Raw genomic sequence first — 72,089 nt, 5'->3', positions numbered from 1 at the left:
TGGGCGCGCCAGGAAGTGTGGGTTGTGCTCACCCAGGCCCACCTCCAGTGCCCATCTTCTGGTATATAAGTCATTTTGACCTAGAAAAAAAATAAGGAGAGGACTTTCAGGATGGAGTGCTGCGATCTCGAGGCTGAACTTGGGCAGGAGTACTTTTGCCCTCCGGCGGAGCGATTCCGCCAGGGGAACTTCCCTCCCGGAGGGGGAAATCATCGTCATCATCACCACAAACAACTCTCCCATCTTGGGGAGGGTAATCTCCATCAACATCTTCAACAACACCATCTCATCTCAAACCCTAGTTCATCTCTTGCGTTCAATCTTGTTATCGAAAATATAGATTAGTGCTTGTGGGTGACTAGTAGTGTTTATTACATCTTGTAGTTGATTACTATATGGTTTATTTGGTGGAACATTATATGTTCAGATCCAATATGCTATTTAATACCCCTCTGATCTTGAGCATGATTATCATTTGTGAGTAGTTACTTTGTTCTTGAGGTCACGGGAGAAATCATGTTGCAAGTAATCATGTGAATTTGATATGTGTTCGATATTTGGATAGTATGTATGTTGTGATTCCCTTAGTGGTGTCATGTGAACGTCGACTACATGACACTTCACCATATTTGGGCCTAAGGGAATGCATTGTGGAGTAGCAATTAGATGATGGGTTGCGAGAGTGACAGAATTTTAAACCCCAGTTTATGCGCTATTCCGCAAGGGACCGATCGGATCCAAAAGTTTAATGCTATGGTTAGAATTTATTCTTAATACTTTTCTTGTAGTTGCGGATGCTTGCGGTAGGGTTGATACGTCTCCAACATATCTACTTTTTCTCACGCTTTTCCTCTTGTTTTGGACTATAATTTGCATGATTTGAATGAAACTAACCCCGGGCTGACGCTGTTTTCAGCAGAACTACCATGGTGTTGTTTTTGTGCAGAAATAAATGGTCTCAGAATGGAACGAAACTTTTTGAGGATTTTTTATACCAATAATAAGAATTTCTGGAGCCAAGACCCACCAGAGAGGGCCCCCTGGGTGGGCACAACCCACCAGGGCACGCCCCCTCTCCTGGCGCGCACAGGAGGGTTGTACCCACCTAGTGGCCCCACTGATGACCTCCCTGATACTATAAAATCACATTATTCCAGAAAAATCAGGGAAAAAGAATTATCGTGATCCACGAGACGGAGCCACCGCCAAGCCCTGTTCTTCCTCGAGAGGGCAGATCTGGAGTCCGTTTGGGGCTCCGGAGACGGGGATCTTCGTCCTTCGTCATCACCAACCCTTCTCCATCGCCAATTCCATGATGCTCCCCACTAGGAGTTAGTAATTCCTTCATAGGCTCGCTGGTCCGTGAGGAGTTGGATGAGATTCATCATGTAATCGAGTTAGTTTTGTTAGGGCTTGATCCCTAGTATCCACTATGCTCTTAGATTGATGTTGCTATGACTTTGCCATGCTTAATGCTTGTCACTTTCGGCCCGGGTGCCATGAACTCAGATCTAAACCATTTATGTTATCATCATTATATCCATGTTTTAGATCCGATCTTGCAAGTTATAGTCACCTACTACGCGTTATGATCCGGCAACCCTGGAGTGACAACAACCGGGCCCACTCCCGGTGATGACCGTAGTTTGAGGAGTTCATGTATTCACTATGTGTTAATGCTTTGTTCCGGTTCTCTATTAAAAGGAGGCCTTAATATCCCTTAGTTTCCAATATGGACCCCGCTGCCATGGGAGGGTAGGACAACAGATGTCATGCAAGTTCTTTTAATAAAGCACGTATGACTATTTACGGAATACATGCCTACATTATATCGATGAACCGGAGCTAGTGCCGTATCGCCCTAGGTTATAACTGTCTCATGATGAATATCGTCTAACAAGTCACCAATCCAATGCCTATGAATTTATCGTTATTGATTTTGCTGCGTTACTACTGCTATCATCACTGTTAGACTTGCTACAAATTACTGCTATCACTGTTACTGTTACCATTGTTGATGTCACTACTATCAAAACTATCATATTACTGTGCTACTGATCATATTGTTGCAGATAATTAATCTCCAAGTGTGGTTGAATTGAGAACTCAGCTGCTAATACCTTCAAATATTCTTTGGCTCCCCTTGTGTCGAATCTATAAATTTGGGTTGAATACTCTACCCTCGAAAACTGTTGCAATCCCCTATACTTGTGGGTTATCAACACCTTTTTCTGGTGCCGTTGCGAGGGAGCATAGCTATATTTGTTGAGTCACTTGGGATTATTATCATATTATCACCATGAAGAATATGAAGAATCCAAATACTAAGATTTATGAAGGAATATGCCCTAGAGGAAATAACAAAGTTGTTATTTATATTTCCTTATATCATGATAAATTTTTATTATTCATGCTAGAATTGTATTAACCGCAAACTTAGTACATGTGTCAATACATAGACAAATAGAGTGCCACTAGTATGCATGTACTTGACTAGCTCGTTAATCAAAGATAGTTAAGTTTCCTAACCATAGACATGAGTTGTCATTTGATAAACGGGATCACATCATTAGAGAATGATGTGATTGACATGACCCATCTGTTAGCTTAGCACTATGATCGTTTAGTTTATTGCTATTGCTTTCTCCATAACTTATACATGTTCCTATGTCTATGAGATTATGCAACTCCCGAATACCGGAGGAACACTTAGTGTGCTATCAAACGTCACAACGTAACTGGGTGATTATAAAGATGCTCTACAGGTGTCTCCGATGGTCTTTCTTGAGTTGGCATAGATCGAGATTAGGATTTGTCACTCCGATTGTCGGAGAGGTATCTCTGGGCCCTCTCGGTAATGCACATCACTATAAGCCTTGCAAGCAATGTGACTAATGAGTTAGTTGTGAGATGTTTCATTATGGAATGAGTAAAGAGACTTGCCGGTAACGAGATTGAACTAGGTATGATGATACCGACGATCGAATCTCGGGCAAGTAACATACCGATGACAAAGGGAACAACGTATGTTGTTATGTGGTTTGACCGATAAAGATCTTTGTAGAATATGTAGGAACCAATATGACCATCCAGGTTCCGCTATTGGTTATTGACCGGAGATGAGTCTCAGTCATGTCTACATAGTTCGCGAACCCGTAGGGTCCGCACGCTTAATGTTCGATGACGATCGGTATTGTGAGTTTATGTGTTTTGATGAACCGAAGGTAGTTCGGAGTCCCGGATGTGATCACGGACATGACGAGGAGTCTCTAAATGGTCGAGACATGAAGATTGATATATTGGAAGGTTATGTTTGGACACCGGAATGGTTTCGGATGAGTTCGGGCATATACTGGAGTACCGATGGGGGGGGGGTTACCGGAACCCCCCAGGGCTTAATGGGCCTACATGGGCTTTAGTGGAAGAGAAGATGAAGTGGCCAAGAGGTGAGGCGCGCCCCCAAGCCCAATCCGAATTGGGAAGGGGGTCGCCCCCTGTCCTTCCTCCCCCTCTTCCCTTCCTTCCCCCTCCTAGTAGGACTAGGAAAGGGGGGGGGGACCTACTCCTAGTAGGAGTAGGATTCCCCCCTTGGGGCGCGCCATAGAGAGGCCGGTCGGCCCCCTCCTCCACCCCTTTATATACGGGGGAGGGGGCACCCCATAGACACACAAGTTGATCTTAGCCGTGTGTGGTGCCCCCCTCCACAGATTTCCACCTCGATCATATTGTCGTAGTGCTTAGGCGAAGCCTTGCGTTGGTAACTTCACCATCATCGCTAACACACCGTCGTGCCGACGAAACTCTCCCTCGGCCTCAGCTGGTTCTAGAGTTTGAGGGACGTCATCGAGCTGAATGTGTGCATATCGCGGAGGTGCCGTGCGTTCGATACTTGATCGGTTGGATCGCAAAGATGTTTGACTACATCAACCGCGTTACTTAACGCTTCCGCTTTCGGTCTACGAGGGTATGTGGACACACTCTCCCCTCTTGTTGCTATGCATCCCTAGATAGATATTGCGTGAGCGTAGGAATTTTTTGAAATACTGTGTTCCCCAATAGTGGCATCCGAGCCAGGTTTATGCGTAGATGTTATATGCACGAGTAGAACACAAAGGAGTTGTGGGTGTGGGTATATACATATTGCTTGACCTCACTAGTTATTTCTTGATTCGGCAGTATTGTTGGATGAAGCGGCCCGGGCCGACATTACATGACTGCGTTCATGATGCTGGTTCTACAGACGTGCTTTGCACACAGGTGGCTGACGGGTGTCAGTTTCTCCAACTTTAGTTGAATCAGATTCAATGAACAGGGTTCTTTCTGAAGATCAAAAAGTAATCACTATACCACGTTGTGGTTTATGATGCGTAGGTAAGAACGGTTCTTGCTAAGCCCGTAGCAGCCACATAAAACTTGCAACAACAAAATAGAGGACGTCTAACTTGTTTTTGCAGGGCATGTTGTGATGTGATATGGTCACGACGTGATGATATATAATTTGTTGTATGATATGATCATGTTTTGTAACAGTTATCAGCAACTGGCAGGAGCCATATGGTTGTCGCTTTATCTTATGAAATGCAATCGCCATGTAATTACTATACTTTATCACTAAGCGGTAGAGATAGTCGTAGAAGCAATAGTTGGCGAGACGACAATGATGCTTCGATGGAGATCAAGGTGTCAAGCCGGTGATGATGGTGATCATGACGGTGCTTTGGAGATGGAGATCAAAGGCACAAGATGACGATGGCCATATCATATCACTTATTTGATTGCATATGATGTTTATCCTTTATGTATCTTATTTTGCTTAGTACGATGGTAGCATTATAAGATGATCTCTCAGTAAATTTCAAGGTATAAGTGTTCTCCCTGAGTATGCACCGTTGCTACAGTTCGTCGTGCCGACACACCATGTGATGATCGGGTGTGATAAGCTCTACATTCACATACAATGGGTGCAAGCCAGTTTTGCACAAGCAGAATACTCGGGCTAAACTTGACGAGCCTAGCATATGCAGATATGGCCTCGGAACACTGAGACCGAAAGGTCGAGCGTGAATCATATAGTAGATATGATCAACATAGCAATGTTCACCATTGAAAACTACTCCATCTCATGTGATGATCAGACATGGTTTAGTTGATATGGATCACATGATCACTTAGATGATTAGAGGGATGTGTATCTAAGTGGGAGTTCTTAAGTAATATGATTAATTGAACTTTAATTTATCATGAAGTTAGTACCTGATAGTATTTTGCATGTCTATGTTGTTGTAGATAAATGGCCCATGCTGTTGTTCCGTTGAATTTTAATGTGTTCCTAGAGAAAGCTAAGTTGAAAGATGATGGTAGCAACTGCATGGACCAGGTCCGTAAATTGAGGATTATCCTGATTGCTGCACAGAAGAATTACGTCCTGGAAGCACCGCTAGGTGCCAAACTCGCTGCAGGAGCAACTCCAGATGTTATGAACACCTGGTAGAGCAAAGCTGATGACTACTCAATAGTTCAGTGTGCCATGCTTTATGGCTTAGAACCAGGACTTCAACAACGTTTTGAATGTCATGGAGCATATGAAATGTTCGAGGAGTTGAAGTTAATATTTCAAGCAAATGCCCGGGTTGAGAGATATGAAGTCTCCAATAAGTTCTACAGCTGCAAAATGGAGGAGAATAGTTCTGTCAGTGAGCACATACTCAGAATGTCTGGGTACCACAATCACTTGACTCAGCTGGGAGTTAATCTTCCAGTTGATAGTGTCATTGACAGATCTCTTCAATCACTGCCACCAAGCTACAAAAGCTTCATGATGAACTATAATATGCAAGGGATGGACAAGACAATTCCCGAGCTCTTCGCGATGATAAAGGCTGCGGAGGTAGAAACGAAGAAGGAGCATCAAGTGTTGATGGTCAACAAGACCACCAGTTTCAAGAAGAAGGGAAAAGGGAAGACGGGGAACTTCAAGAAGAACGGCAAGCAAGTTGCTGCTCAAGTGAAGAAGCCCAAGTCTGGACCTAAGCCTGAGACTGAGTGCTTCTACTACAAAGGGACTGGTCACTGGAAACGGAACTACCCCAAGTATTTGGCGGATAAGAAAGATGGCAAGGTGAACAAAGGTATATGTGATATACATGTTATTGATGTGTACCTTACTAAAGCTCGCAGTAGCACCTGAGTATTTGATACTGGTTTTGTTGCTAATATTTGCAACTCCAAACAGGGACTACGGATTAAGCGAAGATTGGCTAAGGATGAGGTGACGATGCGCGTGGGAAATGGTTCCAAAGTCGATGTGATCGCCGTCGGCACGCTACCTCTACATCTACCTTCGGGATTAGTTTTAGACCTAAATAATTGTTATTTGGTGCCAACGTTGATCATGAACATTATATCTCAATCTTGTTCGAGATGGTTATTCATTTAAATCAGAGAATAATGGTTGTTCTATTTATATGAGTAATATCTTTTATGGTCATGCGCCCCTGAAGAGTGGTCTATTTTTAATGAATCTCGATAGTAGTGATACACATATCGTAATGTTAAAGCCAAAAGATGCAAAGTTGATAATGATAGTGCAACTTATTTGTGGCACTGTAGTTTAGGTCATATTGGTGTCAAGCGCATGAAGAAGCTCCATTCTGATGGACTTTTGGAATCACTTGATTATGAATCACTTGGTACTTGCGAACCATGCCTCATCGGCAAGATGACTAAAACGCCGTTCTCGGGAACTATGGAGCGAGCAACAGATTTGTTGGAAATCATACATACTGATGTATGTGGACCGATGAATATTGAGGCTTGCGACGGGTATCGTTATTTTCTCACCTTCACAGATGATTTGAGCAGATATGGGTATATCTACTTGATGAAACATAAGTCTGAAACATTGAAAAGTTCAAAGAATTTCAGAGTGAAGTGGAAAATCATCGTAACAAGAAAATCAAGTTTCTACGATCTGATCGTGGAGGAGAATATTTGAGTTACGAGTTTGCTCTTTATTTGAAACGATGCAGAATAGTTTCACAACTCACGCCACCCAGAACACCACAGCGTAATAGTGTGTCCGAACGTCGTAATCGTACTTTACTAGATATGGTGCGATCTATGATGTCTATTACTGATTTACCTTTATCGTTTTGGGGTTATGCTTTAGAGACAACTGCATTCATGTTAAATAGGGCACCATCTAAATCCGTTGAGACGACACCTTATGAACTATGGTTTGGCAAGAAACCAAAGTTGTTGTTTCTTAAAGTTTGGGGCTGCGATGCTTATGTGAAAAAGCTTCAACCTGATAAGCTCGAACCCAAATCAGAGAAATGTGTCTTCATAGGATACCCAAAAAGACTGTTTGGTACACCTTCTATCACAGATCCGAAGGCAAGACATTTGTTGCTAAGAATGGATCCTTTCTAAAGAGGGAGTTTCTCTCAAAAGAAGTGAGTTGGAGGAAAGTGGAACTTGATGAGGTAACCGTACCTGCTCCTATTGGTGTCAAAACTGGCGGATCTCGGGTAGGGGGTCCCGAACTGTGCGTCTAAGGTGGATGGTAACAGGAGGCAGGGGACACGATGTTTACCCAGGTTCGGGCCCTCTTGATAGAGGTAAAACCCTACGTCCTGCTTGATTGTTCTTGATGATATGAGTATTACAAGAGTAGATCTACCACGAGATCAGAGAGGCTAAACCCTAGAAGCTAGCCTATGGTATGATTGTATGTTGTCCTACGGACTAAACCCTCCGGTTTATATAGACATCGGAGGGGGCTAGGGTTACACAAGGTCGATTACAAAGGAGGAGATATCCATATCCGTATTGCCTAGCTTGCCTTCCACGCCAAGTAGAGTCCCATCCGGACACGGGGCAAAGTCTTCAATCTTGTATTTTCATAGTCCAACAGTCCGGCTTTCCGGAGACCCCCTAATCCAGGACTCCCTCAGTAGCCCCTGAACCAGGCTTCAATGACGATGAGTCCAGCGCGCAGTGTTGTCTTCGGCATTGCAAGGCGGGTTCCTCCTCCGAATACACCATGGAAGAGTTTGAATACAAGGATAGCGTCGGACCCTGCATAATAAGTTCCACATGCCACCATAGGGAGAATAATATTTCCACAAATCTAATCTGCTGACGTGCTTTGGCCGCATGACATCACGCCACGGCCCAGTAATCATTAGAACCATTTTTATTTAACCAGCCTCGCACATAACGCGAGGCGGTTTCTTGACACGTCTTGTCAAAGCAGAGATCGTGTTCCCCTTATCACGGGATTCTCATCAATACAAACGTGGGTAACCCCCGTGCCTATTGGTATGACTCCTAGATCTTAGGTAAGTCTCGAACGACCACGAGGAGGACGCCCGATATTCATCCCCTTTTTAAAGGGACACAACCTTTTCTTTTTCCCTCATGTGCTCGATCGAATCCTTCCCCCGCCTCGTGTTCTAACACCCAAAGCTCCGGTCAGGTGCTTCGGACCTTCAATCATGTCCGGATCCAGCCTTCAAGGCTGGTGGGTGCCTTCCTCCGTCATGGAGGAGGACATCAAGAAGTTGAGGGAGGCCAGATATCTGACCGCCGAAATTTCTCATAGGCTGCCCGCCCGAGGGCAGGTCGTCCCTACTCCCGAATCCAACGAGAGCTTGTGTTCGTCTCCCACTTCCTCCGAGGACTAGGCCTCACTCTGGATCCCTTTGTTAGGGGTCTTATGTTCTATTACGGGCTGGATTTTCACGATCTGGCCCTGGATTCCCTTCTTCACATTTCGTCATTTATTGTCGTGTGTGAGGCCTTCCTCCGCATTACCCCTCACTTCGGCCTATGGCTCAAGACCTTCGATGCAAAGCCGAAGATGGTCGAGGCGCAGTATGCAGCGTGCGGAGGTGCTTTAATAAGCAAAATTGCTGACGCTCCATGGCCAAAGGGTTCCGTTCCAGAGGTGTCCGGATTGTGGCAACGGGAGTGGTTTTACCTCACAGCTCCCCGAAGTGCCAAATGGGTACCTGCCCCCACCTTTCGCTCGGGCCCCCACCACAACAGATGTCATGGATCAGCAGGGGGCTGAGCTGGGGTCTAGCCAAGGACGTGCCAATACTGCAGAGCCGTATCCGAGATCTCTTCGAGGGAGATTTTAGTCTGGTTATGGTAATGCAAGTTATGCTGGCTCGTCAAGCCCAGCCTTGCAAACGCCGGCCCCTCCATATGTGGGAATTCAACCCGGAAGGACCATGCACTATTCAGTATTTCCTCGGCATGACCCACGAAGAGATGTACAAATCGTTCTTCGGACCCCGAATAGAGTGTCCGGATACTACCGAGGACATGGGCCTGAGCTGCAACCACCCCGCTGCCCAAGTAAGTAATCCCCTGGCCGAACACACTGTCCTTTTGTTTATCATGACATCATTCTGATGAATCGCTCTTTGACCAGGAATGGATAGCAAAGGCGAAGATGATCCGGTGTTCGGCCCCCCTTCCTGAAGGCTTTGACAATTCGGTGCTGGAAAAGATGCTCGAGCCAGCACCTCGTCTAGTGCCCTCAAAGGAAGATGAAGGGGGGAATAAAGAGGGCGAAAGCGGGCCTCCATCGCTACCTATTCCAATAGAAGGAATGAGCACCTCTGCGAGGGAGGATAACCAAGGGGAAGAATCTGACATTCTCCCTCCCCGGGGAAGGAAGAGGACTACCTCTGAAGATCCAGAAACTAAGGTTTCCAAATGGTAGAAGAAATATCCGCCAGAGGGTCCTGCCTCGGAGGGTATTCTTGCTGCATAATATCCGCACGGGGATCAGCCCTCTACCGAGCTATAAGTAATCAAAAAGTACTTAATAGTGAAGATATCCTATCTTACTTCTGAAGACAATAATCGATGCTTATAAATTGTAGTTCGGATCGCAGCCCTTCTCGACAGAGTTCATCTTCGGGGGATCTTCTTCCGGAGATGATGGAGTGCGAAACGCCTCCCCCAGACTCCCCAACTCAAGAAGCAGGCGACCTTGAAGTGTCGTCGTGAAGGGTATCTCCGGATCCACTAGGGCTGGAGAATAACCCTTTGGCTACCCGGCATCCCCAGTATCCGGCTCCTGAGGGGAGCGACAGCAAGGGTCCGTACAGTGTGCGGTCAGACACGCTGAAGGATCTTCTGGGGCAAGCTGTCATCTCAGAAGCACATCGTACGCTAATGGGTACGGTGATTGAAAGGATTTCATCTGCTGAACGCGGTTTGCATGAAGCTTTTATGAGTCTGCTGAAAGGCTTCGAGGTACGTGAAACAATGTATGCCTTTAACAGTACCACATACGTTAGGTATGCCCATGCAGATAGTAGCCCCTGAGACTCTGGTTGTCATCGGGAACGGCGGCAAACAGAGGGTCATAGTCCCAGGTAATAACCATACCACCTTTATGTTCAGGTGGTTGAAGCTCCGGTGGCTAGCCGGACTGATGGGTTTGCCGAACTAAAGTGGCAGCTGGATGCGGCAGATGCCGACATCGTGCTTGTCAACAAGCGGCCTGACGAGGCACAGGGTGAGTGATTTTTCTGGTGGTCGTCACATAGTAAGAGCAGCATGATGCCAGTATCTTTAATATGTTGTGACTGCAGATGGAGCTGCCACCATGGAGACCCTTCGGGCGGAGCTTGCCCGAGCCAAGGAGCAAGCGAGGAGTAGCAATGCGGCCGCTTTAAAGGCGGTCGAAGAGTTAAGGGCCGAACAAGCCGTGCATTGCGAGAGCAATGAGAAAATAGCCAAGATGGTTGTAGAATTAAAAGATGCTGCTGACCATTACCGGTTTCTTGAAGAAGAAGACCGGGCAAAAGTGGCGGACCTGGAGAAGGCCCGGGTGGCTGCCAAGGAAGTCCGCTCCAAAATTAGAGCGACGTAGGAGGAGCTGAATCAAGCTACAGATATCGTGTCTGGGAAGCCTTCTTGTTGCAGACTAAGTTCGGAGATCCAAAGTATGATCCTCTGGATCGGCTATGGAGTTCTGCGGACGAGTACATGGATTTGGCTGCAAGTGCTGCTGATGCAGCCGAGTACTTCAAGGATCAGAAAGGTCCTGAAGTGGAGAAGCTGTTCTGGTCACAGTTTCACGCTCCAGTCCGTCTGCTGCTGCTGAATGAGCAATTGACTGGTTGGGACGAGCTCTTTAGGTTGTCCGGACTTGCCATGAGGTCCATTGTGGATCACCTCTGGCCAGGAGAGCCAAGGCCGAGTAGCTACTTTAGCTTAGTGCAACAATTCCTTGAAGCTGTGCCACGCATCGATGCTGTAAAGAGATCAGCGTGCATAGAAGGTGCACGGATGGCCCTAGCCCGTATCAAAACATACTGGGCGGAGATGGAGGCCACCACTGTTGTGGCACAAGGTTCAGCCATAGGCCGAGTGGCAGCCGAGCACTACTTTGAAGAAGTCCTTGAAGGCGCTCGCTCGATAGAGGCTCAGTGCTCGAAGAATATTATTTTCCAGTGACATGTAGTCCCATTGTACAAACAATGTTTTTTTTCTGAATTAATCAAGGCCGTATTTATACTTTTGCCCGAAAGTACTATGATGCCTCCTATGCGGCCGTTTATGTATATATGTATATAACCTGAAAGTTTGCAGTCGTCGGCTTCCGCCCCTGATACGTCTCCAACGTATCTATAATTTTTTATTGCTCCATGCTATATTATCTACTGTTTTGGACTATATTGGGCTTTATTTCCACTTTTATATTATTTTTGGGACTAACCTATTAACCGGAGGCCCAGCCCAGAATTGCTGTTTTTTTTGCCTATTTCAGTGTTTCGAAGAAACAAAATATCAAACGGAGTCCAAACGGAATGAAACCTTCAGGAATGTGATTTTCTCATCGAACGTGATCCAGGAGACTTGGACCCTACGCCAATGCATCAGAGAGGCGGTCACGAGGGTGGGGGGCGCGCCCCCCTGCCTCGTGAGCCCCTCGGTGCTCCACCGATGTACTCCTTCCTCCTATATATACCTACGTACCCCCAAACGATCAGAGAGGGAGCCAAAAACCTAATTCCACCGCCACAACTTTCTGTATCCACGAGATCCCATCTTGGGCCTGTTCCGGAGCTCTACCGGAGAGGGCCGTCATCACGGAGGGCTTCTACATCATCATAGCCCCTCCGATGAAGTGAGAGTAGTTTACCTCAGACCTTCGGGTCCATAGTTAGTAGCTAGATGGCTTCTTCTCTCTTTTTGGATCTCAATACAAAGTTCTCCCCCTCTTTTGTGGAGATCTATTCGATGTAATATTATTTTTGCGGTGTGTTTGTTGAGATCGATGAATTGTGGGTTTATGATCAAGTCTATCTATGAATAATATTTGAATATTCTCTGAATTCTTTTATGTATGATTGGTTATCTTTGCAAGTCTCTTTGAATTATCCGTTTGGTTTGGCCAACTATAATGGTAGTTCTTGCCATGGGAGAAGTGCTTAGCTTTGGGTTCGATCTTGCGGTGTCCTTTCCCAGTGACAGAAGGGGCAGCAAGGCACGTATTGCATCGTTGCCATCGAGGATAACAAGATGGGGTTTATTTCATATTGCATGAATTTATCTCTCTACATCATGTCATCTTGCTTAAGGTGTTACTCTGTTTTTAACTTAATACTCTAGATGCATGCTGGATAGTGGTCGATGAGTGGAGTAATAGTAGTAGATGCAGAATCGTTTCGGTCTACTTGTCACGGACGTGATGCCTATATACATGATCATGCCTAGATATTCTCATAACTATGCTCAATTCTGTCAATTGCTCAACAGTAATTTGTTCACCCACCGTAGAATACTTATGCTCTTGAGAGAAGTCACTAGTGAAACCTATGGCCCCCAGGTCTATTCTCATCATATCAATCTCCATCACTTTAATCTTGCTTTGCTTTTTACTTTGCCTGTACTTTTTACTCTGCATCTTTATACCAAAAATACCAAAAATATTATATCTATCAGATCTCACTCTCGTAAGTGACCGTGAAGGGATTGACAACCCCTAATTGCGTTGGTTGCAAGTAGCTATCGTTTTGTGCAGGTATGAGGGACTTGAGCATGGCCTCCTACTGGATTGATACCTTGGTTCTCAAAAACTGAGGGAAATACTTACGCTACTCTGCTACATCATCCCTTCCTCTTCGGGGAAATCCAACGCAAGCTCAAGAGGTAGCAGCCCCCACGCATATAATGCGGGGGTGGTCGCAAAAGTTGCATATCCACATTTGATCCAACGTCTTGGTCCGTTAAGGAGGTGATAGCGTAGCGAACGAGGCAATCGGACTATATTGCTTTAACACTTTCACTTAGCCATAGGAGTTTCACAGTGGGGCTACTATATAGCCCCTGTTACTACTGCGCTCGTCCAAATACGGTGCACGTACGTACATGACCGGGAAATGGCCCTTCGTTAATGAGGAGGAATCCCGAAGATTCCGATTAGTCATCGAGTGGTTGACCAGTCTCTTGCTATATCATGACAGTCAGTTTTCGGCTTTCTCTACTGAGGTGCTCATCCGGACGAACCAGGGCACAATCGCAGTAGTTCTCCCAGTGCTACCTTAGCCGATATGACGGAACATAAGGTACCAAAACGTGGGAGCCGGGCAAACCCAACACTTGACCAAAGACATGATTCGGAGCTGATGCATATAGGGCCAAACTCGCGACGCCGAACACTCCCTAAGGTGTTTGGTCTTTATAACATATACCGGGCTAAACAATGCCCTTTATAAGAAACCCCATGTGTCCAGGTACGTGCAAAATCCTGGCGTGGCCACATACCAATAACGTCGGCATCCTTCTCAGTTGTGTGGAGTATCCAGAGGATGTGAGCAACAAGAGACAGTAAAAAAGGTTTACGCAGGGCCTTAATCTAAAAAGAAACCTTTTGGCGGGTCCCTGCTGCATGTCTGCGCCTGTGTCTCTGTTGTGCCGTGTCCTGGACGGGTGTAGCACGATTGTAACCTGCAAAAAGGAAAGAACTTAGATGAAGGTTGCCGTGCCGGAAAGAAGAATGAGTTATCAGAATTCCAGAAAGGCCTAGTTGAGCCGGGCTGGCCCTGATTACACGCGGGAAGCCCCTGGTATTGCTTTATGAGGGTTTGAAAACCAATCTTATACATGTATGATGGAACGCCAAACTCGTCTAACCGTGTCCGTGGTCTTGGCGACCTGCTATTTTTCTGGTTGGTGAGGCCGTCTAGTGTGCGGCTGTTAGAGCCGCCGCGTACTCTTCCGTACATGAACAATGGTTGGTATTTCCGCTAACTGTAATGACGCCTCGTGGACCGGGCATCTTGAGCTTGAGAAAAGCATAATGCGGTATTGCGTTAAAACGAGCGAAAGCCGCCCTTCCGAGTAGTGCTTGAAAATCACTTCGGAATGGAGCGATGTGAAAAGTTAACGTTTCACTTCGGAAGTTATCGGGAGAACCGAATACCACCTCTAGTAGTAGAGAGCCCGTACAGTGGGCCTCTTGGCCTGGTATTACTCCCTTGAAGGTAGTATTACTGTGGCTTATTTGTGTCGGGTCTATCCCCATTTTGCGGACTGTGTCTTGATATATCAGATTGAGATCACTGCCGCCGTCCATGAGGACCCTTGTGAAATGGTACCCATTTATTATTGGGTCTAACACCAAGGCCGTCAGTCCTTCACGCCGGATATGTGTATCGTGATCCCTACGATCAAAAGTGATCGGGCAGGCCAACCAGGGGTTGGACCTAGGGGTGACGGGCTCAATGGCGCATGTGCATCGGAGTGCGTGATTGCTTCTCCTCCTTGTCACATTGATCACATTTACTGTTTTAACCTCCGGTGGGAATTTTTTCTGTCCTCCGGCACTTTGCTGGTGAGGTTCATCCTCGTCTTCGCTTGGTGTCTCCTCCCCTTTGTGTTCGGCATTTAGCTTACCGGCCTGCTTGAAGACCCAACATTCTCTGTGGGTATGATTTGCAGGTTTGTCTAGGGTGCCGTGAATCTGACAGAGTTTGTCAAGAATTTTGTTTAGGCCAGATCGTCCTTCTCTGCTGCCTTTGAAAGGCTTTTTCCACTGACCTGGTCGGGAGCCCCTGAATCCGGCATTTACCGCCGTATTATCTGGGCTACCTTCTTTATTTCGACGCTTGTTTTTGTTGCTTCGTGGCTTACCATTGCCATCCCTTACTTCGGATGTGCTTGGGTCGCTGGTGCTGCTACGGGCCAACCAGTTGTCCTCGCCCGCACAAAAGCGGGTCATGAGGCTTGTTAAAGCTGCCATTGTTCTCGGTTTTTCTTGACCGAGGTGTCTGGCGAGCCATTCGTCTCGGACGCTTTGTTTGAAAGCTGCTAAGGCTTCGGCGTCCGGACAGTCGACTATTTGGTTCTTCTTGGTGAGGAACCTGTTCCAAAGCTTTCGGGCGGACTCTCCGGATTGTTGGATTATGTGACTTAAATCGTCTACATCCGGAGGTCGGACATAAGTCCCTTGAAAATTGGCCCGGAAAGCGTCCTCGAGCTCCTCCCAACTTCCAATTGAGTTTTCGGGGAGGCTTTTCGGCCAGTTCCTAGCTGGCCCTTTAAGCTTGACGAGCCATATGGAGATCGTCTCCATGACCCTCCGTACTATGTTTGTTGTTTGCATCTTGATCGTTTTCTGCCACCGGGGTGGTGCAGTTGTCGTCTTTTCCGGAGTTGCGTGGACTGTTGTTATTACTGTTTTTGCTATGGCGGGACTTAAGGCGGCACCGCTGACGTCGGCGCTTGGGTTGCTTCTTGGAGGGGTCATCCTCCGCTTTCTCGTCACCATTGGCTTCGTTGGGGGTGTCCACCATGTCACGTCATGTGATGAAGTAGCGGTCCAGCGCCCTGTGGGTGGTGGTTCCGGTTCGTCTCGGGCTGCGTCGTCCATACTGTCGAAGTCCTCGGAGCGGAAGTCGAGCATGTCGGTTAAGTCGTCGACAGTGGCTACTAAGTGGGTGGTGGGTGGGCAGCGAATTTCTTCGTTGTCCGCATCCCATTCTAGTCGGACATAGTTTGGCCAAGGTTCTCCTGACAGGGAGAGAGACCTTAATGAATTTAGCACATTTCCAAAAGGTGAGTGCTGAAAGATATCCGCGGAGGTGAACTACATGATCGGCGCCCAGTCGGACTCGACGGGCGCGGATACGAGCGGCTCGGAGTCCGTGACCGAAGATGAATCCAGTGGTCCGCGGAGGTGAACTACATGATCGGCGCCCAGTCGGACTCGACGGGCGCGGATACGAGCGGCTCGGAGTCCGTGACCGAAGATGAATCCAGTGGTTCGGCAATATGGCTCTCGTAAGGGGTGAAGTCAGTATCCGGCTCTATCGCCACTGAGAGTGCGGCCTCCATGGCGGGGTCCATCCCTCCGCTCTTGGATGGCGCGACTTGCTCCGGATTGATGGACGGAGTAGCTGCGGATGCGATCTCCTGAATACTGTCCGACGACAGAGTTACGTCACGCTCGTCAAGACTGTACGGCGCGTCCAACATGGGCTCGAATCTGTCGAAGATCAAGTCTCTGCGGATGTCGGCCGTGTAGTTCAAGTTTCCAAATCTGACCTGGTGGCCAGGGGCGTAGCTCTCAATCTGCTCCAGATGGCCAAGCGAGTTGGCCCGCAGTGCAAAGCCGCCGAATATGAAGATCTGTCCGGGGAGGAAAGCCTCACCCTAGACCGCATCGCTAGCGATGATTGAAGGAGCCATCAAGCCTTATGGTGACGACACAGTGGAACTCTCAATGAAAGCACCAATGTCGGTGTCAAAACCGGCGGATCTCGGGTAGGGGGTCCTGAACTGTGCGTCTAAGGCGGATGGTAACAGGAGGCAGGGGACACGATGTTTTACCCAGGTTCAGGCCCTCTTGATAGAGGTAAAACCCTACGTCCTGCTTGATTGTTCTTGATGATATGAGTATTACAAGAGTAGATCTACCACGAGATAAGAGAGGCTAAACCCTAGAAGCTAGCCTATGGTATGATTGTATGTTGTCCTACAGACTAAAACCCTCCGGTTTATATAGACACCGGAGGGGGCTAGGGTTACACAAGGTCGGTTACAAAGGAGGAGATATCCATATCTGTATTGCCTAGCTTGCCTTCCACGCCAAGTAGAGTCCCATCCGGACACAGGACGAAGTCTTCAATCTTGTATCTTCATAGTCCAACAGTCCGGCCAAAGGATATAGTCCGGTTGTCCGGAGACCCCCTAATCCAGGACTCCCTCAGCTCCCTTATTGGAAAGTAGTCCATCACAAAAAATCGGTTCATGTGACACCTACACCAATTAGTGAGGAAGCCAATGATGATGATCATGAAACTTCAGATCAAGTTACTACCGAACCTCGTAGGTCATCCAGAGTAAGATGCGCACTAGAGTGGTACGGTAATCCTGTTCTGGAGGTCATGTTACTTGACCATGACGAACCTACGAACTATGAGGAAGCGATGATGAGCCCAGATTCCGCAAAATGGCTTGAGGCCATGAAATCTGAGATGGGATCCATGTATGAGAACAAAGTGTGGACTTTGGTTGACTTGCCCGATGATCGGCAAGCCATCGAGAATAAATGGATCTTCAAGAAGAAGACTGATGTTGGTGGTAACGTTACTGTCTACAAAGCTCAACTTGTTGCGAAAGGTTTTTGACAAGTTCAAGGAGTTGACTACGATGAGACCTTCTCACCCGTAGCAATGCTTAAGTCCGACTGAATCATGTTAGCAATTGCCGCATTTTATGATTATGAAATTTGGCAAATGGATGTGAAGACCGCATTCCTGAATGGATTTCTGGAAGAAGAGAAGTATATGATGCAACCTGAAGGTTTTATTGTTCCAAAGGGTGCTAACAAAGTGTGCAAGCTCCAGTGATCCATTTATGGACTGGTGCAAGCCTCTCGGAGTTGGAATAAACGTTTCGATAGTGTGATCAAAGCATATGGTTTTATACAGACTTTTGGAGAAGCCTGTATTTACAAGAAAGTTAGTGCGAGCTCTTTAGCTTTTCTAATATTATATGTGGATGACATATTGTTAATTGGAAATGATATAGAATTTCTGGATAGCATAAAAGGATACTTGAATAAGAGTTTTTCAATGAAAGACCTCGGTGAAGCTGCTTATATATTGGGCATCAAGATCTATAGAGATAGATCAGGACACTTAATTGGACTTTCACAAAGCACATACCTTGATAAAGTTTTGAAGAAGTTCAAAATGGATCAAGCTAAGAAAGGGCTCTTGCCTGTGTTACAAGGTGTGAAGTTGAGTAAGACTCAATGCCCGACCACTGTAGAAGATAGAGAGAAAATGAAAAATGTTCCCTATGCTTCAGCCATAGGCTCTATCATGTATGCAATGTTGTGTACCAGACCTGATGTGTGCCTTGCTATTAGTTTAGCAGGGAGGTACCAAAGTAATCCAAGAGTGGATCACTGGACAGCGGTCAAGAACATCATGAAATACCTAAAAAGTACTAAGGATATGTTTCTTGTTTATGGAGGTGACAAAGAGCTCGTCATAAATGGTTACATCGATGCAAGCTTTGACACTGATCTGGATGATTCTAAATCGCAAACCGAATACATGTTTATATTGAACGGTGGAGCTGTCAGTTGGAGCAGTTCTAAATAAAGCGTCGTGGCGGGATCTACGTGTGAAGCGGAGTACATAGCTGCTTCGTAAGCAGCAAATGAAGGAGTCTGGAAGAAGGAGTTCATATCCGATCTAGGTGTCATACCTAGTGCATTGGGTCCAATGAAAATCTTTTGTGACAATACTAGTGCAATAGCCTTGGCAAAGGAATCCAGATTTCACAACAAAACCAAACACATCAAGAGACGCTTCAATTCCATCCGCGATCAAGTCCAGGTGGGAGACATAGAGATTTGCAAGATACATACGGATCTGAATGTTGCATACCCGTTGACTAAGCCTCTCTCACGAGCAAAACATGATCAACACCAAGGCTACATGGGTGTTAGAATCATTACCGTGTAATCTAGATTATTAACTCTAGTGCAAGTGGGAGACTGAAGGAAATATGCCGTAGAGGCAACAGTAAACTTATTATTTATTTCCATATTTCATGATAAATGTTTATTATTCATGCTAGAATTGTATTAACCGAAACCATAATACATGTGTGAATACATAAACAAACAGAGTGTCACTAGTATGCCTCTACTTGACTAGCTCGTTAATCAAAGATGGTTATGTTTCCTAACCATAGACATGAGTTTTCATTTGATAAACAGGATCACATCATTAGGAGAATGATGTGATTGACTTGACCCATTCCGTTAGCTTAGCACTTGATCGTTTTAGTTTACTGCTATTGCTTTCTTCATGACTTATGCATGTTCCTATGACTATGAGATTATGCAACTCCCAATTACCGGAGGAACACTTTGTGTGCTACCAAACGTCACAATGTAACTGGATGATTATAAAGGTGCTCTACAGGTGTCTCCAATGGTACTTGTTGAGTTGGCATAGATCGAGATTAGGATTTGTCACTCCGATTGTCGAAGAGGTATCTCTGGGACCTCTCGGTAATGCACATCACTATAATTCTTGCAAGCAATGCAACTAATGAGCTAGTTGCGGGATGATGCATTACGGACACGAGTAAAGAGAAGAAAGGGAACTTCAAGAAGAACGGGAAACAAGTCGCTGCTCAAGAGAAGAAACCCAAGTGTGAATCTAAGCCTGAGACTGAGTGCTTCTACTGCAAAGGGAATGGTCACTGGAAGCGGAACTGCCCCAAGTATTTGGTGGATAAGAAGGATGGCAAAGTGAAATGTATATTTGATATACATTTTATTGATGTGTACCTTACTAATGCTCGCAGTAGCGCCTAGGTATTTGATATTGGTTCTGTTGCTAATATTTGCAACGCCAAACAGGGGCTACGGATTAAGCGAAGATTGGCTAAGGACGAGGTGACGATGCGTGTGGGAAATGGTTCCAAAGTCGATGTGATCGCCGTCGGCACAGTACCTCTACATCTACCTTCGGGATTAGTTTTAGACCTGAATAATTGTTATTTGGTGTCAGCGTTAAGCATGAACATTATATCTGGATCTTGTTTGATGTGAGATGGATATTCATTTAAATCAGAGAATAATGGTTGTTCTATTTATATGAGTAATGTCTTCTATGGTCATTCACCCTTGATGAGTGGTCTATTTTTACTAAATCTTGATAGTAGTGATACACATATTCATAGTATTGAAGCCAAAAGATATAAGTTTAATAATGATAGTGCAACTTATTTGTGGCACTGCCATTTAGGTCATATTGGTGTAAAGCGCATGAAGAAACTCCATGCTGATAGTCTTTTGGAATCACTTGATTATGAATCACTTGATGCCTGCGAACCATGCCTCATGGGCAAGATGACTAAAACTCCGTTCTCCGGAATGATGGAACGAGCAACAGATTTATTAGAAATAATACATACTGATGTATGCGGTCCGATGAGTGTTGATGCTCGTGGCAGGTATCATTATTTTCTGACCTACACAGATGATTTGAGCAGATGTGGGTATGTCTACTTAATGAAACATAAGTCTGAAACATATGAAAAGTTCAAAGAATTTCGGAGTGAAGTGGAAAATCATCGTAACAAGAAAATGAAGTTTCTACAATCTGATCGTGGAGGTGAATATTTGAGTTATGAGTTTGGTCATCATTTGAAACAATGCGGAATAGTTTTGCAACTCACGCCACCTGGAGCACCACGGCGTAATGGTGTGTCCGAACATCATAACCGCACTTTATTAGACATGGTGTGATCTGTGATGTCTCTTACTGATTTACCGCTATTGTTTTGGGGTTATGCTTTAGATACGACTGCATTCACATTAAATAGGGCACCATCAAAATCCATTGAGACGACACCTTATGAACTGTGGTTTGGCAAGAAACCCAAGTTGTCGTTTCTTAAAGTTTGGGGCTGCAATGCTTATGTGAAAAAGCTTCAACCTGATAAGCTCGAACCCAAATCAGAGAAATGTGTCTTCATAGGATACCCAAAGGAGACTGTTGGGTACACCTTCTATCACAGATCCGAAGGCAAGATATTCGTTGATAAGAATGGATCCTTTCTAGAGAAGGAGTTTCTCTTGAAAGAAGTGAGTGGGAGGAAAGTAGAACTTGATGAGGTAATTGTACCTGCTCACTTATTGGAAAGTAGTTCATCACAGAAATCAGTTCTAGTGATTCCTACACCAATTAGTGGGGAAGCTAATGATGATGATCATGAAACTTCTGATCAAGTTACTACCGACCTCGTAGGTCAACCAGAGTAAGATCCACACCAGAGTGGTACGGTACTCCTGTTCTGGAGGTCATGTTACTTGACCATGATGAACCTACGAACAATGAGGAAGCGATGATGAGCCCAGATTCCGCAAAATGGCTTGAGGCCATGAAATCTAAGATGGGATCCATGTATGAGAACAAAGTGTGGACTTTGGTTGACTTGCCCGATGATCGGCAAGCCATAGAGAATAAATGGATCTTCAAGAAGAAGACTGATGCTAACGGTAATGTTACTGTCTACAAAGCTCGACTTGTTGCGAAAGGTTTTCAACAAGTTCAAGGAGTTGACTACGATGAGACCTTCTCACCCGTAGCGATGCTTAAGTCCGTTCGAATCATGTTAGCAATTGCCGCATTTTATGATTATGAAATTTGGCAAATGGATGTCAAAACTACATTCCTTAATGGATATCTTAAAGAAGAGTTGTACATGATGCAACCAAAAGGTTTTGTCGATCCAAAAGGTGCTAACAAAGTGTGTAAGCTCCAGCGATCCATTTATGGACTGGTGCAAGCATCTCGGAGTTGGAATATACGCTTTGATAATGTGATCAAAGCATATGGTTTTATACAGACTTTTGGAGAAGCCTGTATTTACAAGAAAGTGAGTGGGAGCTCTGTAGCATTTCTGGTATTATATGTGGATGACATATTGTTGATCGGAAATGAAACTGAATTTCTGAATAGCATAAAAGTATACTTGAATAAGAATTTTTCAACGAAAGATCTCGGTGAAGCTTATATATTGGGCATCAAGATTTATAGAGATAGATCAAGACGCTTAATTGGACTTTCACAAAGCACATACATTGATAAAGTTTTGAAGAAGTTCAAAATGGATCAAGCAAAGAAAGGGTTCTTGCCTATGTTACAAGGTGTGAAGTTGAGTCAAACTCAATGCCCGACCACTGCAGAAGATTGAGAGAAAATAAAAATCATTCCCTATGCTTCGGCCATAGGTTCTATCATGTATGCAATGATGTGTACCAGACCTGATGTGTGCCTTGCTATAAGTTTAGATGGGAGGTACTAAAGTAATCCAGGAGTGGATCATTGGACAACAGTCAAGAACATCCTGAAATACCTGAAAAAGACTAAGGATATGTTTCTCGTTTATGGAGGTGACAAAGAGCTCGTCGTAAACGGTTACGTCGATGCAAGCTTTGACACTGATCCGGATGATTCTAAGTCACAAACCGGATATGTATTTTTATTGAATGGTGGAGCTGTCAGTTGGTGCAGTTCTAAACAAAGCGTCATCGTGGGATTTACGTGCGAAGCGGAATACATAGCTGCTTTGGAAGCAGCAAATGAAGGAGTTTGGGTGAAGGAGTTCATATCTGATCTAGGTGTCATACCTAGTGCATCAGGTCCAAAGAAAATCTTTTGTGACAATATTGGTGCAATTACCTTGGCAAAGGAATCCAAATTTCACAAGAGAACCAAGCACATCAAAAGATGCTTCAATTCCATCCATGCTCGAGTCAAGGAGGGAGACATAGAGATTTGCAAGATACATACGGATCTAAATGTTGCAGACCCATTGACTAAGCCTCTCTCACGAGCAAAACATGATCAGTACCAAGACTCCATGGGTGTTAGAATCATTACAATGTAATATAGATTATTGACTCTAGTGCAAGTGGGAGACTCAAGGAAATATGCCCTAGAGGCAATAATAAAGTTGTTATTTATATTTCCTTATATCATGATAAATATTTATTATTCATGCTAGAATTGTATTAACCGGAAACTTAGTACATGTGTGAATACATAGACAAATAGAGTGTCACTAGTATGCATCTACTTGACTAGCTCATTAATTAAAGATGGTTAAGTTTCCTAACCATAGACATGAGTTGTCATTTGATAAATGGGATCACATCATTAGAGAATGATGTGATTGACATGACCCATCCGTTAGTTTAGCACTATGATCATTTATTTTATTGCTATTGCTTTCTCCATGACTTATACATGTTCCTATGACTATGAGATTATGCAACTCCCGAATATCGGAGGAACACTTAGTGTGCTATCAAACGTCACAACGTAACTGGGTGATTATAAAGATGCTCTACAGGTGTCTCTGGTGGTGTTTGTTGAGTTGGCATAGATCGAGATTAGGATTTGTCACTCCGATTGTCGGAGAGGTATCTCTGGGCCCTCTCGGTGATGCACATCACCATAAGCCTTGCAAGCAATGTGACTAATGAGTTAGTTGCGTGATATTGCATTACAGAACGAGTAAAGAGACTTGCCGGTAACGAGATTGAACTAGGTATTATGATACGGACGATCAAATCTCGGGCAAGTAACATACCGATGACAAAGGGAACAACGTATGTTGTTATGCGGTTTGACCGATAAAGATCTTCGTAGAATATGTAGGAACCAATATGAGCATCCAGGTTCCTCTATTGTTTATTGACCGGAGATGAGTCTCGGTCATGTCTACATAGTTCTCGAACCCGTAGGGTCCGCACGCTTAATGTTCGATGACGATCGGTATTATGAGTTTATGTGTTTTGATGAACTGAAGGTAGTTCGGAGTCCCAGATATGATCACGTACATGACGAGGAGTCTCGAAATGGTCGAGACATGAAGATTCATATATTGGAAGGTTATTTATCGACACCAGAATGGTTTCGGATGAGTTTGGGCATATACCGGAGTACCGAGGGGTTACCGGAACCCCTCGGGGGCTTAATGGGCCTACATGGTCTTTTGTGGAATAGAGGAGGAAGTGGCCAAGAGGTGAGGCTCGCCCCCAAGCCCAATCCAAATTGGGAATGGGACCGGCCCGCCCTTTCCTTCCTCCCCCTCTTCCCTTCCTTCCCCTCCTAGTAGGACTAGGAAAGGGGGGGACCTACTCATAGTAGGAGTAGGATTCCCCCTTGGGCACGCCATAGAGAGGCCGGCCGGCCCCCTCCTCCACCCCTTTATATACGGGGGAGGGGGCACCCCATAGACACACAAATTGATCTTAGCCGTGTGCGGTGCCCCTCTCCACAGATTTCCACCTCGATCATATTATCGTAGTGCTTAGGCGAAGCCTTGCGTCGGTAACTTCATCATCACCGTCAACACACCGTCGAGCTGATGAAACTCTCCCTCGGCTCAGCTGGATCTAGAGTTCAAGGGACATCATCGAGCTGAACGTATGCAGATCGCGGAGGTGTCATGCGTTCGGTACTTGATCGGTCGGATCGCGAAGACGTTTAACTACATCAATCACGTTACTTAACGCTTTAGCTTTAGGTCTACGAGGGTACATGGACACACTCTCCCCTCGCATTGCTATGCATCCCTAGATAGATCTTGCGTGATCGTAGGATTTTTTTGAAATACTGCGTTCCCCAACAATTTATCCCTCTAAGACGAGGGGAGGTAAGGAACTGCCATCCAGTTGTGCTTTAGATTCACCTTCTGTTATGAGTAAACTTGCAACACCACCACATGCTATTAATCCTGATATGTCACAAGTTATTGATGATGCTACTTCTACTATGAATGATGCTTATGATGATGCTAGTACCTTGCTTGATAATGATGATGTGCCACTTGGTGACTTTCTTGATGAACAAATTGCTAGAGTAATACAACATGATGATATTGAATCTGATGATGAGCTTGAAACTGAAATTCCTGAAACACCTACTAGAACTAGCCTTGCTAGATATGAATTGGCTAAGGTACCGAAAGGTTATGTTATGAGTGAAGAAGCAACTAGAGATATTCTTGCTTGCAATGACAGAGATGATCAAGAGAAATTACTATGCAAGTATAAAGAAAAATCTTTGAATGCTAGAATGAAATTAGATCCTAAGTTTGCTACTTCACCTATCTGTTTTGCTGATAAGGATTATGAATTCTCTGTCGACCCATAGTTAATTAATTTGGTTGAATCTGATCCTTTCCATGGTTATGAAACTGAAACTGTTGTGGCATATCTTACTAAGTTGAATGACATAGCCACCCTCTTTACTCATGATGAGAAAACTCGTTATTACTTTATTCTCAAATTATTTCCTTTCTCATTAATGGGTGATGCTAAAGCTTGGTACAATACTCTTGCTCCTGGTTGTGTGCGTAGTCCCTAGGATATGGTTTATTACTTCTCTGAAAAATATTTTCCTACTCATAAGAAACAAGCTGCCTTACAGGAAATATTTAACTTTGTGCAAACCAAAGAAGAGAGTCTCCCACAATCTTGGGGAAGGCTTTGCCAGTTGCTTAATGCTTTGCCTGATCATCCTCTTAAGAAAAATGAAATACTTGATATCTTCTATAATGGACTAACTGATGCTTCTAGGGACTTCCTAGATAGTTGTGCTGGTTGTGTTTTCAGGGGATGAACTATTGCTCAAGATGAAGAACTATTGAATAACATATTGAAAATTTATGATGATTGTTATTCCTGAACTACCGCCTAAACCCACTCCGAAGAAGAGGGGTATATTATATCTCAGTCCTCAATATATGCAAGAGGCAAAGAAATCTATGAAGGAAAAAGGTATTAAAGCTAAGGATGTTAAAAATTTACCTCCTATTGAAGATATACATGGGCTTAATACACGACCAATGCCTAAGGTGGTAGAGGTAAATTCTCTTATGAAGTTTCATGAAAATGATAATCCTCACTGTCGGTGTCAAAACCGGTGGATCTCGGGTAGGGGGTCCCGAACTGTGCGTCTAAGGCGGATGGTAACAGGAGGCAGGGGACACGATGTTTACCCAGAGTCGGGCCCTCTTGATGGAGGTAATACCCTACATCCTGCTTGTTTGTTCTTGATGATATGAGTATTACAAGAGTTGATCTACCACGAGATCGTAGAGGCTAAACCCTAGAAGCTAGCCTATGGTATGATTGTCTGCTATCCTACGGACTAACCCTCCGGTTTATATAGACACCGGAGGGGGCTAGGGTTACACAGAGTCGGTTACAAGTGAGGAGATCTACATATACTTATTGCCTAGCTTGCCTTCCACGCTAAGGAGAGTCCTATCCGGACACGGGACGAAGTCTTCAATCTTGTATCTTCATAGTCCAACAGTCCGGCCAAAGGATATAGTCCGGCTGTCCGGAGACCCCCTAATCCAGGACTCCCTCAGTAGCCCCTGAACCAGGCTTCAATGACAATGAGTCCGGCGCGCAGTATTGTCTTCGGCATTGCAAGGCGGGTTCCTCCTCCGAATACTCCATGGAAGATTTTGAACACAAGGATAGTGTCCAGCTCTGCAAAACAATTTCCACATACCACCATAGAGAGAATAATATTTCCACAAATCTAATCTGCTGACGCGTTTTGACAGCACGACATCAAGTCATGGCCGGGTCATCATCCGAACCGTTTTTCCCCAACCAGCACTGCACATATTGTGAGGCGGTTTTCTTGACACGTCTTGTCGAAGCAGAGATCGTGTCCCCTTATTATGGGATTCTCATCAACACGGACGTGGGTAACCCACTCGTGCCCGTTGGTATGAGTCCCCGATTTTAGGTGAGTCCAAAACGGCCGCGAGGAGGACGCTTGACATTCACCCTCTTTATAAAGAGGCCAAGACCTGTCTTTTTTTCCTCTCACGCTCAATCGAATCCTTGCCCCGCCTCGAGTTCCAACACCCAAGGCTCAGGCCAGGCGCTTTGGACCTTCAACCATGTCCGGATCCAACCTCCAAGGTCGGTGGATGCCTTCCTCTGTCACAGAGGAGGACATCAAGAAGCTGAGAGAGGCCAGGTATCTGACCGCCGAAATCTCACACAGGCTGCCTGCCCGAGGGCAGGTCATCCCCACTCCTGAATCCAACGAGAGTGTCGTGTCCGTCTCTCACTTCCTCCGAGGGCTAGGCCCCGCTCTAGACCCCTTTGTTAGGGGGCTCATGTTCTATTATGGGCTGGACTTCCATGATCTGGCCCCGGATTCCCTCCTTCACATCTCGTCGTTCATCGTCGTATGCAAGGCCTTCCTCCGCATTACCCCTCACTTCGGCCTGTGGCTCAAGACCTTCAATGTGAAGCCGAAGATGATTGAGGGGCGACACGCAGAGTGCAGAGGTGCCATAATAAGCAGAAGCGCTGATGTTCCATGGCCAGAGGGTTCCTTCCCAGAGGTGTCCAGTCTATGGCAGCGGGAGTGGTTTTATATCACAACTCCCCGAAGGGCCAAGTGGGTAGCCACCCCTCCCTTTCGCTCGGCCCCCCCCACCACAACTGACATCATGGATCAGCAGGGGGCTGAGTTGGGGTCCAGCAAAGGATGTGCCGATATTGCAGAGCCGCATCTGAGATCTCTTTGAGAGAGATTTCAGCCTGGTTATGGTAATGCAAGTTATGCTAGTTCGTCGAGTCCAGCCTTGCAAACGTCGACCCCTCCGTATGTGGGAATTCAATCTGGAAGGACCGTGAACTATTCAGCACTTCCTCGGCATGACGCTTGAAGAGATGTATAAATTGTTCTTCGGACCCCAAATAGAGTGTCCGGACACCATCGAGGATACGGGTCTGAGCTGCAACCGCCCTGATAACCAAGTAAGTAATCCCATGGCCGAACACGCCGTCCTTTTATTTATCATGACATCATTCTGAAAAGTCGCTCTTTGACCAGGACTGGATAACAAAGGCAAAGATGATCAGGTGTTCGGCCCCCCTTCCCGAAGGCTTGGCCAATCCGGTACTGGACAGAATGCTCGAGCCGGCGCCTCATCAGGTGCCCTCAAAGGAAGATGAAGGGGGGAATAAAGAGGCCGAAAGCAGGCCTCACTCGCTACTCGTCCCAACCGGGGGAATGAGCGCCTCCGCGAGGGAGGATAACCAAGGAGAAGAATCTGACATTCCCTCTCCCCGAGGAAGGAAGAGGATCACCTCTGAGGATGCGGAAACCAAGGTTTCCAAACGGGAGAAGAAATTTTCACCAGAGGGTCTTGCCTCGGAGGGTATTCTTTCCACACAATGTCTGCACGGGGATCAGCCCTCTACCGTTCTGTAAGTAATCAAAAGGTATTTTAATAGTGGAAGTGTCCTACCTTACCTCTGGAGACAATAACCGAAGCTTATATCTTGTAGTTCGGATCGTAGACCTTCTCGACAGAGTTCGTCTTCGGGGGATCTTCTTCCGGAGATGATGGAGAGCGAAACGCCTCCCCCTGCTACCCCGCCTCATGATCTGGGCGACCTTGTAGTGTCGTCGCGAAGGGTCTTTCCTGATCCGCCAAGGCCAGAGGGTAATCCTTTGGCTACCCGGAGTCCTCAGTGTTCGGCTCCTAAAGAGAGCAACAGAAAGAGTCCGGAACCGTATAGTGTGCGGTCAGACACACTGAAGGATCTTCTGGAGCAAGCGGCCGTCTCAGAAGCGCGTCGTGCGCTAATGGGTACAATAATTGAAAGGATTTCATCTGCTGAAAGCGGATTGCATGAAGCTTTTATGAGTCTGCTGAAAGGCTTTGAGGTACGTGAAATAGTGTATGTTTTTGATAGTACCGCACACGTTAGGTGTGCCCTATGCAGATAGTAGCCCCTGAGACTCTAGTTGTCATCGAAAATGGCGGCAAACAGAGGATCATAGTCCCAGGTAATAACCAGTCCGCCTTTATGTGCAGGTGGCTGAAGCTCCGGTGACTAGCCAGACAGATGGGTTTGCCGAGCTAAAGCGGCAACTTGATGCGGAAGATGCCGACATCGTGCTTGTCAACAAGCGGCTTGACGAGGCACAGGGTAAGTGATTTTTCTGGCGATCAACACATAGTAGGAGGAGCATAATACCAGTATCTTTAATATGTCGTGACTGCAGATGGAGCTTTCACCATGGAGTCCCTTCGGGCGGAGCTTGCCCGAGCCATGGAACAAGCAAGGAATAGCGATGCTGCCTCCCTAAAGGCGGTCGAAGATCTGAGGGCTGAACAAGCCGCACATCGCCAGAGCAAGGAAAGAATAGCCAAGATGGCCGTTGAGTTGAAGGATGCCGCTGACCGTTGATACGTCTCCAACGTATCTATAATTTTTTATTGCTCCATGCTATTATCTACTGTTTTGGGAAATATTGGGCTTTATTTCCACTCTTATATTATTTTTGGGACTAACCTATTAACCGGAGGCCCGGCCCAGATTTGTTGTTTTATGCCTATTTCAGTGCTTTGAAGAAAAGGAATATCATACGGAGTCGAAACGGAACGAAATCAACTGGAGAAGTTATTTTTGGAAGGAAACACACCTGATGGACTTGGACCCCACGTCAGAAGATACGGGAGCTGCCCACGAGGGTGGGGGGCTCCCACCCTCCTAGGGCGCGCCCCCTGCCTCGTGGGGCCCCCGTGGCTCCCCTGATGTGCTTCTTCTGCCTATATAACTCCATATACCCTAAAACTTCCAGAACAGAACATATATCGGGAGTTCCGCCGCCAAAAGCGTCCGTAGCCACCGAAAACCAATCTAGACCTGTTCCGGCACTCTGCCGGAGGGGGAAATCCTTCTCCGGTGGCCATCTTCATCATCCCAGTACTCTCCATGACGAGGAGGGAGTAGTTCTCCCTCGGGGCTAAGGGTTTGTACCAGTAGCTATGTGTTTGATCTCTCTCTCTCGTGTTCTTGAGATGATACGATCTTGATGTATCACGAGCTTTGCTATTATATTTGGATCCTATGATGTTTCTTCCCCCCTCTTCTCTCTTGTAATGGATCGAGTTTCCTCTTTTGAAGTAATCTTATCGGATTGAGTCTTTAAAGACTTGAGAACACTTGATGTATGTCTTGCTGTGAATATCTGTGGTAACAATGGGATATCACGTGCCACTTGATGTATGTTTTGGTGACCAACTTGCGGGTTTCGTGACATTGGGAACCTATGCATAGGGGTTGGCACACGTTTTCGTTGTGATTCTCTGGTAGAACTTTGGGGCACTCTTTGAGGTCCTTTGTGTTGGTTGAATAGATGAATCTGAGATTGTGTGATGCATATCGTATAATCATACCCACGGATACTTGAGGTGACATTGGAGTATCTAGGTGACATTAGGGTTTTGGTTGATTTGTGTCTTAAGGTGTTATTCTAGTACGAACTCTAGGGCTGTTTGTGACACTTATAGGAATAGCCCACCGGATTGATTCGAAAGAATAACTTTGAGGTGGTTTCGTACCCTACCATAATCTCTTCATTCGTTCTCCGCTATTAGTGACTTTGGAGTGACTCTTTGTTGCATGTTGAGGGATAGTTTTATGATCCAATTATGTTAGTATTGTTGAGGGAACTTACACTAGCGAAAGTATGAACCCTAGGCCTTGTTTACTATCATTGCAATACCGTTTACGCTCACTTTTATCACTTTTTACCTTGCTGTTTTTATAATTTCAGATTACAAATACCTTTATCTACTATCCATATACCACTTGTTTCACCATCTCTTCGCCGAGCTAGTGCACCTATACAATTTACCATTGTATTGGGTGTGTTGGGGACACAAGAGACTCTTTGTTATTTGGTTGCAGGGTTGCTTGAGAGAGACCATCTTCATCCTACGCCTCCTACAGATTGATAAACCTTAGGTCATCCACTTGAGGGAAATTTGCTACTGTCCTACAAACCTCTGCACTTAGAGGCCCAACAACGTCTACAAGAAGAAGGTTGTGTAGTAGACATCAAGCTCTTTTTTGGCGCTGTTGCCGGGGAGGTGAGTGCTTGAAGGTATATCTTTAGATCTTGCAATCGAGTCTTTTAGTTTCTTATTTTATCACTAGTTTAGTTTATAAAAGAAAACTATAAATAAATGGAATTGAGTTTGTCTCATATGCTTCACCTTTTTAATATCTTTCGTAATTATGATGGAAAGGAAAATTGTGCTCAAGTGCTAGAAGAAGAAATCTATAAAATGTTTGGCACTAAATATTTGAATGATGGACATGATTGCAATGTTGTTAGTATGAATTCCTTCAATATCCATGATGCTAATGATATGCAAAGCCACAAGCTTGGGGAAGCTATGTTTGATGAAGATGATATTTTTTGTCCCCCAAGTTTTGATGAGCAAATTTATTATGATGAAAGCATGCCTACTATTTATGATGATTATATTGATGAAAGTGGATTTGGAGAGGTCATGACTTTAATTTGTGATGAATCCACTATTCCGGAAGAGGTTCCAATTGATTATGAGAACAAAGTTGCTATCTATGATGATTATTGTGATGACTTGTATGCTATAAATAATAATGATAACCATGAAAATTGTCATCATGATTTTAGTTTTCAATTGGATTATGCCTCACATGATAATTATTTTGTTGAGTTTGCTCCCACTATTATTCATGAAAAGAATTTTGCTTGTGTGGAGAGTAGTAAATTTTCTATACTTGTAGATCATGAAAAGAATGCTTTATGCGATAGTTATATTGTTGAATTCATTCATGATGCTACTTAAAATTATTATGAGGGAGGAATATATGCTTGTAGGAATTGCAATAATATCAAGTTTCCTCTCTATGTGCTTAAAGTTTTGAAGTTATGCTTGTTTTACCTTCCTATGCTAGTTGATCATTGTTCCCACAAGTTGTTTGTTCACAAAATCCCCATGCATAGGAAGTGGGTTAGACTTAAATGTGCTAGTCATATTCTTCATGATGCTCTCTTTATGTTACAATTCTTATCCTTCATGTGAGCATCATTGAAATCATCATGCCTAGCTAGGGGCATTAAACGATAGCGCTTGTCGGGAGGCAACCCAACTTTATTTTTGTTCCTTGCCTTTTGTTCCTGTTTAGTAATAAATAATTCATCCAGCCTCTGTTTATATGTGGTTTAATGCTTTTAATTAGTGTTTGTGCCAAGTAGAACCTTTGGGAAGACTTGGGGGAAGTCTTGTTGATCATGCTGTCGAAAACAGAAACTTTAGCGCTCACGAGAATTGTTGCCATTTTTTATTGGAGAGTGATATTTAGTTAATTCTTCTTGCAGATGATTAATAGATAAATTACTCAGGTCCAGAAATATATTTGAGAATTTTATGAGCTCCAGAAGTATACGTTTGATCCAGATTACTACAGACCGTTCTGTTTTTGATAGATTCTGTTTTTCATGTGTTGTTTACTTATTTTGATGAATCTATGCCTAGTAAAATAGTTTATAAACCATAGAGAAGTTGGAATACAGTAGGTTTAGCACCAATATAAATAAATAATGAGTTCATTACAGTACCTTGAAGTGGTGATTTATTTTCTTATACTAACGGAGCTTACGAGTTTTCTGTTAAGTTTTGTGTTGTGAAGTTTTCAAGTTTTGGGTAAAGATTCGATGGACTATGGAATAAGGAGTGGCATGAGCCAAAGCTTGGGGATGCCCAAGGCACCCCAAGGTAATATTCAAGGACAACCAAGAGCCTAAGCTTGGGGATGCCCCGGAAGGCATCCCCTCTTTCGTCTTCGTTCATCGGTAACTTTACTTGGAGCTATATTTTTATTTACCACATGATATGTGTTTTGCTTGGAGTGTCAATTTATTTTGTTAGTATTTTCTTGCTGTTATTTAGAACAATGTTTTGCATCTGTTATTCCAATAAAAGTGGCATTGATAGTCTTTACTATGCCTATGTTACAAGTATACATGTTGCTGTTTGAAAATAGAAAGTTTACCGCTGTTACAATAATTCCCTAGAAAAGTAAGAATGTGATAAAATGTTGAAACCTTTTGCATTTTAAGATCTGATAAATTTAATACAGTGGGAATTTTATTTCATAATTTTTGGAGCTAGGGGAGTATGGATGTTGCAGCATTCTTTACAGACTATCCTGTTTAGGCAGATTGCTGTTATGTTTGCATTGTTTGCATATGGTTGCTTCTTTAATGATTCTATTTGAGGATAGGACTATTAAATATGCAGAGGCATTTAGTATGAAATGTTGAATAATAATTTTAGTGTTTTGCTATAGTAGAGTACGATAAGGTTTTTTGCAATGGTTTATACTAACTTATCTCACGAGTCCTTGTTGAGTTTTGTGTGGATGAAGCTTTTGAGATTTAGGGAGACCGTGATATGAGAGGAATTAAGGAGACACAAAAGCTCAAGCTTGGGGATGCCCAAGGCACCCCAAGATAATATTTCAAGAACTCTCAAGCATCTAAGCTTGGGGATGCCCCGGTTGGCATCCCACCTTTCTTCTTCAACAATTATCGGTTAGTATCGGTTGATCCTAAGTTTTTGTTTCTTCACATGATGTTTGCTATTATTAGATGTCATTTTATTTTGCTTTCCTTGCTTTTTGAATAGAGTACCAAGATCTGAAATTATTAAATGTTTGAGAGTCTTCACATAGTTGCATAATTATTCGACTACTCATTGATCTTCACTTATATCTTTCGGAGTAGTTTGTCATTTGCTCTAGTGCTTCACTTATATTTTTTAGAGCATGGTGGTAGTTTTATTTTGAAGAAATAGATGAACACTCGTGCTTCACTCATATTATTTTGAGAGTCTTAAATGGCATGGTAATTTTCTTAAAATCCTAATATGCTAGGTATACAAGATTAATAATAAAATTCTCTTATGAGTGTGTTGAATACTATGAGAAGTTTGATACTTGATGATTGTTTTGAGACATGAGGATGGTAATATTAGAGTCATGCTAGTTGAGTAGTTGTGAATTTCAGAAATACTTGTGTTGAAGTTTGTGATTCCCGTAGCATGCACGTATGGTGAACCGTTATGTGGTGAAGTCGAAGCATGATTTATTTATTGACTGTCTTCCTTATGAGTGGCGGTCGGGGATGAGAAATGGTCTTTTCCTACCAATCTATCCCCCTAGGAGCATGCGCGTAGTACTTTGTTTCGATAACTAATAGATTTTTGCAATAAGTATGTGAGTTCTTTATGACTAATGATGAGTCCATGGATTATACACACTCTCACCCTTCCACCATTGCTAGCCTCTCTAGTACCGAGCAACTTTCGCCGGTACCATACACCCACCATATACCTTCCTCAAAACAGCCACCATACCTACCTATTATGGAATTTCCATGGTCATTCCGAGATATATTGCCATGCAACTTTCCACCATTCCGTTCATCATGACACATTCATCATTGTCATATTGCTTAGCATGATCATGTAGTTGACACAGTATTTGTGGCAAAGCCACTGTTCATGATTCTTTCATACTTGTCACTCTTGATTCATTGCATACCCCGGTACACTGCCGGAGGCATTCATATAGAGTCATACTTTTTTCTAGTATCGAGTTGTATCATTGAGTTGTAAAAAAATAGAAGTGTGATGATCATCATTCAATAGAGCATTGTCCCAAAAAAAAGTAGAAAGACCATAAAAAAAAGAAAGGCCAAAAAAATAAAAAATAAAGGCCAAAAAAAATAAAGGCCAAAAAAGGGGGACAATGCTACTATCCTTTTACCACACTTGTGCTTCAAAGTAGCACCATGATCTTCATGATAGAGAGTCTCCTATGTTGTCACTTTCATATACTAGTGGGAATCTTTCATTATAGAACTTGGCTTGTATATTCCAATGATGGGCTTCCTCAAAATGCCCTAGGTCTTTGTGAGCAAGCGAGTTGGATGCACACCCACTAGTTTCTTTTGTTGAGCTTTCATATACTTATAGCTCTAGTGCATCCGTTGCATGGCAATCCCTACTCACTCACATTGATATCTATTGATGGGCATCTCCATAGCCCGTTGATACGCCTAGTCGATGTGAGACTATCTTCTCCCTTTTTGTCCTCTCCACAACCACCATTCTATTCCACCTATAGTGCTATGTCCATGGCTCACGCTCATGTATTGCGTGAAGATTGAAAAAGTTTGAGAACATCAAAAGTATGAAACAATTGCTTGGCTTGTCATCGGGGTTGTGCATGATTTAAATATTTTGTGTGGTGAAGATAGAGCATAGCCAGACAATATGATTTTGTAGGGATAGCTTTCTTTGGCCATGTTATTTTGAGAAGACATGATTGCTTAGTTAGTATGCTTGAAGTATTATTATTCCTATGTCAATATGAACTTTTGTCTTGAATCTTATGGATCTGAATATTCATATCACAAGTAAGAAGAATTACATTGAAATTATGCCAACTAGCATTCCACATCAAAAATTATCTTTTTATCATTTACCTACTCGAGGACGAGCATGAATTAAGCTTGGGGATGCTTGATACGTCTCCAACGTATCTATAATTTTTGATTGCTCCATGCTATTATCTACTGTTTTGGGCAATATTGGGCTTTATTTCCACTCTTATATTATTTTTGGGACTAACCTATTAATCGGAGGCCCAGCCCAGATTTGTTGTTTTATGCCTATTTCAGTGTTTTGAAGAAAAGGAATATCAGACGGAGTCGAAACGGAACGAAATCAACTGGAGAAGTTATTTTTGGAAGGAAACACACCTGATGGACTTGGACCCCACGTCAGAAGATACGGGAGCTGCCCACGAGGGTGGGGGCGCGCCCCTGCCTCGTGGGGCCCCCGTGGCTCCCCTGATGTGCTTCTTCTCCCTATATAACTCCATATACCCTAAAACTTCCAGAACAGAACATAGATCGGGAGTTCCGCCACCAGAAGCCTCCGTAGCCACCGAAAACCAATCTAGACCCGTTCCGGCACCCTGCCGTAGGGGGCAATCCTTCTTTGGTGGCCATCTTCATCATCCCGGTACTCTCCATGATGAGGAGGGAGTAGTTCTCCCTCGGGGCTAAGGGTATGTACCAGTAGCTATGTGTTTGATCTCTCTCTCTCTCTCGTGTTCTTGAGATGATACGATCTTGATGTATCGCGAGCTTTGCTATTATATTTGGATCCTATGATGTTTCTTCCCCCCTCTTCTCTCTTGTAATGAATCGAGTTTCCCCTTTTGAAGTAATCTTATCGGATTGAGTCTTTAAAGACTTGAGAACACTTGATGTATGTCTTGCCATGAATATATGTGGTGACAATGGGATATCACGTGCCACTTGATGTATGTTTTGGTGACCAACTTGCGGGTTTCGTGACATTGGGAACCTATGCATAGGGGTTGGCACACGTTTTCATCGTGATTCTCTGGTAGAACTTTGGGGCACTCTTTGAGGTCCTTTGTGTTGGTTGAATAGATGAATCTGAGATTGTGTGATGCATATCGTATAATCATACCCATGGATACTTGAGGTGACATTGGAGTATCTAGGTGACATTAGGGTTTTGGTTGATTTGTGTCTTAAGGTGTTATTCTAGTACGAACTCTAGGGTTGTTTGTGACACTTATAGGAATAGCCCACCGGATTGATTCGAAAGAATAACTTTGAGGTGGTTTCGTACCCTACCATAATCTCTTCGTTCGTTCTCCGCTATTAGTGACTTTGGAGTGACTCTTTGTTGCATGTTGAGGGATAGTTTTATGATCCAATTATGTTAGTATTGTTGAGGGAACTTACACTAGCGAAAGTATGAACCCTAGGCCTTGTTTACTATCATTGCAATACCGTTTACGCCCACTTTTATCACTTGTTACCTTGCTGTTTTTATAATTTCAGATTACATATACCTTTATCTACTATCCATATACCACTTGTTTCACCATCTCTTCGCCGAACTCGTGGACCTATACAATTTACCATTGTATTGGATGTGTTGGGGACACAAGAGACTCTTTGTTATTTGGTTGCAAGGTTGCTTGAGAGAGACCATCTTCATCCTACGCCTCCTACGGATTGATAAACCTTAGGTCGTCCACTTGAGGGAAATTTTCTACTGTCCTACAAACCTCTGCACTTGGAGGCCCAACAACGTCTACAAGAAGAAGGTTGTGTAGTAGACATCAACCGTTACCAGCTTCTTGATAAAGAAAGCCGAGCGAAGGCGACGGACCTGGAGAAGGCCATGGTAGCAGCCAAGGAAGACCGATCCAAAATCAGAGCGACGAAGGAGGAGCTGCGTCAAGCTGCGGATATTGTGGCTGGGAAGCCCTTCTTGTTGCGGACTAAGTTTGGAGATCCGAAGTATGCTCCTCTTGATCAACTATGGAGTTCTGCGGATGCCTACGTGGATTTGGCAGCAAGTGCTGCCGATGCGGCCGAGTACTACAAGGATCAAAAAGATCGTGAAGTGGAAAAGTGTAACGACCATACCTCGAAGGATTTGAGTCTCTGTGCTTACCGTGCTAGTCCCTGGATCGAACTCGCTAGCACACACAGTATAGATGAATACCAGAATAGCAAGTGCATCATTTATTAAAACGTATGATCCAGAGTATATAAAATAAAACAATCTGCATAGCACTTGGCTAGCTTTATTCAATCAAACATCGGAAAGTAGCAGGGAATAACGATGAGTCCCATCATAGCCCACTGGCGATGCTGAGTGCAGACTCGCGACCCTAACGGTACCTTACTCTTCGTCAGAATATCCTGCAACATGAGACGTTGCAGCCATATAGGTCAATACTTGGAATGTATTGGCAAGTTACACAGGAGTAATAATAAAGCAGACCTACATGTATATGCATAGTACAACAAAGGAAGGCTTGGGGGTTTATTTTGCAGAAAGCTGATTTTATCCTAATAACTACCTAATAGTCAAATTTTTATTCAGTTCTTTTATTACTACAATTAAATGCACAAGGTTGAGTTGGCAAAATCAACTCCAACCTACCCTTTTATTAAGTTGCCCAACAAATTTATTAAGTGTCACATCTGTCAAGATCATCCAACAACTGTAATGGCATAGTGGCTCAAATTTACCCATAACTGGAGGCATGGCTAATCATGATTAGTTTTAATACTCTGCAGAGTTTAGTACGCTTTACCCACTGGACCCAATCCGAAGATTGAGATGAAGTCTTTCATAAGAGGTTCCCTTAACCACCTGACGGCCACATCCCACCTACATATGCTACATCTGTCGACACTGTCTGGGCCAGGGTTCCAACAACTGATCAACTAAGCCAGAGCCCATATAGCCAGTGGCCGCACATGGAAGCTACTAGTCACTAAGTCTGTCTGATCTTTTTGAACCTGGGCGGCATTCCACTTAGGGTGCACTCTCATGAGCGCATGGCCTTAGAAAAGGTGCAAGACCCCATGATGCCTTCCCTCAACACCAAGCAATACCACTTCCGCCCAGAGGTGAGTTAAATCCTAAGTTACTACTCAATTTGTTAAATATATATAATCCTCACATAAACTCAATGAATACACGAACCACCCCCGTCTACAAAGCATAGCAACCTACCACTACCATGATTTGCAAAGACGGGAAGATAGCTCATCAGCATAGCAAAAATAATAGGGTCGTTGGCTCCACCTCTTATCTCCTTCTACGACATGTTGTAGTCGTCGCCATATTCAATATGTCACTTAGTCATATCTGCCTCACAGCGGGTCAGCACCTCCAAAAGAAAGGGAGGGAGGACTTCATTCAGTGACTCCGCGATCGCCCTCTAAACGATCAAAATAAGGTAAAGCTTGAAGATAAGTTTTGTACTCGATTAATTTCTCAGTCCCTCTAGTCGGGTGGGCACCGGCCGGCCGGATCCCCCTGAAAACCATACGTGTGGGTCTCCCCGCATGCGGCTCACGCCATTTGAGGTGGCCTATTCCTATACATGCATATATTCATAGTGTGATATAACTACATGCATAGAAAACAATAGGTAAAGGATGATCAACATGTAACTTGCCTTGGTTCTTGTTCAGAAAGTCACACTCCTGACAATAGTTCGCGTCGCACTCCGGACAATCTACACGTTTCACACAATTCAACAAATCAATCATCGGAACACGAATAGAACCAAAACAAAACCAACAGCAACAAAACCATTTTTAAAAATCAACAATAGAAGCTTAACAGCACCTAAATTGCACTACGGTCACAACGCAAAAAGAATCACTCGATTCCGATAAACGGTTTGAAAGTTACGGCCTCCGGAAGATTTAATTTGAATTTGAACGAATTCAAATTTAAACAGTGCAAACATGAGAAATTTTGGTACTGTGATAAAGTGCTGGTTTTTGTGAGTGCACAGGAAAAGGAATTACCTAAATTGGATATCTAGAAAAGAAGTTATACCTAATTGACTTTGGATGAAAAACTGAAAGAAGGAAAAAACAAAAACAGCAGAAAATTCCTGGGCTGTAGCAACTCCTGTGCGGTACTATAGCGGAGCGCCACGTGTCAGCTGCCGATTGGCTGGGCGCATGTGGTGTGCGCGTGTGCTCACCAGAACAAGGGAAAACGGCGACGGTGGTCGGGTGTCGGCGGCGGCGGCTCTCCGGCGGGTTTCCGGCGAGGGTGACGAGGCGGGCGGATGCGGCTGGGAGTGGCGGAGGCAGTGGTGGTGCTCAAAGGCGGCGGGGAGTACTCTGCAGGCGACGGCGGCGACGGAAACGCGGCGTGCTCCGGCGAAGTCGGGCGGGGTCGTTCCTCTCGCTCCGCTGCGAGTTGGGCAAGGCCAAAGTGTCAAACGGGTGCGAGGAAGAGAGAGGGATCGAACGGAGTAGGCGGTGCGGCTCTGCTCGTTCTTACGGCGGTGCAATCTTCCGGCGAACGGCGGCGGATGGCGGAGCTCCGGGCGAGATTCGTTTTGCCCCAGCGGCTCGTGCGGATGAGGAAGGGTGGGGAAGAGTGCACGGTAGGGTTCCTCGAGTTGCTGTCCTCGCGTGCGGCGGCCTTGGAGGGCACGGGATCAACCAGTGCGCCAGATCGATCCGGGTTCGGCCTCGGCGTGCGTGCGTGCATATGGCGCGCGGTGTCCAGCTCGATGGAGGGGACGAACAGGGGCGTGGGACCCGCTATCAGCGGCTGGAGGCGAGGTGGATCGGGCGCGGGTCGGGTGCGAGCGACGCTGCGGCGTACCGCTTCGCGGGCGGTGGGGTTTGGTGGGTCGCAGCTGTCTGGGCCGCGCAGTGCGCTGCGCTGCGTTTTTTTCTTTTTTTTTAAACACAAACCCTAGCAGCAAAAATAAATAAAATAACATACACAACATAAAATCTAAATAAAAATACCCAGACACACAGTAAAATCTATACTGCTAATATAAACTACAGGAACACTAGTTCCTCACCTAATGCAATTTTAGAAATTCATTTTGATGCAAAAGGCCACACAAACAGTAAAATAACACATAAATAAAATATTGTGGAGAACAATAAAAATACCAGGACATATCAGATAGACTGGAAATAATATTCTGCACATTATGAACATTTTTAAAAATAGGGGAGAAGTCATGTTATCTCCACTCCAAATAAATTGCCTTTTGTTGCATAATGATTTGAATATTCTGAAAAAGCAAATAATGCAATAAAAATATGATATGCATATGAATGATCTATTAACATCCTAATTTAGGAAAATTGGGATGTTACAAAAAGCTGTTCTGGTCACAATTCCATGCTCCAGTGCGTCCGCTGCTGTTGAATGAGCGAATGGCCGAGTGGGCCAAGCTCCATAGGTTGTCCGGACTTACCATGAGGTCTATTGTGGATCATCTGTGACCGGGAGGGCCAAGGACGAATAGTTACTTTAGTTTAGTGCAACAATTCCTTGGTGCTGTGCCGCACATCGACGCTATGAAGAGGTCGGCGTGCATAGAGGGTGCACGGATGGCATTTGCCCGTGTCAAAACATACTGGGCAGAGATGGAGGCCACCACTATTGCAACACAGGGTTCGGCTGTGGGCCGAGTGGCTGTCGAGCACTACTTTGAAGAGGTCCTTGAGGGCGCTCGTTCGATAGAGGCTCAGTGCTCGAAAAATATTATGTTCGAGTGACATATAATCCCATTGTGAAAACAATGTTTTATTGAATTATAAAGGATGTGTTTATACTTTTGCCTGAAAATATTATAATGCCTCCTGTGCGGCCGTTTATGTATATATGTATATAACCTGAAAGTTAGCAGTCGTCGGCTTCCGCCACCATGCATATAATGCGGGGGTGTTCGCAAAAAAACCGCGTATTCACACTTGATCCAACGTCTTGGTCCATGAAGGAGGTGGTAGCGCAGCGAACGAGGCAATCGGACTATATTGCTTTAACACTTTCACTTAGCCATAGGAGTTTGACAGTGGGGCTACTATATAGCCCCTGGTACTTCTGCGCTCGTCTGAATACGGGGCGCGTACGTATATGACCGGGAAACGGCCCTTCGTTAGTGCAGAGGAATCCCTAAGATTCCGCTGAGTCATCGAGTGGTTGACCAGTCTCGCGCTACATCATGACAATCAGTTTTCGGCTTTCTCTACTGAGGTGCTATCCGGATGAACCAGGGCACAATCGCAGTAGTTCTCCCAGTGCTACCTTAGCCGATATAGCGGAACGTAAGGTACCAAAACATGGGAGCCGGGAAAATCCAACATTTGACTACCAAAGACATGATTCAGAGCTGATGCATATAAGGCCAAACTCGCGACGCCGAACACTCCCTAAGGTATTCGGTCTTTATAACATATACCAAGCTGAATAATGCCCCGTAATAATAAACCCCGAGTGTCCAGGTACGTGCAATGTCCTGACGTGGCCACATGCCAATAACGTCCATATCCTTCTCGGTTGTATTGAGTATCCGGAGGATGTGAACAACAAGAGACAGTAAAAAAAAGGTTTACGGGGGTCTTACTATGAAAAGAAACCTTTGAGCAGGTCCCTGCTGCACGTCTGCGCCTGTGTCTCTGTTGTGCCGTGTCCTGGACGGGTGTAGCACGATAGTCATCTATAAAATAGAGGAACTTAGGTGAAAGTTGTCGTGCCAAAAATTGGTTATTATCAATAAACTATTAAAATTCAAGATAAGTCAAGTTCAGCCGGACTAGCCCTGATTACACGCGGGAAGCCCCTGGTACTGTTTATGAGGGTTTGATTATCAAACCAATCTCATGTATATGTAATGGTGCACCGGACTCGTCTAACCGTGTCCGTGGTCTTGACGACCTGTCATTTTTCCTAGTTGGTGAGGCCGTTAGTACTCGGCTGTTAAAGCCGCTGCACACTCTTCCGCGCGTAGAAAATGCTCAGTATTTCCGCTAACTGTGATGGTGCCACGTGGACCAGGCATCTTAAGCTTGAGAGAAGCGTAATGCGGTATTGCATTAAAACGAGCAAAAGCCGCTCTTCCGAGTAGTGCCTGATAGCCACTTCGGAATGGAGCGATGTAGAAAGTTAACCTTTCACTTCGGAAGTTGTCGGGAGAGCCGAATACAACCTCTAGTAGTAGAGAGCCCGTACAGCGGGCCTCTAGGCCTGGTATTACTCCCTTGAAGGTAGTATTACTGTGGATTATTTTTGTCGGGTCTATCCCCATTTTGCGGACTGTGTCCTGATATATCAGATTTAGACCACTGTCGCCGTCCATGAGGACTCGTGTGAGATGGTACCCGTTTATTATTGGATCTAACACCAAGGCAGCCAATCCTTTGGACCGGATGCTTGTCGCGTGATCCCCGTGATCAAAGGTGATCGGGCAGGCCAACCAGGGGTTGAACCTAGGGGTGACGGGCTCCATGGCGCGTGTGTCTCGGGGTGCATGTTTGCTTCTCCTCTTCGTCACATGGATCATGTTTACTGTTTTAACCTCTGGTGGGAATTTTTTCTGTCCTCCAGTGCCTTGCTGGCGAGGCTCGTCCTCGTCTTCACTTGGTGTCTCCCTCCCCTTATGTTCCGCGTTTAGCTTACCGGCCTGCTTGAAGACCCAGCATTCTCTGTGGGTGTGATTTGCAGGTTTATCGGGGGTGCCATGAATCTGACATAGTTTGTCAAGAATCTTGTTTAGTCAAGATGGTCCATCTCTGCTGGCTTTGAAAGGCTTTTTCTGCTGCCTGGTCGAGAGCCCCTGAATCCGGCGTTTACCGCCGTATTATCTGGGCTATCTTCTTTATTTTGACGCTTGCTTTTATTGCGTCGTGGTTTTCCATTGCCATACCTGACTTCGGATGTGCTTAGGTCACTGGGGCTACTGCCGGCTAACCAGCTGTCTTCGCCCGCGCAAAAGTGGGTCATGAGGCTTGTTTCAGCTGCCATTGTTCTCGGTTTTTCTTGGTCGAGGTGTCTGGCGAGCCATCCGTCTCGGACGCTGTGTTTGAAAGCTGCTAACGCTTCGGCGTCCGGACAGTCGACGATTTGGTTCTTCTTGGTGAGAAACCTATTCCAAAGCTTTCGGGCAGACTCTCCAGACTGTTGAATTATATGACTTAAATCGTCTGCATCCGGAGGTCGGACGTAGGTCCCTTGAAAATTAGCCCGGAAAGCATCCTCAAGCTCCTCCCAACTTCCAATTGAGTTTTCAGGGAGGCTTTTTAGCCAGTGCCGAGCTGGTCCTTTAAGCTTGAGGGGCAAGTAATTAATGGCATGGAGATCCTCTCCGCGAGCCATATGGATAGGGAGGATAAAGTCCTCAATCCAGACCCCAGGGTCTGTGGTCCCGCTGTATGTCTCTATGTTCACTGGTTTGAATCCTTCTGGGAATTCGTGGTCCAGCACCTCATCAGTGAAACATAGGGGGTGTGCGGCACCCCTGTATTGGGATGTGCCATGGCGTTCAGACGGTTGTAGTATTCGGTTTTGATTTTGTGCCGGAGCGCGCTTCCTAGATCGATAGATGGATCTGGTCATACCGGATTTTTGGCGCAAGTACTCACGTAGATCGTGTGTTAACTTATGTGCGACTTTGTTAGCCGCTCTATCGCGGTCACAAGGTGGTGGATCCGGCCGGTTGGCCATTTCATTTTTTGGCTGTGTGGGCTCTAAGGCCTTGTAACGCCCCGAGACCGATGCTCGAGAAGACTTCCATATATTCCGGGTTTCGCCGTGTGTTTCATTTGTGCCTGCCCTTTTATTTTTGCATTGCATCATGTCATCATGCCATCATCTCATAAATCTTTTGCAACTCAACTAAATAAATGGCATGGATCTTTGATCCATTTAAACCGAGGAAATTCACATGGTGATTCTCTTTAAAACATATCCTCTCAATATTTAGAGAGCTATAGTAAATATTCCAATTGTTTGAATTTACCGCAAACACACTTGCAAAATATCCCAATGCCTTTGTTATCTTAATTCTTGGTATCCAACTTTGCCCATGTTTTCTTTCATCGCTTTCCCGATCTCCACAAAAATTCTGAACATTTTTGGACTCTCCAAAAAATGTTTTGTTAATTCAAACTTATTTGAATCACATTCAAATGTGTTTGAATGCAATCCTTCCAAGCGGCGCCAAATCCATTTTCTCGGAATGAACTCATTTTTGTGAGTCTGGGAAATTTAACCGCATGCCCAAATGTTTTCTCTAACCCCTCCTTTTCCATTTTTCTCCTCTCTTTGCTTTCTGTTAAAGGAAATTGAGAGAGGTTAAGAAAGCAGAGCCCAGCGGCCTGCTTCCCCGCAGTCCAGTTGGGCCTCAGCAGCCCATCCGCGTCTTCTAAGGCCAGCCCGCACGCCCTCGTAACCCTAGGCCTTGATCCCACATATCCCTCTCCCTCGATTCCTTCCCCTCGCGCCGCCAGAAACCCTTTGCCTCAATCCCATCTCGCTCCTCTGCCCGATCCCCTGGCATCTCCCTCGCCTCCCTCCAGCGCCGTCTCTCACGCACGCTCCGAGCCAGGCAGCGCACGCAGCTCGATCCCCATCCCTTCTCTCCCTCGATCTCCTTTCTTACCCATCCCTCTCGTCCCCATCTTCCTCTCTCCCCTCGTCCAGTTCTCGCTAGCGCCGCCCAGGCCTCGCCCGACCCCCTGTCGCGGCCTCTTCAGGCGACCATGGCGCCCCGTTGGCCGGCGAGCCGCCGCTGCTGCTGGCACCCGCTGACCTCCCGCTTGCCTTCCCCGACGCGCACCTCTGCTCCCTTCTCCTCGCTGTGGTTCCCCCGTGCGCCTCCCCTGCTCCATTTGGTGGACTGCGAGGCATACCTTCGCAGTGTGCCTCCTCCTAAAGTCCAGCCGCCTCCTGACTCATGCCGCTGCCTCGCCCGCTGGAGCGCCGTCCGGCCAGAGCTCCCCATCTCCCATCCATTCATGCCTGCAGCAGCATCCAGGAGCCCGAGCTCCATCTTCCATGCCGCGTCCCAGCGAGAGGGGCTCACTGTTCGAGCATGCACGAAGAACCATGGCGCCCTCCAGAGCACCTCCCGTGCATGCCTCCACTCATCCTTGTCGGCCATCCGCGAGAAGTTTTGGCATGGCCATGACCGAGAACCCCGAGCATTTTGTTGCCTCTGTGCACCTTCGTTCCTGGAGTTTTGGACCGTCAAGACTTGCTACCGAGACAGGAACCGTCACAAGACGTTTCAGAGATCGCCATCGTTGGCCCCGAACTCCTACGGACATGTACGACCACGCGGATTCGCCAAGTACCACGACATCCGCAGCCCCTTGGAAACGTCAAGTTCGACTACCATAGCACCGAAGACCTTGGATGCTTGAACGAGTACCGAACGAAACGCCGAGTACCACTATCGCCGAGTACGACTACTTCCACGAAGATACGGGAACAACTACCATCGACCCTCGAAGCCTCCATGGACGTCAAGTCCCTCGACGTGATCCCAAACATCTACGGAAAATTGTGCAACTAAGAACGTGAAGGACTACCGCCACCAACATCACGAGTACCTCTACCGTCGTCATGTACCCCTACTTCCACTTCGAACGTCCCGAGAACGTCTACTTCCTCTACTTTGCACCGAACGAGAACCGTCCCGATTGCACGCTTCGAAGGTATAACCCCGAGACGACCGCCCGTGAATGAATGCATGTTGTATGAGATGCACCCTTGTTTTGCCTCGAGTCTGAACTATCGGTGCACGTTACCCCTCTTTTGCCTGCCACCGACATGTGGGAACTCGGTATCCGAGATCGCCCCACCATTCTTGCATGACACGCTCTCGTCACTTTCTTTGCACTGATGTCTCAATCGAGTTTCCAGAAACAGAAAGTTGTCGCGGCATCATTTTTGAATTCGTTGCCGTGGCACCCCTTTCGTTTCCGCCATGATGACAAATGCTTCATAATATGCTCTTGTTAACATTTTCTTAAAATTGCATAAACTTGTTCATGTCATCCGCATCATGATAACAACAATTAAAATGTTTAAATTGTTGTTGCAATAAATTACTAAGGCATATGGGGATTTACCGGATTCGTTATTTGTTATATCCGGCCCCATTTAAATTGATTAGATAGTATAGTTTTGTTATGCTTTACCTCTTGCCATGTTAATCAACATTTAATATTGTTGGGTACCTAAACGAGAGAGAACTAAATAATTGATGTGGTGTTTCGTCAATATGCAACTCGTTGCATCTTGAGCTCCACTTAATTTGTAGGATGGCTTGTGCACTTTGCCATGCCATGCATATTTAAACCGGACATGCATCATACTTGTTGTGCGTCATGCCATGATTATGTGATGGTTGTTTACTATGTTGTTTGCTTCTTTCCGGGTTACTTCTCGTGTTAGCTTCGGTTTCGTTCCGGAGTTGTGAGGATCCGTTCGACTACGCCCGTTTGTCTCCTTCATGGACTCGTTCTTCTTCCTTGCGGGATCTCAGGCAAGATGACCATATCCTCGAAATCACTTCTATCTTTGCTTGCTAGTTACTCGCTGTCAGTGTCAAAACCGGCGGATCTCGGGTAGGGGGTCCCGAACTGTGCGTCTAGGCGGAAGGTAACAGGAGACAAGGGACACTATGTTTTTATCCAGGTTCGGGCCCTCTCGATGGAGGTAAAACCCTACTCCTACTTGATGAATATTGATGATATGGGTAGTACAAGAGTAGATCTACCACGAGATCAAGGAGGCTAAACCCTAGAAGCTAGCCTATGGTATGATTGTTGTTCTTCGTCCTACGGACTAAAACCCTCCGGTTTATATAGACACCGGAGAGGGTTAGGGTTACACAGAGTCGGTTACAATGGTAGGAGATCTACATATCTATATCGCCAAGCTTGCCTTCCACGCCAAGGAAAGTCCCTTCCGGACACGGGACGAAGTCTTCAATCTTGTATCTTCACAGTCCAGGAGTCCGGCCAAAGGTATAGTCCGGCTATCCGGACACCCCCTAATCCAGGACTCCCTTAGTAGGCCCTGAACTAGGCTTCAATGATGACGAGTCCGGCGCGCATATTGTCTTCGGCATTGCAAGGCGGGTTCCTCCTCCAAGTACTTCATAGAAGATTTTGAACACATGGATAGTGTCCGTCTCTGCAAAATAAGTTTCCACATATTGCCATAGAGAGAATAATATTTACACAAATCTAATCTGCTGACGTATTCCGTAGCATGACATCACACCACGGCCAAGTCTTTATTCGAATCGTTTTACTGTCCCACCTCAGCGCGTCTAGCGAGGCAGTTTCCTTGGCACGTCTTGTCAAAGCAGAGATCATGTCCCCTTATTCCGGGATTCGCATCAATACGGGCGTGGGTAACCCAACTGCGCCATCGATTACGGCGCTTGGGAGATAAGCGAGCTTTACCAGGCTGGTGGGGACGCATAGTCGCGTCCGCCCATATAAGGGGATAAGGATCCACCTTTTCATCCATGCCTTCTTCCTCCTTTGCCTATCCATTTCCGCGCACTCGAGCTCCAGCGCCCAAGTCCGCACACCCCACCTCAACCTTCTCCAGCCATGTCCGGAGCGGGAGGCAAGTGGATGGTCTCCTCCGTCACGGAGGGACACATCAAATAACTAAGAAAGGCCGGATACTTGTCTAACGACATTGCGCACCGGCTTCCCGAAGAGGGGCAGCTCATCCCCACCCCTAGGCCCCATGAGAGGGTGGTGTTCCTCCCCCATTTCCTTCGCGGACTGGGCTTCCCTCTCCACCCATTTGTCCGGGGGCTCATATTCTACTATGGCCTGGATTTCCACGATCTGGCCCCGAACTTTGTCCTCAACATCTCGGCGTTTATCGTCGTGTGCGAGGCTTTCTTCTGCATCCGCCCCCATTTCGGCCTATGGCCCAAGACTTTCAATGTCAAGTCGAAGGTGGTGCACGGCACCCAGGCAGAGTGCGGAGGCGCCATGGTGGGCAAGATGCCCAACGTCCTATGGCTCGAGGGCTCCTTCGTGGAGACCCTAAATGGGTGGCAATCGGGGTGTACATCACCGAGCCGCGCGACCCTGAATGGGTCGCAGCCCCCGAGTTCCGATCCGGACCCCCTACGCGGCTCACCTCCTGGAAAGAGACGGGCCTGTCGTGGGGTAAAAAAGGAGAGCTGACCAGACTCCAAACATGCGTCCAAACCCTGGTGGACAAGAAGCTCAAACTTGTCAACGTAGTCTAGGTTATGCTCATCTGCCGGATCCTCCCGTGTCAACAACGGGCTTTCAACCTGTGGGAGTTCGACCCGGTGCAGCACCGAACTCTGAGCAGGCTCTTCGACACGACGTACGAAGATGCCTGGAAGGTGCTTTTCAAGGGCGCCGAGGCCCCCACATCCGCTACCGAGGATTGCGGATTCAGCACGCAGCGTCACGCTAGTGCGGTAAGCTGTTTTTACCTTTTACAGGGTATTAGTTTTTCATAGTTGGAATCCATGCGGGATCTAAGCTCCCTTACCTTTGACAGGATTGGCAGGAGACGTCCGGACAGATCAACTGTCCGGCTCCTTTACCCGAAGGCCCAGCGGATGCCCGCTTGGCGAAGCTGCTGGTTCCGGCACCCTATGTGGTGCCGGAGAAGAAGGTCAAGAAGAAGGCCACGGGGACTCGAAAGAGTGCCTGGCGCCTGGAGGTCTCGGATTCATCATCCGACGACTCCAAGACGCACTCCTCCCGTGAAGACGACGAGGAGGAAGAAGAGACCTCTCCCCCTCCAGTGGGGGGAGGAAGAAAAGGAAGGCCGTCCCAACTGGGGAGGCCGAAGGGTCCAAGAAGGGGAAGACCCTTCCTCCGGACTACTCCACCAACGCCGACGACGGTGAAGACGAGTGTCCGCACAGGGCCAAGCCCCTGGCGAGATCGTAAGTATTCGGACACCAGAGCAATTCATAGTGTTCCTTTGTTGCACAGCTCCTCCTTACGCCGAATATGACTATGCAGTCCACCCAAGGGCGGGCTCGACGAGTCGACGAGCGGCTCCCTAGATTCGTCGGATGTGAATTCGCTTCCGACGGCTACCTCCCCCACCCTACGGACGACGCCGAGGTGGCGTCCCAACAGGTTCCAAGCCAGGAGGAGGTGGTCCTGGAGGCGCCGCTAGGCGACCTCCTGGACTCCAGGCGTAAAGGGGATAAAACCCCCAAGGGCTCCGAGTCCGGCCTTGAGCCGGACACCGTGCCGGAACCTTCAACGGTTCTGGACTCCGGTAGGCAGCCTCCTTCCAAGAGGAGCAAGCCTGCCGAGCCGGTGACCTCCGTCCAACTGGAGGCACCGGACAATTTGCTGGAGGTGCTTAACGGCGCCTCCATCGACGAGGAGCACCGCACTATTATGAGTGCGGTGATCCAGAAGGTTCAGTCCGCCAAGAGCGGACTGACTAAAGTCTGTGCCAGCCTTCTAACAGGCTTTGAGGTAAGTAAAGAATATGTAAAAATATTACCGCATAGACAGTAGCCCCTGATGCTCTGTTCGGCGTTCGGAAAGAAAAGCCAAATAGAGGATCTAATAACATTCGCAGGAGTCTAACATAATCAAGTCAATATGCGTATGCAGGCTTCGCTGCTGGCCTCCGTCGCACTGACTGCGGAGGTGGATACGCTGAAGCAAAACCTCGCGCGGTCCGAGAACAAGCTCGGCCATGCCAAGAGGCAACTCGAGGAGAAGGAAGGTAAGTAATACCTTGCGCAAGTATATAGATGTGGTTGCAAAAAATGACAGGATCAACGTGCTATTATAGGGGCCACGGCCGAAGTGGCAACCCTTAAGAAAGTGCTGTCCGAGGCCGAAAACAAAGCGGCCGCGGAGCGCACAGAGAGAGGGAAGCAGGAGGCGCAGGTGGAGGAGGTGAAGAAAGAGCTATAGGCTCTCGTGAAAAAAACACGAGAGTTTGGAGCTTGACTCAAAGACGCAAGCGTCCAAGCTTGCGGCAGCCCTCGAAAGCGCGAAGTCTGCCAAGGCCGAAGCCCAGAAAACCCTCCAAGAAATTGAAGCGATGAAGAAGATAGCGGCGGGTAAGGCATTCATTATGCAAAGCAAGCACATGAAAGTGAATTACTTGTTACTTACCCGAGTCCGAAGCTCTCCAGGAGCGTTCGCAGATTTGCCCCGCAGTGCGTCTGATGCCGCCGCCTATTACCGAGCCGAGGAGGGGAGCTCGACGGAGAAGGTGTTCTGGTCTAAGTATGCTGAGGCCGGACACCTGGTGCCTTTGAGCGACCAGCTGAAGCAAATGGTCGAGCTCCACAAGGTGGCCGAACATGCCATAAAGGGCCTCATAGTGCGGCTTTGGCCTGAAGAGGCTCTGCCCGGGAGCTACTTCAGGCTGGTGAGGCAGCTGGTGGATGCATGTCCACGGCTTGAAGTAATCAAGCGCTCCATCTACATCGAAGGTGCCCATAGGGCGCTTGCCCGTGCTAAAGTGCACTGGGGCAAGATGGATGCGGAGAAGCTGGTGAAGGACGGGCCGCCGCCGGGCAAGGAGCATCGCGTCCCGGAAGCGTATTATGAGGGCGTCCTGAAGGGTGCCCGCCTTATAGCGGATGAATGCTCCAAAGATGTAATTTTTGAGTAAACTCGCATTTGTGATCCTGTACGCTGAAAACTTGTTCATATGCGCTAAGCAACGCTTTTGAATTTAAAATATTACCTTCTGTGTGGCCGTTTATCAAATTTGAGAGATGGCGAGTCGTCGGCTTCTGCCCCCATGCCGCGAGTGCTGGGGTGTTCGGGATAAACATGAGCGCTCTTTTTCCCATTCTTGGGTCCTTCGAGGGAGGCGCTCAACACAACGAACAAGGTAATCGGACTATAATGCTTGAACACTCTCACTTAGCCATAGAATTCTATAATTTTAAATTTTGGTGAAGCCCCTAGTGTTCGGAAGACCGAGTTCGGGGCGCTATCCACGCATAGGCCGGACAAAGCCGACTCCTCGCTCTAAGCGGCATAAGTCTTTAGGAACTCGAAAACCTCTCGAACAGCGACCAGCTCTCGCCTCATCATGACGGTCAGTTTTAGCTTTCTCTACTAAGGTGCTTAGCCCAGCTCAACTGGGGCACAATAGCAGTAGTTCTCCTAGTGCTACCTTAGCCGATATAACGGAACGTAAGGTACCAAAACATAGGAGCCGGGAAAACCCAACTATTGACCCAAGACATGATTCGGAGCCGATGCATATAATGCTATAAGTTCGGGGTGCCACACTTGTGAAAGTGTTCGGACTTCTCACACCGTATTGTGGGGTACTGAAGCCCCTGGCGTATTGGTCATACCAAAGTGTACGGGTGCAACATGTCATTAATGAACACATATTCATAAAAAAGAGTAATGCAATAATAGACGGAAGCTATGCATTGTTTATTTAAAAAGGCTGCGATCAAAGCAGAACGATACAAATAGTGCAATAAGCAAAAGATGGGACTATTTAACATGTCCTTTCCAGGGGCGAGATGCAAAATGGTATGTGAAACAGGTATACTGCTCGTTATAGAGACCACCTTAGACTTCCATAGTGCGGTGTAGCTTTCTGCTTCCCTGGTTGTATCGTTTCTGCGGCAATTGTACTGCCGGACAAGCCTTCCGAAAAACGGAGTCCTGAAAATAAGAGAAAATTAAGAAATCGGCAGCCCCTAGTGCGGTTTAAGCCGCGTTTGGGGTGTGCCGTGATGGTGCCCCTCCCCTTGTGCCCATGGTATTTCCAGAGAGTAGTTATGTACGCGCAACACTGGTTTCGCAAGTTCGCGAGGGCTGGGGTTGGGGCCGCATTGCTACGCTTGCTCAGAACGTGCCAGGCGGTCTTGTTGTAGGTTACTCCGGGGGCGCTTGGCAGTGTCCGGACGTTTAATGGCTGGACTGGAGAATTGCCTTGAGAGGCTGCTTTGTACTTCCGCTGCGAGAGCCGCCGTATGCTCCTCCGTTCGGAGAGAGCGTTCGGTGTTTCCATTGACCGTAATGACTCCTCGAGGGCCTGGCATCTTGAGCTTAAGGTATGCGTAGTGCGGAACCGCATTGAACTTGGCAAATGCGGTTCGCCCGAGCAGTGCGTGATAGCCACTGCGGAACGGGACTATGTCAAAGATTAACTCCCCGCTTCGGAAATTATCTAGAGATCCGAAGACCACTTCAAGTGTAACTGAGCCTGTACAGTTGGCCTCTACACCTGGTATGACGCCTTTAAAGGTCGTTTTAGTGGGTTTAATCCTCGAGGGATCGATGCCCATTTTCCGCACTCTATCCTGGTAAAGCAGGTTCAGGCTGCTGTCGCCGTCCATAAGGACTCTAGTGAGGTGAAATTCGTCAATAATTGGGTCTAGAACCAATGTGGTGAATCCGCCATGACAGATGCTAGTGGGGTGGTCCCTTCGATCAAAAGTGATCGGGCAGGAAGACCATGGGTTGAACTTTGGGGCGACTGGCTCCATCGCGTATACGTCCCTTAGCGCACGCTTCCGCTCCCTCTTGGGGATGTGGGTTGCGTATATCATGTTCACCGTCCGCACTTGTGGGGGAAAACCTTTCTATCCACTGTTGTTCGGCGGCCGGGGCTCCTCCTCGTTGTTGCTATGCAGCCCCTTGTCTCTGCTTTCGGCATTTAACTTGCCTGCCTGCTTGAACACCCAACAATCCCTGTTGGTGTGATTGGCTGGTTTTTCGGGGGTGCCATGTATCTGGCATGAGCGGTCGAGTATTCGGTCCAAACTGGACGGGCCCGGAGTATTTTTTTTGAATGGCTTTTTCCACTGACTGGGTTTAGAGCCTCTGAATCCGGCATTAACTGTCGTATCCTCAACATTGTTGTCGTTAATGCGGCGCTTTTGCTTGTTGCGACGCGACCTGCCACTGCTGTCCTTGGTATCCGAATTACCAGGACTCTTGGTCATGTTATTGCTGCAAGCTAGCCGGCTGTCTTCTCCCGCGCAAAAGCGGGTCATAAGTGTCGTGAGGGCTGCCATAGATTTCGGCTTTTCCTGTCCTAGGTGTCGTGCAAGCCACTCGTCGCGGATGTTATGCTTGAAGGCTGCTAGGGCCTCTGCGTCCGGACAGTCGACGATTTGATTTTTCTTGGTTAGGAACCGCGTCCAGAATTGTTTGGCCGATTCCTCTGGCTGCTGAATTATGTGGCTTAGGTCATCAGCGTCTGGTGGTCGCACATAAGTGCCCTGGAAATTGTCGAGGAATGCGGCTTCCAGGTCCTCCCAACAACCAATTGATTCTGCTGGCAAGCTGTTAAGCCAATGCCGAGCTGGTCCTTTAAGCTTGAGTGGGAGGTATTTGATGGCGTGTAGGTCATCACCGCGGGCCATGTGGATATGAAGGAGATAGTCCTCGATCCATACCGCAGGATTTGTTGTGCCATCGTATGATTCGATGTTCACAGGTTTGAAACCCTCGGGGATTTGATGATCCATTACTTCATCTGTGAAGCATAGTGGGTGTGCGGCGCCTCTATATTGGGCTATATCACGACGCAGCTCAAACGAGCTTTGTCTACTGTGTTCGGCCCGGTCGGATTTACTGTATCCAGAGTGACGATTACCGTCTCGTGTCGTGGGACACCCACACGATCCATAGATCGATCTTGTTTGCCTTGCCTTGTCCTCCAATATATCTCGCAGGTCTGGCACGTTTTCCCGTGCCTTGGTATTTTTTGAGCGGCGCCGGGGTGCGGCTTGAGTGGAGGGCTGAGAGGCCTCTCTGTCGCGGCCACGGGGTGGCCGGTCGGCCGCATCATGCGCTGGTGATGTAGGTTTAGGTGCTTCCTCCTCTAATCGGGGTAGCAACCTGCGCTTTGGGTAGCTCTTGGAGGGGCGTTCTAGTTCATACTCTTCGGCCGCAAGGACTTCAGTCCATCTGTCGGCTAGCAAATCTTGATCAGCTCTAAGCTATTGTTGTTTTTTCTTGAGGCTGCTCACCGTGGCCATAAGCCTGTGTTTGAAATGCTCTTGTTCGACGGGATCCTCCGGCACGACAAATTCGTCGTCGTCGAGGCTTTCCTCGTCTTCGGAGGGAGGCATATAATTATCGTCCTCGACCTCTCTGTCTGCCGCTCTCTCATGAGGGCTGGCTTCTCCATCCTCCTGTGCTGAATCTTGCTGGAGGTGGTTGTCTTCGGCACTGTTCGGGGTGTTATTATCTCCCGTGCCGGAATCACCGTTTTTGCTTTGGCGGGATTTAGAGCGGCGCCGCTGACGCCGGCGCTTAGGCTGCTTCTTGGAGGGGTCATCCTCCGCTGTTCCATCGCCATTGCCTTCTTTTGGGGTGTCCACCATGTATATATCATACGACGAGGTGGCTTTCCAGTGCCCTATAGGCGCTGGTTCTTGATCGTCTCCTGCATCGGCGTCCATACCGTCGATGTCTTCGGAGTCAAAATCGAGCATGTCGGTTAAATCATCGATAGTGGCTACGAAGTGGGTGGTGGGTGGGCATTGAATTTCTTCATCATCCGCATCCCAACCTTGCTGACCATAGTCCGGCCAGGGCTCTCCTGATAAATAGAGAGACTTTAGTGAATTAAGAATATCGCCGAAGGGCGAGTGCTGAAAGATGTCCGCGGAGGTGAACTCCATGATCGGCGCCCAATCGGGTTCGATCGGTAGGGGCGCGGAGGGCTCGGAGTCTGGAGAGGAGTCTGGCTCCTTGGAGTCACGGGCTTCGCAGAGAATAGGGCTGGTGTTCGGCTTGATCGCCGTAGATATTGCAGCCCCCCAAGCGGTGTCCAACCACCCATCCTCGATTGGCGCAGTTGGCTCCGAATTAAGGGTCAGAGCTGATGCGGGTGCGGCCTCCAGGGCACTATTCGGCGGCAGAGCTAGATCATGCCCATCGTGACAGTGCGACGCGCTCGGCTGCGGCTCGAATCCGTCGAAGATCAAGTCTCCGCGGAGGTCGGCCGTGTAGCTCAAACTTCCAAATCTGACCTGATGGCCAGGGCGTAGCCTTTGATCTTCTCTAGATGGCCAAGCGAATTGGCCCGCAGTGCAAAGCCGCCAAATACGAAGATCTGTCCAGGGAGAAAAGTCTCACCCTGGATCGCATCGTCGTTGATGATCGGAGGAGCCATCGGGCCTAAAAGTGACGACACAGAGGAACTCTCAATGAAAGCACCAATGTCGGTGTCAAAACCGGCGGATCTCGGGTAGGGGGTCCCGAACTGTGCGTCTAGGAGGATGGTAACAGGAGACAAGGACACGATGTTTTTACCCAGGTTCGGGCCCTCTCAATGGAGGTAAAACCCTACTCCTTCTTGATTAATATTAATGATATGGGTAGTACAAGAGTAGATCTACCACAAGATCAAGGAGGCTAAACCCTAGAAGCTAGCCTATGGTATGATTGTTGTTCTTCGTCCTACGGACTAAAACCCTCCGGTTTATATAGACACCGGAGAGGGCTAGGGTTACACAGAGTCGGTTACAATGGTAGGAGATCTACATATCCATATCGCCAAGCTTGCCTTCCATGCCAAGGAAAGTCCCTTCCGGACACGGGACGAAGTCTTCAATCTTGTATCTTCATAGTCCAGGAGTATGGCCAAAGGTATAGTCCGGCTATCCGGACACCCCCTAATCCAGGACTCCCTCACTCGCTCTTTTGCTATGCCTTTGCTGCGATACCTACCACTTGCTATATCATGCCTCCCATATTGCTAAGCCAAGCCTCTAACCCACCTAGTCCTAGCAAACCGTTGTTTGTCTATGTTACCATTGCTAGTTGCAGGTGAAGATTAGAGTTTGTTCCTTGTTGGAACATGGATATTGGTTGGGATATCACAATATCTCTTATTTAATTAATGCATCTATATACTTGGTAAAGGGTGGAAGGCTCGGCTTTATGCCTGGTGTTTTGTTCCACTCTTGCCGCCCTAGTTTCCGTCATACCAGTGTTATGTTCCTTGATTTTGCGTTCCTTACACGGTTGGGTTATAATGGGAACCCCTTGACAGTTCGCCTTGAATAAAACTCCTCCAGCATGGCCCAACATTGGTTTTACCATTTGCCACCTAGCCTTTTCTTTCCCTTGGGTTCTACAGACTCAAGGGTCATCTTTATTTAAACCCCCGGGCCAGTGCTCCTCTGAGTGTTGGTCCAACCTGTCAGCTGCCGGTGGCCACCAGGGGCAACTCTGGGCTGGCCTACCGGAATCTTGGACAATCCGGTGTGCCCTGAGAACGAGATATGTGCAGCTCCTATCGGGATTTGTCGGCACATTCGGGTTGCAGCTCCTATCGGGATTTGTCGGCACATTCGGGTGGCTTTGCTGGTTTTGTTTCACCATCGTCCAAATGTCTTGTAACCGGGATTCCGAGTCTGATCGGGTCTTCCTGGGAGAAGGAATATCCTTCGTTGACTGTGAGAGCTTGTGATGGGCTAAGTTGGGACACCCCTGCAGGGTTTTGAACTTTCGAAAGCCGTGCCCGTGGTTATGGATAGATGGGAATTTATTAATGTCCGGTTGTAGAAAACTTGACACTTAACTTAATTAAAATGCATCAACCGCGTGTGTAGCCGTGATGGTCTCTTCTCGGCGGGGTCCGGGAAGTGAACATGGTGTTGGAGTTATGCTTGAACGTAAGTAGTTTCAGGATCGATTCTTGATCACTTCTAGTTCATGGCCGTGCTTTGCCTTCTCTTCTCGCTCTCATTTGCGTAAGTTAGCCACCATATATGCTTAGTGCTTGCTGCAGCTCCACCTCACTACCCCTTTTCCCTACCTATAAGCTTAAATAGTCTTGATCGCGAGGGTGTGAGATTGCTGAGTCCCCGTGACTCACAGGTTACTTCCAAATCCAGTTGCAGGTGCCGTTGATACCATGCAGGTGACGCAACTGAGCTCAAGGAGGAGCTCAATGAAGATCTCGTTCATTGTGTTGTTTCGTTGTAGTTGATCAGTAGTGAAGCCCAGTTGGGGCGATCGGGGATCTTTTGCATTAGGGGTAGTCTTCTTTTATTTTGGTTCCGTAGTCGGACCTTGTTTGTTTTCTGGATGATGTAATGCTATATTCATGTATTGTGTGAAGTGGCGATTGTAAGCCAACTCTGTACCTCTTTCTTATTCAGTACATGAGATGTGTAAAGATTACCCCTCTTGCGACATTGCCTTCAATGCGGTTATGCCTCTAAGTCGTGCTCCGACATGTGGGAGATATAGCCGCATCGAGGGTGTTACAAGTTGGTAATCAGAGCCTTCCCCGACTTAGGAGCCCCCTGCTTGATCGAATCGCTGGCGTTGTTGAGTCTAGAAAAATGTTTTGAGTCTTTTAGGATTATATATATCGGAGAGTAGGATTCTTTTTACTCCTCAGTCCCTTCATCGCTCTAGTGAGGCTTCCTGACGTAGAGTTTTGACTCTTCTCTTCTCAAATATCACTAAAAAAATTTAGGATCACACGGGTATCTTGGAATCGTTCCGATAGTCTTGTGACGAGAACATTGTTCTTGGTGCCTCCTGACATTTAGGGGTTGTGGCAGTGTCCCGAGGAGTTGAGCTCCGAGGTGTTGTCGTCACAATTTTATCGTTGAAATTCTGGAATACCTGAGTTTCTCCGACATCGAAAATCTCTTTTATGCAGTTGTTGGTGAGATAACCTCAATGCCACCCAGTACTGGGGCGGGAGTTCGGGAGTATTGCCATAACTCGTATAATGGATGCTTTTCGAAGGTTGAGGTAAATGATTTCCGAAGGTTTCTTGGTTATGTGTTGAAGGATGGATACAGCTGGATGTAGGATTTGCTAGTTTTGGGTGAGATTTTATGCTTCCCCTGTATCCCCAACACCAGATTGCATAACCGGAAAGTTTCGAGAGTTTATAAGTGGGAATTCAAGTAGCTCTTAGGATATCTTTCCGACAGATGTATGATATGAAATTGGGGTTCGACGTCTAGTGGCCCGCCTATCCACGATTGTTTTTACAGTGGTCTCATTGTGTCTTAAAGAGTCCTTGGCTATGCTGACTCGGGGACGCTTCGTATGTCATGTGCACTGCCTTGTACATGATGGTGTTGTATGATCGAGCCCGTGTGGGCCCCACCATGAAAACTTCGGATGAAATCTCTATCATATGTTTGTTCCGGCTTATTCTGCAAGCCAATCCTTTGTTTTGTTTTTCAGTTCTGGTATTCGAGTTGCTTCAAAGTCAACTGCTGATTCCATACCTTTCCTAAGCGGTGTTCTCATATTTCTATGTGAATACCAATCTTTCTCGATCATCGAGTTTGTCATGTCAATCCTTGTCAACCGGTGTGCTTCTCTTCAAGTGGATCCAATCATTTCAATATCCACAAGACCAACTCCAAGTCTTCTCAACGGTGTTTGTCTCATCCGTTCCTAAGTTGCCTTTGTTTTCCCGCCCACCCACCCTTTTTCTTCGAGGACTCGGATTTCTAATCAAGTATCATCTTATTGATGTGAAGTCTTCCATTATTTTCCGTCAATGTTCTTATCTGGTGATTCTCAAGAAGATACTAACGGAGCTTCAAGTTATCATTATTCGTTCTCTTTCTTCTCTGGTGTATTCAATGCAAGCTTTCGGTGTTGATAATATCTTTTTCATGGGTTCACATGCTTTTCATGTTCGAAGTCCTTACCGAAGACTCTCTTAAATTGTTCACCCCTTTCTATTCATTTGTTCCGGAGTGCTGAAGATATCTCAGAAGGCTCGTCTTGTCATCCAAGATCCGTTCAACCTATTTCGAGGTCTTATCTTATTCAAGCCATTTAATTCAACCGGTGCTATCTCCTTTTCAAGTAATCAGTTCAACGGTGTTTCTCTTGAGTGGGTCCTAACCCACATGTCTTTTTCCAGGATCTTACCTGACTCTTCTAGTTTTTCCCAGAGTTATTCTCATTTCTTTCAAAGTTGACATAAGAATGAATTATCATCAGTCATATGTTCTTCTCTAAGATCTTTCAAATTCTTTTCGTTGTTGGTTCAACCTTTCTAATTTTCCATTCTAGAGTGCCTCAGCAACTCAAGGTGGTGTTTCTCGTCGTCATTCTCGGATTTTGTAGACCGAAGAAGAGTTCCTCTTAAATCCTTACCCGTTCTTTCAAAGACTCGTGATTCAAGATTGATGCCTTCCTCTCATAATTGTTTTCGATTGTGAGAATTCTTTTCACCTTCCGGAGCAATACAGGAGTCTTTTCAGTCTGATTCTCTGAAGGCCATCATTTCAGAATTATTCTTTCAGCTTTCAGCTCTCATTCTCGAAATCTTACCGGCGCATCATTCAAATATTCTCTAATCAGTTCGTGATCTATTCGTTTCACTGATATCTAAATCCCCTCAAGTATCTTCATTTGTTCTCTAATTCTTCCCGGTGTTTCTTTATCTTTTCTTCATTCATTTTCAATCCTACCGATGGTTCGTTCAAGATTTCTCTTCCTTTGTTGTTGTATCAATTCATTCGTTGTTTCAATCCTACCGGTGGTTCGTTGAAGACCTTCCCAAGTTGGCACTATATCTCGCTTAATCCTTTCTACGAGAATAAGTAGTATGCCAAATCCATTGCTTGTCATCAATCTAAATTGGTGAAGGATACGTGTTACGTAATTCTTATTCTTGTTTTCATCCAAGTGATTAATTCCTTATTCCGGAGGTTCATCATATCACATTCTCGGTTCGAGAGGCCTTATCTTTTATTTTCCAAGAGTTCCAAGCTCTCGCAATTATATCACCACGGAGATTCATCTAAATCATTGCAAGGATTCACCTTGCGGTTTCAACTTCTCTTTCCTTTCGTGTGATCATCCTTTTGTTACCGGAGTTCTTCATGGAGACACTACATGTTGGTTCATAAAGGATTTAATTCCTTCTCGAAGTGTTCATCAAGATTCTTTTCAGAGGAGCTCAAGCTTTCTTCATTTTGAAATCCGGAGTGCAATTCCTTCTACCGTATCATTGGAGGTGGTATTATGTCATTCTTATTGATTTGAGTTCATGTTTCATGATTCACATGTTGTTAAGAATGAGGTATTTTAAATCCATCAACCTCTTCGTTGAAGCTATCATGTGTCATGTTTCACCTAAAGCCTTCCCTAAGGTTTGCTACTATCTATGGTGCTTATAAATGACCCAAGTTCTTCATTTATCCTTCCGGTGAGATAAGTTTCTCGTCTTCTTGTTAATATCAATCCAATCTATTGTTTCCATTAGTGGTAGAAGTTCACCTCATAATTTCGAGATGTTCTCCATAACCCCACTACAAGCTTACTCTTTTCGTTGTTGTTTTTTCTAACAACTCCGTTATAACCCTCTTGGAAGGCTGCCTTCCAAGATCATTTGTGGCAGAAGTTGTCATTTTATTCTCAATTCTTTCTTTTCCCAATGATCCAACTTCTATTCTTTCATTCCGGAGGCATTGTGATGTTGTTCTTTTCACCCATCATCTCGTTTTGCCAAAGATCATGTTCTTTTCGTGCTTATCCTTTTTAACCGGAGTGTTGTGTCTATCATTCCTCTTCTAATCGGACTCTCATCCAAGTGCTTTCATTTTGCCAAGCTCATATTCTTTACCTTCCATTTCCAACCGGAGTGTTGTCGTAATTGATCCTTATCGCTCCTTGTACATCTCGTTTCTACCGGAGTGCTTTCATGTACTTCTTGTCCATTGCAACCCTTTTTCTTATGTCTTTCAACCTACAAGGTTCTAGTAATGTTCTTTGTTCCTCTTTTCTAACGGAGTGTTTTCAACTTTGTTCATCTCCATTGTATTCTTCTTTCCAATTGTTTAACCTCGCAAGGTTCTTTGGTTTCACTCATTGGTCTAAGAAGCAACTTTGTTTTACCTCTTCCTCTTCCGTTTTCTATCCGGTGCCATCCTAGATCTCGGGACGAAATCCTCTCATAGTGGTGGAGTGTTGTAACGCCCCAAGACCGATGCTCGAGAAGACTTCCATATATTCCGGGTTTCGCCGTGTGTTTCATTTGTGCCTGCCCTTTTATTTTTGCATTGCATCATGTCATCATGCCATCATCTCATAAATCTTTTGCAACTCAACTAAATAAATGTCATGGATCTTTAATCCATTTAAACCGAGGGAATTCACATGGTGATTCTCTTTAAAACATATCCTCTCGATATTTAGAGAGCTATAGTAAATATTCCAATTGTTTGAATTTACCGCAAACACACTTGCAAAATATCCCAATGCCTTTGTTATCTTAATTCTTGGTCTCCAACTTTGCCCATGTTTTCTTTCATCGCTTTCCCAATCTCCACAAAAATTTCGAACATTTTTGGACTCTCCAAAAAATGTTTTGTTAATTCAAACTTATTTGAATCACATTCAAATGTGTTTGAATGCAATCCTTCCAAGCGGTGCCAAATGCATTTTCTTGGAACGAACTCATTTTTGTGAGTCTGGGAAATTTAACCGCATGCCCAAATGTTTTCTCTAACCCCTCCTTTTCCATTTTTATCCTCTCTTTGCTTTCTGTTAAAGGAAATTGAGAGAGGTTAAGAAAGCAGAGCCCAGCGGCCAGGAGGCCTGCTTCCCCGCAGTCCAGTTGGGCCTCAGCAGCCCATCCGCGTCTTCTAAGGCCAGCCCGCACGTCCTCGTAAACCTAGGCCTCGATCCCACATCCCCCTCTCCCTCGATTCCTTCCCCTCGCGCCGCCAGAAACACTTCGGCTCGATCCCATCTCGCTCCTCTGCCCGATCCCCTGGCATCTCCCTCGCCTCCCTCCAGCGCTGTCTCTCACGCACGCTCCGAGCCAAGCAGCGCACGCAGCTCGATCCCCATCCCTTCTCTCCCTCGATCTCCTTTCTTCTCCATCCCTCTCGTCCCCATCTTCCTCTCTCCCCACGTCCAGTTCTCGCTAGCGCCGCCCAGGCCTCGCCCGACCCCCTGCCGCGGCCTCTTCAGGCGACCATGGCGCCCCGTTCGCCGGCGAGCCGCCGCTGCCGCTGGCACCCGCTGACCTCCTGCTTGCCTTCCCCGACGCGCACCTCTGCTCCCTTCTCCTCGCTGTGGTTCCCCCGTGCGCCTCCCCTGCTCCATTTCATGGACCGCGAGGCATGCCTTCGCAGCGTGCCTCCTCCCAAAGCCGAGCCGCCTCCTGACTCATGCCGCCGCCTCGCCCGCTGGAGCGCCGTCCGGGCAGAGCTCCACATCTCCCATCCATTCATGCCTGCAGCAGCGTCCAGGAGCCCGAGCTCCATCTTTCACGCCGCGTCCCAGTGAGAGGGGCTCACTGTTCGAGCATGCACGAAGAACCATGGCGCCCTCCAGAGCACCTCCCGTGCGTGCCTCCACTCGTCCTTGTCGGCCATCCGCGAGAAGTTTTGGCATGGCCATGACCGAGAACCCCGAGCATTTTGTTGCCTCTGTGCACCTTCGTTCCTGAAGTTTTGGACCGTCAAGACTTGCTGCCGAGACAGGAACTGCCACAAGACGTTTCAGAGATCGCCAAGTACCTCTATCGTTGGCCCCGAACTCCTACGGACGTGTACGACCATGCGGATTCACCAAGTACCACGACATCCGGAGCCCCTTGGAAATGTCAAGTTCGACTATCGTAGCGCCGAAGACCTTGGATGCTCGAACGAGTACCGAACGAAACGCCAAGTACCACTATCGCCGAGTACGACTACTTCCACGAAGATACGGGAACAACTACCGTCGACCCTCGAAGCCTCCGTGGACGTCAAGTCCCTCGTCGTGATCCCGAACATCTATGGAAAATTGTGCAACTAAGAATGTGAACGACTACCGCCGCCAAGATCACGAGTACCTCTACCGTCGTCATGTACCCCTACTTCCACTTTGAACGTCTCGAGAACGTCTACTTCCTCTACTTTGCACCGAACGAGAACCGTCCCGATTGCACGCTTCGAACGTATAACCCCGAGACGACCGCCCGTGAATGAATGCATGTTGTATGAGATGCACCCTTGTTTTGCCTCGAGTCTGAACTATCGGTGCACGTTGCCCCTCTTTTGCCTGCCACCGACATGTGGGAACTCGGTATCCGAGATCACCCCACCATTCTTGCATGACACGCTCCCGTCACATTCTTTGCACCGATGTCTCAATCGAGTTTCCGAAAACGGAAAGTTGTCGCGGCATCATTTTCGGATTCGTTGTCGTGGCACCCCTTTCGTTTCCGCCACGATGACAAATGCTTCATAATATGCTCTTGTTAACATTTTCTTAAAATTGCATAAACTTGTTCATGTCATCTGCATCATGATAACAACAATTAAAATGTTTAAATTGTTGTTGCAATAAATTACTAAGGCATATGGGGATTTACCGGATTCGTTCTTTGTTATATCCGGCCCCATTTAAATTGATTAGATAGTATAGTTTTATTATGCTTTACCTCTTGCCATGTTAATCAACATTTAATATTGTTGGGTACCTAAACGAGAGAGAACTAAATAATTGATGTGGTGTTTCGTCAATATGCAACTCGTTGCATCTTGAGCTCCACTTAATTTGTAGGATTGCTTGTGCACTTTTCCATGCCATGCATATTTAAATCGGACATGCATCATACTTGTTGTGCATCATGCCATGATTATGTGATGGTTGTTTACTATGTTGTTTGCTTCTTTCCGGGTTACTTCTCGCGTTAGCTTCGGTTTCGTTCCGGAGTTGTGAGGATCCATTCGACTACGCCCGTTTGTCTCCTTCATGGACTCATTCTTCTTCCTTGCGGGATCTCAGGCAAGATGACCATACCCTCGAAATCACTTCTATCTTTGCTTGCTAGTTGCTCGCTCTTTTGCTATGCCTTTGCTGCGATACCTACCACTTGCTATATCATGCCTCCCATATTGCTAAGCCAAGCCTCTAACCCACCTTGTCCTAGCAAACCATTGTTTGGCTATGTTACCATTGCTAGTTGTAGGTGAAGATTGGAGTTTGTTCCTTGTTGGAACATGGATATTGGTTGGGATATCACAATATCTCTTATTTAATTAATGCATCTATATACTTGGTAAAGGGTGGAAGGCTCGGCCTTATGCCTGGTGTTTTGTTCCACTCTTGCCGCCCTAGTTTCCGTCATACCGGTGTTATGTTCCTTGATTTTGTGTCCCTTACACAGTTGGGTTATAATGGGAACCCCTTGACAGTTCACCTTGAATAAAACTCCTCCAGTAAGGCCCAACATTGGTTTTACCATTTGCCACCTAGCCTTTTCTTTCCCTTGGGTTCTGCAGACTCAAGGGTCATCTTTATTTAAACCCCCGGGCCAGTGCTCCTCTGAGTGTTGGTCCAACCTGTCAGCTGCCGGTGGCCACCAGGGGCAACTCTGGGCTGGCCTACCGGAACCTTGGACAATCCGGTGTGCCCTGAGAATGAGATATGTGCAGCTCCTATCGGGATTTGTCGGCACATTCGGGTGGCTTTGCTGGTCTTGTTTTACCATCGTCGAAATGTCTTGTAACCGGGATTCCGAGTCTGATCGGGTCTTCCTGGGAGAAGGAATATCCTTTGTTGACCGTGAGAGCTTGTGATGTGCTAAGTTGGGACACCCCTGCAAGGTTTTGAACTTTCGAAAGCCATGCCTGCGGTTATGGACAGATGGGAATTTGTTAATGTCCGGTTGTAGAAAACTTGACACTTAACTTAATTAAAATGCATCAACCGCGTTTGTAGCCGTGATGGTCTCTTCTCGGCGGGGTCCGGGAAGTTAACACGGTGTTGGAGTTATGCTTGAACGTGCTTTGCCTTCTCTTCTCGCTCTCATTTGCGTAAGTTAGCCACCATATATGCTTAGTGCTTGCTGCAGCTCCACCTCACTACCCCTTTTCCCTACCTATAAGCTTAAATAGTCTTGATCGCGAGGGTGTGAGATTGCTGAGTCCCCGTGACTCACAGGTTACTTCCAAATCCAGTTGCAGGTGCCGTTGATACCATGCAGGTGATGCAACCAAGCTCAAGGAGGAGCTCGATGAAGATCTCGTTCATTGCGTTGTTTCGTTGCAGTTGATCAGTAGTGGAGCCCAGTTGGGGCGATCGGGGATCTTTTGCATTAGGGGTAGTCTTCTTTTATTTTGGTTCCGTAGTCGGACCTTGTTTGTTTTCTGGATGATGTAATGCTATATTCATGTATTGTGTGAAGTGGCGATTGTAAGCCAACTCTGTACCTCTTTCTTATTCAGTACATTGGATGTGTAAATATTACCCCTCTTGCGACATTGCCTTCAATGCGGTTGTGCCTCTAAGTCGTGCTCCGACACGTGGGAGATATAGCCGCATCGAGGGTGTTACAGGCCTCATCGTCGAATTCAGGTAATAGCTTGCGCTTTGGATAGCTCTTTGTGTGGTAACTTCCACCATATTTTGCTTCGTTGTCGAGCACTTCGTTCCACCTGCTGTTGAGCGTATTCTGTGCGGCCTTAAGACTTTGCTTCTGCTTTTTCAGACTCCTCGCTGTGGCAATAAGCCTTCTGCTTAGGTTGTCTTGCTCCGAGTGCGTTTTCGGGATGATGGGTGCATCTTCGTCCGGGCTGTTTTCCTTCCCAGAGGGGGTTTGATGAGGTTTATCCTCGGCGTCGCCGTGTTCAGACGTTGGATCTGTACTATGTTCGCCACTTGCTGCTTCATCTTGCTCTGCCGCCGGGGCAATGTGGTCATTGTTTCCTCTGGAGTCGACTGGAGTATTATTTTCTCTTGCGTTGTTATCGTTGTTTTTGCTGTGGCGGGACTTAGAGCGGCGCCACTGACGTCGGCGCTTGGGTTGCTTCTTGGAGGGGCCATCCTCCGCTTTCTCTTCGCCATTGCCTTCTTTGGGTGTATCCACCATGTATATGTCATGTGATGAAGTGGCTGTCTGGCGCCCTGTGGGCGTCGGTTCCTGTTCGTCTCCTGCATCTTCGTCCATGTCGTCGATGTCTTCGGAGTCGAAGTTGAGCATGTCGGTTAAGTCGTCGATAGTGGCTACTAAGTGGGTGGTGGGTGGGCAGCGAATTCCTTCGTCGTCCGCATCCCATTCTAGCCGGATGTAGTTCAGCCAAGGTTCTCCTGACAAGGAGAGCGACCTTAATGAATTTAGCACATCGCCGAAAGGCGAGTGCTGAAAGATATCCGCGGAGGTGAACTCCATGATCGGCGCCCAATCGGATTCGATAGGCACGGATGCAGGCGGCTTAGAGTCTGTGGCCGGAGACGAATCTAGTGGTTCGGTGACACGGTTCTCGTAAGGGGTGAAGTCAGTATCCGGCTCCATCGCCACTGAGAGTGCGGCCTCCATGGCTGGGTCTATCCCTCCGTCCTTGGATGGCGCGACTTGCTCCGGATTGAAAGCCGGAGTAGTTGCAGATGCGATCTCCCGAACACTATCCGACGGCAGAGTTACGTCGTGCTCGTCGTGACTGTGCGGCGCACCCGACATGGGCTCGAATCCGTCGAAGATCAAGTCTCCGCGGATGTCGGCAGTGTAGTTTAAGTTTCCGAATCCGACCTGATGGCCAGGGGCGTAGCTCTCGATCTGCTCCAGATGGCCAAGCGAATTGGCCTGCAGTACAAAGCTGTCGAATACAAAGATCTGTCCGGGGAGGAAAACCTCACCCTGGACCGCACCATCAAGCCTTATGATGACGACACAGTGGAACTCTCAATGAAAGCACCAATGTCGGTGTCAAAACCGGTGGATCTCGGGTAGGGGGTCCCGAACTGTGCGTCTAAGGCGGATGGTAACAGAAGGCAGGGGACACGATGTTTACCCAGGTTCGGTCCCTCTTAACGGAAGTAATACCCTACGTCCTGCTTGATTGTTCTTGATGATATGAGTATTACAAGAGTTGATCTACCACGAGATCGTAGAGGCTAAACCCTAGAAGCTAGCCTATGGTATGATTTTCTGTTATCCTACGGACTAACCCTCTGGTTTATATAGACACTGGAGGGGGCTAGGGTTACACAGAGTCGGTTAGAAGGGAGGAGATCTACATATCCGTATTGCCTAGCTTGCCTTCCACGCCAAGGAGAGTCCCACCCGGACACGGGACGAAGTGTTCAACCTTGTATCTTCATAGTCCAACAGTCCGGCCAAAGGAATATAGTTCGGCTGTCCGGAGACCCCCTAATCCTGGACTCCCTCACTCACAATATGCATCCTAGTCAATGCCTCTATGAGTTTGAAAACTATATTAGAAAACAAGATCACTTCAATGCAAATGTTATGAAACAATTGAAATACAATTCTGATATGATTGCTCTCTTGAGTGACTTGTTATTTAGAATATCAAATGATGTTAGAGGTGTTGGAAAACATGCGTCTGTGGTTCAAACTCAATTAGAACAAGTTGCTAAATCTCAAAGAGAATTGCTTGATGAAATGAATCATAATAGGCATGACTTTGTTGTTAGAGTTGCAACTAGAGGAGGTAAAATGGCTCAAGAACCACTTTATCCCGAGGGACACCCTAAAAGAATTGAACAGGATTCACAAAGAGCTAACATTAGTGCACCTAGTCCTTCTAAAAAGAAAAAGAAAAAGAATAATGATAGGACTTTGCACACTTCTAGTGAACCTGAAATAGAAAAACCTCCTGACAATGAAAATGAAACTTATATCTCTGATGCTGAAACCCAATCTGGTAATGAACACTCACCTAGTAATAATGAAAAAGATAATGATGAGGTTCATGAGGACTCTCAACTAACAAATGATAAAGAACAAGATAATTATGTTGAGATAGAACCACCTATTGATATTGATAACCCACAATCTAAAAATAAAAGGTATGATAAAAGAGACTTTGTGGCTAGGAAACACTGTAAAGAAAGAGAACCATGGGTTCAAAAACCTATGCCTTATCCACCCAAGTCAACTAAAAAGAATGATGATGAAGAATTTGAACGTTTTGCTGAAATGCTGAGGCCAGTCTTTTTGCGTACTCGCTTGACTGGTATCCTAAAAATGCCTCCATATGCAAAGTATATGAAAGACATCATCACAAATAAGAGAAAAATACCGGAAGCTGAAATCTCCACTATGCTTGCTAATTATACTTTTAAAGATGGAGTGCCTAAAAAACTAGGAGGTCCAGGAATACGAACTATACCTTGCTCTATCAAAAAGAATTATGTGAAAACGACTTTGTGTGATTTAGGAGCTGGTGTTAGTGCTATGACTTTCTCTTTATATAAAAGACTCGACTTGAATAAACTCACACCTACTAAAATATCTTTGCAAATGGCTGACAAATCAACTACCATACCTATCGGTATCTATGAGGATGTGCCCGTTGTTGTTGCTAATGTTACTATTTTGACTGACTTTGTTATATTTAAGATGCCCGAGGACGACCGCATGTCGATTATCCTTGATAGAACCTTCTTGAATACTGCAGGGGCTGTTATTGATTGCAATAAAAGCAAGGTCACTTTTCATATCAATGGTAATGAGCATGCGTTGCACTTTCCGAAGAAACAATTCCAAGTGAATGGTATTAATGTTATTGAAAAATCTCCGACAATCACTATTGGAAGTTTTCAAATACCTCTACCTATTGTCAAAAAGAAATACGAAATGATTATTGTTGGGGAAATGCATATCCCCATTGAGGTAACTTAGTGATTTACAAAAGTTTTTCAGTTTCATGCTAACCGAAACTGGTTGTTAATAAGACTTGATCAACCTTATTAATGAATCATTTTTGAACGGTATGAAGTTGATGAATTTAGTAAGCACTACTTTCTGTCCCTACCTTTTGTTTTCTGTTTTTATTAATTAAATAAAATAAAATGCCATGTTTTGTCTGTTTTCTGAATTTCCCGTGCAATAAAAAATGACCCACAAATAAAAGTTCTCATAATGCCCTGAAAATTTTATATGATTTTTGCCTGAACATTTAAGAATTTTTGGTGCAAAAATAACCAGAGGGGGTGTACCAGGTGGGCACAACCCACCTGGGCGCGCCAGCACCCCTTGCGCGCCTTGGGGGTTGTGGTCCCCACATGGGCCCCCTCACTTATCTCTTTAGCCCACATTGTCACCTACCTCCAGAAAAAATCACTCTTTCTCTCTCTCCCGTGTTCTTGCTCATTTTGCTGCCAATTTCGATCTCTTTGCTCGAAACTCCATTTCCGAAACTGTTTCGGGAGATTCTTGCTTGGTATGTGACTCCACCATTTGTCCAATTAGTTTTTGTTTTAGTGGTTTATACTTTGAATAATTAGCTATTCTTGGTGTTGTTGTAGATGTGCTTGCATGTTGAATTCTTAGTGTTCTAAGTATTTTGAATGCTTGCTATGGCCTCTATGTATCCCTATGAGTAGTTGCTATCAATCTTACAAAGTTTTGTTGAAAAAAATTTGTCACTCCAAAATTTTTATTTTCAGAAAATTGTACGCGGACATGATGAACCTATTTGGAAGGAGTTCTTCGAGGAGACGATCCTCGGGGGCATCCTCTAGTGATAGTTCTACCCGCCGGTCTTACGTTGAACCAAGTGAAAGTTCCACACGAGATGCAGCCACCAAAACATGCTTATGGCCTTGTGATGTGTATATGATGCAGGTGGGCATCAAGGAGGAATTTGAGCAATATGTTCACAATGTCGGTCTTGGTCCTTACCTCTCAAATAATTGTGAGCAACGCCACCTTCTCACTGAATCATTTGTCAAAGGACTTAAATATTTTCCACGTGAGTCTAGGGTGTCGTTTATGCTATGATGAACCATTTACTATTCCACTAGAAATTTTTTCTTACCATTGCAAACTTCCATTTGGGGGTTCTCTTGATGAGCCAGCAAAGGCTGAGTATGAGATCTTCTTGACTAGCCTTTACTACGGTGAAAATAGGGGAGTAAGGCAAGGAAGAATAAAGAGCATTCACTTTCTCGAAATTCAGTACCTTGCATTATTTAACCGGAAATGCATAGTAGGCAAGCAAGACTGTAGCATACTTTGTCCGCCAGACTTGAGCCTCATTCACACCGCTCTCACTCGTGAAAGGAATTATAACCTTGGAGCGATTGTTGCACGTAGACTTCAGCATAATGCCAAAAGTGGATGGTTCTATGGTGGAATTTATGCCACACGTTTAGCACGAGGACCGGGTGTTTCACCTTTGCCCTTTGACCCTATCCTTCCCACTCGATATTTAGATTTTGATGCCTTAAAGGAGTATAAGATTCTAAAGGGAAGGGATGATAACTTCACTTATAATTTGTTATTTAACCAATCACATGTTGTGGACACATATTTGCATGCGCCTGCTCTCTTTGATTATCATAGCAAGGAAAGATATTTTGTTCTTGAGAGCGAGGCCCGAGCTCACAACGCAACAGTGTTGGCGACACGGCGTGCTGAGGCCTCTGTCTCGAGAGCCTCCGTGAGCTACCACGCCGACTACTACCCTCCAAGCTACTGATTCACTACCAACTTAGGCCAAAATCCTAAGCTTGGGGGAGTACATGTTTCTCACCGACATTATATTCACGTTCACATATCATTCCATTTGTCAGCGTTCACACTTTTTCATTGTATCATCCATGCTTAGATTTATTTTTCTTGCTTTCTTCTTGTGTGTTTGAAAAACTTTAGAAAAACCAAAAAAATTAGTTGTAGTAATTTACTTTCTATGCATGCTTAGTAGTAGTACTAAAAAGAAAATCCAAAAATATTTCCTTGTTCTTCTTTTGCTTGTTGGGAGCTTTCCCGTGTAAATAGATTTTCTTGTTTTTGATTTTTATTTACTTGCTGAAGAAAACCAAAAACTCCAAAAATATTTCAGTGTGTTTCTATGAATTTCTTTTATTTTATTCGAGTCTTACCGAGGAGAAGACCATGATGAAAATGTTGAGTGTCTCTCACATGAATAACTGTTGAACTAATAAGAGCCAATTTTACCTTGTCTTCTCTTGTTGAATAAAATGTTTGCATATTCCAGCTTAGTCCATGGCACTCTTGCACTATTATTATTTTCATATCATTCAGTCGTGCAAGTGAAAGGCAATAATGACGATATTCGATGAGCTAGCCGTGGCAAGGAGAAACTGGCACTACAAGAAATATGTCAACTTCTGACCTTCTGTCAGTGACCCTGGAAGAATTGGTCATAAATCTACGGCCATTTGAGACCAATTGGTCAAAAGCTCTTCTGGGGACTCCAAACCCTAAACCATAATGACCATTTTGGTCATAAAGGTCGTAATTTCCTTACACGAAATGGTCGTAAAGCAAACATCACTGGTCCGCTGCCTTATTTCTAGCTGATAACGACCAATATAATGGTCATAATTATGTAAATTGTGGTGCATTGCTATGACTAGGCACCACCTCATCAGTTTTTCCTATGTGCCATGTTTATGTGTCAGTTTTTGCCCTAGGTTGTGAAGCAGCCTATATTTCTTGCATTCAAAACATTTCCAAAAAATTAGGCATTCTTTACTATCCAAATCATTGTCTCACGAAAATATTCAACTCCATATGCCTGGTAAATCTTCCTCGGCAAATTTCCAGAGTTTTTGTTCAGCTTGAACTGTTGTGAAGGAAGTACTGGCTAGGCATATCCTAATGAGTTGATTTTTTGCCACATCTTCTATATTCCCAAATCATAGCTCTCCACAAAATTTGAGCCCCATCTAACAATCCATGTGAGCTCAGCATCCAATCTTTGTTTCTAGTGATATTTTTAGTTTGTGAAGCAACTATATTTTATGTAAATTTATAATTGCTGAAAATTTACCACGACATGACCCTGCCCATAG

This window comes from Triticum urartu, chromosome 3A (assembly GCF_056163025.1).
Source record: "Triticum urartu cultivar PI428250 chromosome 3A, HENAU_Tu73, whole genome shotgun sequence".
NCBI classification, from domain to species: Eukaryota; Viridiplantae; Streptophyta; class Magnoliopsida; order Poales; family Poaceae; genus Triticum; species Triticum urartu.
The sequence above is the reverse complement of the archived record's forward strand: the minus strand, read 5'-3'. Positions refer to the sequence as shown.